The sequence below is a fragment of the Pecten maximus genome, chromosome 14 (genome assembly GCF_902652985.1).
Source record: "Pecten maximus chromosome 14, xPecMax1.1, whole genome shotgun sequence".
NCBI lineage: Eukaryota > Metazoa > Mollusca > Bivalvia > Pectinida > Pectinidae > Pecten > Pecten maximus.
Genome location: NC_047028.1, coordinates 63,547 through 135,635, shown reverse-complemented (window position 1 = coordinate 135,635; position 72,089 = coordinate 63,547). Strand labels below are relative to the sequence as shown.

The 72,089-nt window shown below is 37.1% G+C and overlaps 2 protein-coding genes and 1 long non-coding RNA gene across 8 annotated transcripts in view; all 3 read left to right on the top strand.

The window, feature by feature from the left end:
* The first annotated feature begins 15,500 nt into the window (after positions 1 to 15,500).
* On the top strand, positions 15,501 to 51,958 carry LOC117342519. 5 transcript variants are annotated; one of them, XM_033904698.1, is made up of 5 exons: positions 15,501 to 15,613; positions 37,900 to 38,014; positions 40,407 to 40,530; positions 50,602 to 50,675; positions 51,053 to 51,958. In XM_033904698.1, exons 2-5 carry the CDS (start codon positions 37,957 to 37,959, stop codon positions 51,145 to 51,147), a joined length of 351 nt encoding a protein of 116 aa, XP_033760589.1. In that variant the 5' UTR covers positions 15,501 to 15,613; positions 37,900 to 37,956; the 3' UTR covers positions 51,148 to 51,958. The 5 variants fall into 5 exon arrangements, 3 of the variants coding, with proteins under 3 accessions (XP_033760589.1, XP_033760588.1, XP_033760590.1); XM_033904697.1 differs by having other exon boundaries at positions 15,510 to 15,626; XM_033904699.1 differs by lacking the exon at positions 15,501 to 15,613 and adding an exon at positions 25,447 to 25,540.
* Positions 51,959 to 63,731: 11,773 nt separating this feature from the next.
* On the top strand, positions 63,732 to 65,722 carry LOC117342545 (dynein heavy chain-like). The gene is made up of 3 exons (XM_033904726.1): positions 63,732 to 63,805; positions 64,396 to 64,990; positions 65,132 to 65,722. Exons 1-3 carry the CDS (start codon positions 63,732 to 63,734, stop codon positions 65,720 to 65,722), a joined length of 1,260 nt encoding a protein of 419 aa, XP_033760617.1.
* A 2,212-nt stretch (positions 65,723 to 67,934) lies between these two features.
* LOC117342518 overlaps positions 67,935 to 72,089 on the top strand; it is a 6,265-nt gene continuing 2,110 nt past the window's right edge. For both annotated transcript variants that reach the window (XR_004535873.1, XR_004535872.1), the window contains exons 1-2: positions 67,935 to 68,002; positions 70,754 to 70,890. This is a non-coding gene — a long non-coding RNA (uncharacterized LOC117342518). The remainder of the gene's footprint in view (positions 68,003 to 70,753; positions 70,891 to 72,089) is intronic.

Here is a 72,089-nt window from a genome sequence, read left to right as displayed (position 1 = left end):
TATCCGTACTTTAACTAGAATATACTATCTATACTTAACTGGAATATACTATCCATACTTTAACTGGAATATACTATCCGTACTTAACTGAATATACTATCCATACTTAACTGGAATATACTATCCGTACTTAACTGGAATATACTATCTATACTTAACTGGAATATACTATCCGTACTTAACTAGAATATACTATCCGTACTTAACTGGAATATACTATCCATACTTAACTGGAATATACTATCCATACTTAACTGGAATATACTATCCGTACTTAACTAGAATATACTATCCGTACTTTAACTAGAATATACTATCCGTACTTAACTGGAATATACTATCTATACTTACCTGGAATATACTCTCCATACTTTAACTGGAATATACTATCCGTACTTACCTGGAATATACTCTCCATACTTTAACTGGAATATACTATCCATACTTACCTGGAATATACTCTCCATACTTTAACTGGAATATACTATCCGTACTTACCTGGAATATACTCTCCATACTTTAACTGGAATATACTATCCATACTTTAACTGGAATATACTATCCGTACTTAACTGGAATATGCTATCTGTACTTAACTGGAATATACTATCCATACTTTAACTGGAATATACTATCCGTACTTAACTGGAATATACTATCCGTACTTAACTGGAATATACTATCCATACTTTAACTGGAATATACTATCAATACTTTAACTAGAATATGCTATCCATACTTAACTGAAATATACTATCTATACTTAACTGGAATATATTATCCGTACTTAACTGGAATATACTATCCATACTTTAACTGGAATATACTATCCATACTTAACTGGAATATACTATCCGTACTTAACTAGAATATACTATCTATACTTAACTGTAATATACTATCCGTACTTAACTGGAATATACTATCCGTACTTTAACTGGAATATACTATCCGTACTTAACTGAAATATACGATCTATACTTAACTGGAATATACTATCCGTACTTTAACTGGAATATACTATCCGTACTTAACTGGAATATACTATCCATACTTAACTGGAATATACTATCCGTACTTTAACTGGAATATACTATCCGTACTTAACTGGAATATACTATCTATACTTAACTGGAATATACTATCCGTACTTAACTGAAATATACTATCTATACTTAACTGGAATATACTATCCGTACTTTAACTGGAATATACTATCTATACTTAACTGAAATATACTATCTATACTTAACTGAAATATACTATCTATACTTTAACTGAAATATACTATCTATACTTAACTGGAATATACTATCCGTACTTAACTGGAATATACTATCCATACTTTAACCGGAATATACTATCCGTACTTTAACTGAAATATACTATCTATACTTAACTGGAATATACTACCCATACTTAACTGGAATATACTATCTATACTTTAACTGACATATACTATCTATACTTAACTGGAATATACTATCCGTACTTAACTAGAATATACTCTCCGTACTTTAACTGGAATATACTATCCATACTTTAACCGGAATATACTATCCGTACTTAACTGGAATATACTATCCGTACTTAACTGGAATATACTATCCATACTTTAACCGGAATATACTATCCGTACTTTAACTGAAATATACTATCTATACTTAACTGGAATATACTCTCCGTACTTAACTGGAATATACTATCTATACTTAACTGGAATATACTATCCGTACTTTAACTGGAATATACTATCTATACTTTAACTGAAATATACTATCCATACTTAACTGGAATATACTATCTATACTTAACTGGAATATACTATCCGTACTTAACTGGAATATACTATCTATACTTAACTGGAATATACTATCCGTACTTTAACTGGAATATACTATCTATACTTAACTGAAATATACTATCTATACTTAACTGAAATATACTATCTATACTTAACTGAAATATACTATCTATACTTAACTGAAATATACTATCTATACTTAACTGGAATATACTATCCATACTTAACTGGAATAAACTATCCGTACTTAACTGGAATATACTATCCATACTTTAACTGGAATATACTATCCATACTTTAACTGGAATATACTATCCATACTTTAACCGGAATATACTATCCGTACTTAACTGGAATATACTATCCATACTTTAACTGGAATATACTATCCATACCTTAACTGGAATATACTATCCATACTTAACTGGAATATACTATCCATACTTAACTGGAATATATTATCCATACTTAACTAGAATATACTATCCATACTTAACTGGAATATACTATCCGTACTTAACTGGAATATACTATCCGTACTTTAACTGGAATATACTATCCATACCTTAACTGGAATATACTATCCATACTTAACTGGAATATACTATCCATACTTAACTAGAATATACTATCCGTACTTAACTAGAATATACTATCCATACTTAACTGGACTATACTATCCGTACTTAACTGGAATATACTATCCATACTTTAACCGGAATATACTATCCGTACTTTAACTGAAATATACTATCTATACTTAACTGGAATATACTACCCATACTTAACTGGAATATACTATCTATACTTTAACTGACATATACTATCTATACTTAACTGGAATATACTATCCGTACTTAACTAGAATATACTCTCCGTACTTTAACTGGAATATACTATCCATACTTTAACCGGAATATACTATCCGTACTTAACTGGAATATACTATCCGTACTTAACTGGAATATACTATCCATACTTAAACCGGAATATACTATCCGTACTTTAACTGAAATATACTATCTATACTTAACTGGAATATACTCTCCGTACTTAACTGGAATATACTATCTATACTTAACTGGAATATACTATCCGTACTTTAACTGGAATATACTATCTATACTTTAACTGAAATATACTATCCATACTTAACTGGAATATACTATCTATACTTAACTGGAATATACTATCCGTACTTAACTGGAATATACTATCTATACTTAACTGGAATATACTATCCGTACTTTAACTGGAATATACTCTCCGTACTTAACTGAAATATACTATCTATACTTAACTGAAATATACTATCTATACTTAACTGAAATATACTATCTATACTTAACTGAAATATACTATCTATACTTAACTGGAATATACTATCCATACTTAACTGGAATAAACTATCCGTACTTAACTGGAATATACTATCCATACTTTAACTGGAATATACTATCCATACTTTAACTGGAATATACTATCCATACTTTAACCGGAATATACTATCCGTACTTAACTGGAATATACTATCCATACTTTAACTGGAATATACTATCCATACCTTAACTGGAATATACTATCCATACTTAACTGGAATATACTATCCATACTTAACTGGAATATATTATCCATACTTAACTAGAATATACTATCCATACTTAACTGGAATATACTATCCGTACTTAACTGGAATATACTATCCGTACTTTAACTGGAATATACTATCCATACCTTAACTGGAATATACTATCCATACTTAACTGGAATATACTATCCATACTTAACTAGAATATACTATCCGTACTTAACTAGAATATACTATCCATACTTAACTGGACTATACTATCCGTACTTAACTAGAATATACTATCCGTACTTTAACTGGAATATACTATCCATACTTAACTGGAATATACTATCAGTACTTTAACTGGAATATACTATCCGTACTTAACTGAATATACTATCCATACTTTAACTGGAATATACTATCCGTACTTTAACTGGAATATACTATCCGTACTTAACTGGAATATACTATCCGTACTTTAACTGGAATATACTATCCATACTTAACTGGAATATACTATCCGTACTTACCTGAATATACTATCCATACTTTAACTGGAATATACCATCCGTACATTAACTGGAATATACTATCCATACTTAACTGGAATATACTATCCGTACTTAACTGGAATATACTATCCGTACTTAACTAGAATATACTATCCGTACTTAACTGGAATATACTATCCGTACTTAACTGGAATATACTATCCGTACTTTAACTGGAATATACTATCTATACTTAACTGGAATATACTATCCATACTTAACTGGAATATACTATCCGTACTTAACTAGAATATACTATCCGTACTTAACTGGAATATACTATCCATACTTTAACTGGAATATACTATCCGTACTTAACTAGAATATACTATCCATACTTAACTAGAATATACTATCCGTACTTAACTGGAATATACTATCCATACTTTAACTGGAATATACTATCCATACTTAACTAGAATATACTATCCATACTTAACTGGAATATACTATCCATACTTAACTGGAATATACTATCCGTACTTAACTAGAATATACTATCAATACTTTAACTGGAATATACTATCCATACTTAACTGGAATATACTATCCGTACTTAACATGAATATACTATCCGTACTTAACTGGAATATACTATCCATACTTAACTGGAATATACTATCCATACTTAACTTGAATATACTATCAATACTTTAACTGGAATATACTATCCATACTTAACTGGAATATACTATCCGTACTTAACTAGAATATACTATCCGTACTTAACTGGAATATACTATCCATACTTAACTGGAATATACTATCAATACTTTAACTGGAATATACTATCCATACTTAACTGGAATATACTATCCGTACTTAACTAGAATATACTATCCGTACTTAACTGGAATATACTATCAATACTTTAACTGGAATATACTATCCATACTTAACTAGAATATACTATCCATACTTAACTGGAATATACTATCCATACTTAACTGGAATATACTATCCATACTTTAACTGGAATATACTATCCATACTTTAACTGGAATATACTATCCGTACTTTAACTGGAATCTACTATCTATACTTAACTGGAATATACTATCCGTACTTTAACTAGAATATACTATCCATACTTAACTGGAATATACTATCCATAATTAACTGGAATATACTATCCATACTTAACTGGAGTATACTATCCATACTTAACTAGAATATACTATCCATACTTAACTGGAATATACTATCCGTACTTAACTGGAATATACTATCCGTACTTTAACTGGAATATACTATCCATACTTAACTGGAGTATACTATCCATAATTAACTAGAATATACTATCCATACTTAACTGGAATATACTATCCATACTTAACTGGAGTATACTATCCGTACTTAACAGGAATATACTATCCATACTTAACTGGAATATACTATCAATACTTTAACTAGAATATACTATCCGTACTTTAACTGGAATATACTATCCATACTTTAACTAGAATATACTATCCGTACTTAACTGGAATATACTATCCGTACTTTAACTGGAATATACTATCCGTACTTAACTGGAATATACTATCCATACTTTAACTGGAATATACTATCCATACTTAACTGGAATATACTATCCATACTTAACTGGAATATACTATCCATACTTAACTGGAATATACTATCCGTACTCTAACTGGAATATACTATCTATACTTTAACTGGAATATACTATCCAAACTTAACTGGAATATACTATCCGTACTCTAACTGGAATATACTATCTATACTTTAACTGGAATATACTATCTATACTTAACTGGAATATACTATCCATACTTAACTGGAATATACTATCCATACTTAACTAGAATATACTATCCGTACTTAACAGGAATATACTATCCGTACTTAACTGGAATATACTATCCGTACTTAACTGGAATATACTATCCATACTTTAACTGGAATATACTATCCATACTTTAACTGAAATATACTATCCGTACTTAACTGAATATACTATCCGTACTTAACTGGAATATACTATCCGTACTTTAACTAGAATATACTATCCGTACTTTAACTGGAATATACTATCCGTACTTTAACTGGAATATACTATCCATACTTTAACTGGAATATACTATCCATACTTTAACTGGAATATACTATCCGTACTTTAACTGGAATATACTATCCGTACTTAACTGGAATATACTATCCGTACTTAACTGGAATATACTATCTATACTTTAACTGGAATATACTATCAATACTTTAACTGGAATATACTATCCGTACTTTAACTGGAATATACTATCCGTACTTTAACTGAAATATACTATCCATACTTAACTAGAATATACTATCCGTACTTAACTGGAATATACTATCCGTACTTAACTAGAATATACTATCCGTTCTTAACTAGAATATACTATCCGTACTTAACTAGAATATACTATCCGTACTTTAACTGGAATATACTATCCATACTTTAATTAGAATATACTATCCATACTTTAACTGGAATATACTATCCGTACTTTAACTGGACTATACTATCCGTACTTTAACTGGAATATACTATCCATACTTTAACTAGAATATACTATCCGTACTTTAACTGGAATATACTATCCGTACTTTAACTGGAATATACTATCCGTACTTTAACTGGAATATACTATCCATACTTTAACTAGAATATACTATCCGTACTTTAACTGGAATATACTATCCGTACTTTAACTGGAATATACTATCCATACTTTAACTAGAATATACTATCCGTACTTTAACTGGAATATACTATCCGTACTTTAACTGGAATATACTATCCATACTTTAACTGGAATATACTATCCGTACTTTAACTTGAATATACTATCCGTACTTTAACTGGAATATACTATCCATACTTAACTAGAATATACTATCCGTACTTAACTAGAATATACTATCCGTACTTAACTGGAATATACTATCCATACTTTAACTGGAATATACTATCCATACTTAACTGGAATATACTATCCATACTTAACTGGAATATACTATCCATACTTAACTGGAATATACTATCCGTACTTTAACTGGAATATACTATCCGTACTTAACTGGAATATACTATCCGTACTTAACTGGAATATACTATCCATACATAACTGGAATATACTATCCGTATTCTAACTGGAATATACTATCTATACTTAACTGGAATATACTATCCATACTTAACTGGAATATACTATCCATACTTAACTAGAATATGCTATCCGTACTTAACAGGAATATACTATCCGTACTTAACTGGAATATACTATCCGTACTTAACTGGAATATACTATCCATACTTTAACTGGAATATACTATCCATACTTAACTGGAATATACTATCCGTACTTTAACTGGAATATACTATCTATACTTTGACTGGAATATACTATCCGTACTTAACTGGAATATACTATCCGTACTTAACTGGAATATACTATCCGTACTTAACTGGAATATACTATCCGTACTTAACTGGAATATACTATCCATACTTTAACTGGAATATATTATCCATACTTTAACTGGAATATACTATCTATACTTTAACTGGAATATACTATCCGTACTTAACTGGAATATACTATCTATACTTTAACTGGAATATACTATCCGTACTTAACTGGAATATACTATCCGTACTTAACTAGAATATACTATCTATACTTTAACTGGAATATACTATCCGTACTTTAACTGGAATATACTATCTATACTTTAACTGGAATATACTATCCATACTTAACTGGAATATACTATCCATACTTTAACTGGAATATACTATCCGTACTTTAACTGGAATATACTATCTATACTTTAACTGGAATATACTATCCGTACTTTAACTGGAATATACTATCCATACTTAACTAGAATATACTATCAGTACTTAACTGGAATATACTATCCGTACTTTATATGGAATATACTATCCGTACTTAACTGGAATATACTATCCGTACTTAACTGGAATATACTATCCGTACTTAACTGGAATATACTATCCGTACGTTACTGGAATATACTATCCATACTTAACTGGAATATACTATCCATACTTAACTGGAATATACTATCCATACTTAACTGGAATATACTATCCGTACTTAATTTTGCACGTTCTCTTCCTATCAGAGTCTAGAGTAGAGGAACTACAGTATAGTTTATGTACCGGAAAGAAGTAGACATTAAAAACATTACAACAGAGTCTAGAGTAGAGAAACTACAGTATATAGAAACTACAGTATATAGTTTATGTACCGGAAAGAAGTAGACATTGAAAACATTACAACAGAGTCTAGAGTAGAGAAACTACAGTATAGTTTATGTACCGGAAAGAAGTAGACATTGAAAACATTACAACAAAGTCTAGAGTAGAGAAACTACAGTATATAGTTTATGTACCAGAAAGAAGTAGACATTGAAAACATTACAACAGAGTCTAGAACCAAAACATATGGGGACAGACGTTTTGATAAAGCTGCTGCCTCCCTTTGGAATCGTCTTCCTTTAAAAATTAGGAGTGCCAAAAAAATTGATTCTTTTAAGACTCTTTTGAAGACCCATCTTTTCAAATTAGCTTTTAATTAGGATGATTAAAAGTTTTAACAGTGTTTTACCAGTATTGATATATAGACTTTATAGCTGGTTTTAAGCTCACCACAGGAATGACTTGTTCTTTTATATGTTTTAGTGTTTTAATATCTTGCTTTTTATATATTTTAATGTTGTGAATTAATTTTTATTTATTTTAAGGTTGTAAAGCGCTCTAGCGTAGTTTTTAAAGCTAAATTCAGCGCTATACAAGTTCTGTATATTATTATTATTATTATAGAGTAGAGAAACTACAGTATAGTTTATGTACCGGAAAGAAGTAGACATTGAAAACATTACAACAGAGTCTAGAGTAGAGAAACTACAGTATATAGTTTATGTACCGGAAAGAAGTAAACGTTAAAAACGTTAGTATTGATAATAGTCCTACAATATAGTTTCTGTACCGGAAAACAGTTATTTACATGTACATAATGTATGTCCATATTTTCCCCATAATTTTGTTTTTGTTGACCTGTACATGTATACGGCCCGTATACTTATGTTTGCTATCTGTAATCATTCTGAGATCCCTTGTTGACGCTTCACCTGTCCACCCTTCCCTATACATATGGTAGTTATGTATTTTGAGTTCGTTACATTAATCCGACTGAAATGTCAATAGTGCTGGTTCAGATCTTCTGTTGTAGTTATAAATTCTAATTCGTGTATTGTATCATCTGTCCCTCCTTCCTTTACTGACACAAAAAGTATAATACGTGTATCTCACTGTGAAGTCGAAGTCTGTTTGACTCCCAATCAGAGTAGCTGTTGGTAAAGTTCAGATATGACAAAGCAAGGAAGTGGTTCGTTTGTGATTGAGTCTGGTTTGATTTGGTTTGGTTTATTGCATGTGTATGGTGAGTGCGTATGTGTGTTTGAGGAGGCTACGGCATGTTCGTGGTAAGTCTCCTTGTGATAACTTTTACGGATATATAGTGCTACCTCACTGGAATATACTACAGAAGACACCAGAAAGACACTTCACCCGGTCACATTAAACTGGCAATGGGCAAACCAGTCGTCCCACTCCCAAAATGCTAAACGCTAAGCAGGTGTAGCAAATACCATTTTTAAATACTCTGGTATGTTTCGGTATGAATGCGCAACTAAAGGCCAAAAGTGAGGCATTGTCAGTGGAGACATAAGGAAGAAGAAAGTTGTTAAGAAAAAAAAGAGAAAAGATAAGATCCTAAACTTAGTCGTCTCATGCAATAGGAGCAGCAAGTACTATTCGTACGCCCTACTTGCAGGTCATATTTAGTCCAGATATTTTTTGTACAAAAAGTGGTGACATTTCAAAATGTATTTTCCCTTACATCAAAATTGTTTATATTATAAAGCTTCGAATAAGGTCCAAAATCTGAGTAAGTTTGACGGTAAGGATACCAATATCATGATAACTCGTTTAATGGGTAGTGATACCTGAACTATCATGGTAAAGTTAGCACATCCGACTACTTTATAATGTTAGCGGGCCCATCCATGCTCACTGCCAACTTCCCAGCGTCAACAAAGGGAGGGAACAAGTACCATTTTTAGTATATTCGGTATGTCTCAGCTAGGGGACACAATCCATGCACAGGGACTTTAAGATTAGTTACAGTCTACATATATTTGGACCTCCCCTATAGTGTGTATAGCACATTTTTGCTCTGTGTCCCATTACCAAGAATAGACTCACTCCCTTCATAAAACTTGTTTCTAATTTAACTGACAAGATGTACTTCCAAGCTGAGAACTCTGTTTGCTTTATACAGAAAACAATGACACCAATGTTTGGCAAAATATTTGGGCTCACCTCTGTGGGTCGCCTTAATATTATTTATTAAAATTAACATAAAAACTTATCAATACATCTATGAAAAGCAAAGGTGAGCGGCAAAAATACGCCTGCCACTATAACATCAAACATGTATTGAACATACAGTAGTGTATATAGTCTTTAACATATTTACATACATCATTTAAGTTGAAAAATTGCATACATATATATGAAAGTTAACAACAAAATTCTAAACTCTTTGTAACTGATAACATGATATTCATAAAGCTTTAATTGTTGAAGGGAGGGAGGGAGGTTTTCGCTTCCAAATCAGTATTTTTTTTATCAATTTTCCATAAATGTCTTCTTCAATGTTTTCTAAAGATGGCGTCAGTGAACATTTTTTGTGATGGAGATGTTGGCCTAATGACCAATCAGATTTGACCTCTGACCACTGACCCGTATGTAGTGCCCTTATAAGGGAAAGTGGGCGGAGCCCAAGTTATGCACCAGAAAAGATTATTAATTGGTGACGTGAGCAAAAATGTGTTTGTAAACAAACTTTAATTTTCTGACGTTTTGGGGGGCTAGATGAAGATTCAGTAAAAATGATACCTCCCTATTTTTTTACCGAATTTTAATCTAGCCCCCCAAAACGTCTGAAAATGTGCTATGCACACTAGGGGAGGTCCAAATAATGTAGACAATAACTAATTCTCAATCTCCCTCAATCTCCATTCTGTAGGGACGAGGAGAGCTGGTCCCACTATCATTAACAGAAAATGCAATGCGGCCAGACCAGGAATTCTCAGATTCCAGTGTACAATTGATTCTATTCCGCCTTTGTATTAAAAAGATTCTCCAGTCCCTGTGTATAATTTGATTATCAGGTCCCTATATATATATATATATATACATGTATATATATATACATAATTGACCCTTTTCCATGGTATGGTACACTAATTTGGTAGTTTTCAGTGACGTCTATCGATCGCTTGTTCTGTGACCCTAGCCTGCTGTATAGATACATACATTATGTACACGAGTGACCAAGGTCGGTTGTATAACACTATATGTTATGTACAGGGTATCGGGTATAGCTCATTCAATTAACTTAGTGTGTAATACTGACAACAAAACCGAGATATGTGTTAAGGCCACGATCATCCGGGTCGAGCTGTGTAGCTAGCAATTGTTAATACAACCTAGGTTACTGCTTAGTACAGACAACACTCGGAATAGATATATTGCCATGTAAGGTGTACTTATGAACAGAATTTCAACACTTTAACTCAATAAGGTGTGTTTTGCCTTAATCAAGCATAATATTTGGAAACTTGCTTTAAACATGTTCAACATTTTATGCCTAATTTCTTTGTTTTATGACAATAAAATTAAGAAAATTAACATCAATATCTAAGGACATCTAAAACCAATCGCATTACAATGTACCCACAACTCCAAAGCATATTGCATACATATATAACTATACAATGTGTATCGTGTTCACGTTAACGTGTTTACAGGTATTGTGTTAAAACGATCACGTGTTTACAGGTATTGTGTTAAAGCGTTCACGTGTTTACAGGTATTGTGTTAAAGCGTCCACGTGTTTACAGGTATTGTGTTAAAGTCATCACGTGTTTACAGGTATTGTGTTAAAGCGATCACGTGTTTACAAGTATTGTGTTAAAGCGTTCACGTGTTTACAGGTATTGTGTTAAAGCGTTCACGTGTTTACAGGTATTGTGTTAAAGCGTTCACGTGTTTACAGGTATTGTGTTAAAGCGTTCACGTGTTTACAGGTATTGTGTTAAAGCGTTCACGTGTTTACAGGTATTGTGTTAAAGCGTTCACGTGTTTACAGGTATTGTGTTAAAGTCATCAGGTGTTTACAGATAATGTGTTAAAGCCATCACGTTTTTACAGGTATTGTGTTAAAGCGTCCACGTGTTTACAGGTATTGTGTTAAAGTCATCAGGTGTTTACAGGTATTGTGTTAAAGCGTTCACGTGTTTACAGGTATTGTGTTAAAGCGTTCACGTGTTTACAGGTATTGTGTTAAATTAAAGCGATCACGTGTTTACAGGTATTGTGTTAAAGCGATCACGTGTTTACAAGTATTGTGTTAAAGCGTTCACGTGTTTACAGGTATTGTGTTAAAGCGTTCACGTGTTTACAGGTATTGTGTTAAATTAAAGCGATCACGTGTTTACAGGTATTGTGTTAAAGCGATCACGTGTTTACAGGTATTGTGTTCAAGTGTTTACCTGTATCGATACTAAGTTTTCAGATATATACATGTTTCGTGTTCAAGTGTCAGATGATTATTATATTATATTTTGTTTTATGGTCGAGTGTGAGTCCTATCTCTATAGAAGACACATCCTGTACATGACTATCATGACATCGGATTAAAGCGAATCTCCCTTCTTGCAGAACACAGTGTTATCGTAAGAAACAGTTGAATGAAGCTAGGCTCTTCGGCGCTTCATATCCCCATCACTGGCTAATAGTTGACGTTGTACATGTACGCGACTCTTGGACTGATGTTGTAGACGACACTTCGCCGATACTATTCAGCTACACGACACTTGGAATGATGTTGCAAAGCTGCACGACACTTGGACTGGTGTTGATCAAGTACTCGACACTTTTGTTGTGTATCTACATGACACTGAGTTGATCTTGTACATCTTATTCACGACACTTTGACTGGTATAGTACACACATACAACATGAACCGATATTACAAAGCTACACGACACTTGTTATACAAGAACTCGACATCTGGGCTATGCTGTCTACCAACACGACATTTGGGATTTTGTTATACAGGTACAAAACTCTTGGCCTGATGTGATATACCGATATATTCACACTAGACTTGGATTGATATCGTTTACCTACACGACACTTGAACTGATTTGATATAGTTATGCGACACTTGGACTGATGTAGTTCACCTACCCGACACTTGGGCTGGCTTGTTACACCTACACGAGACTTGGACTGATATGATATACCTACACGACACTTGGATTGATATGGTATACCTACACGACACTTGGATTGATATGGTATACCTACACGACACTTGGACTGATATGGAATACCTACACGACACTTGGACTGATATGATATACCTACACGACACTTGGACTGATATGATATACCTACACGACACTTGGACTGATGTAGTTCACCTACCCGACACTTGGGCTGGCGTGTTACACCTACACGACACTTGGACTGATATGGTATACCTACACGACACTTGGATTGATATGGTATACCTACACGACACATGGATTGATATGGTATACCTCCACGACACTTGGATTGATATGGTATACCTACACGACACTTGGATTGATATGGTATACCTACACGACACTTGGACTGATATGGTATACCTACACGACACTTGGACTGATATGGTATACCTACACGACACTTGGATTGATATGGTATACCTACACGACAGTTGTACTGATGTGATATACCTACACGACACTAATACTGGTGTGTTACACCTGCAGGATATTTGGACTGCTGTGGTACATATACACAACACTTGGACTGATATGGTATACCTACACGACACTTGGACTGATATGGTATACCTACACGGCACTTGGACTGATTTGATATACCTACACGGCACTTGGACTGATATGGTATACCTACACGACACTTGGATTGATATGGTATACCTACACGACACTTGGACTGATATGGTATACCTACACGACACTTGGACTGATATGATATACCTACACGACACTTGGACTGATATGGTATACCTACACGACACTTGGACTGATTTGATATACCTACACGGCACTTGGACTGATATGGTATACCTACACGACACTTGGATTGATATGGTATACCTACACGACACTTGGACTGATATGATATACCTACACGGCACTTGGACTGATTTTATATATACCTACACGACACTTGGACTGATATGATATACCTACACGACACTTGGACTGATATGGTATTCCCATACGACACTTGGACTGATATGATATACCTACACGACACTTGGACTGATTTGATATACCTACACGACACTTGGACTGATTTGATATACCTACACGGCACTTGGAGTGATTTGCTATACCTACACGACACTTGGACTGATATGATATACCTACACGACACTTGGACTGATATGATATACCTACACGGCACTTAGACTGATATGATATACCTACACGACTCTTGGACTGATACGATATACCTACACGGCACTTGGACTGATTTGATATACCTAAACGACACTTGGACTGATTTGATATACCTACACGGCACTTGGACTGATTTGGTATCCATATATGTCACATGGACTTATATGATGTACCTATAAGACAATTTGACTGATATACTATACCTACACGACACTAAGACTGGTGTGGTACATAAACACGACACTTGGACTGGTGTGGTACGTCTACAGGACATTATGACTGTTGTGGTATACGACACTTGGACTGGTGTGGTATATCTACACGACACTTGGACTGATATGGTATACCTACACGACACTTGTACTGATGTGATATACCTACACGACACTTGGACTGATATGGTATACCTACATGACACTTGGATTGATATGGTATACCTACACGACACTTGGACTGATATGATATACCTACACGACACTTGTACTGATGTGATATACCTACACGACACTTGGACTGATATGGTATACCTACACGACACTTGGATTGATATGGTACATTATGTATACCTACACGACACTTGGACTGATATGATATACCTACACGGCTCTTGGACTGATATGATATACCTACACGACACTTGGACTGATATGGTATACCTACACGACACTTGGACTGATATGATATACCTACACGGCACTTGGACTGATTTGATATACCTACACGACACTTGGACTGATATGGTATACCTACACGGCACTTGGACTGATATGATATACCTACACGACACTTGGACTGATATGATATACCTACACGGCACTTGGATATGATTATGTGTTACAGGACATTATGACTGTTGCGGTACGTCTACAGGACACTTGGACTGGTGTGGTACAGAACGAGGTAACGCATGATTAACATATTCACATTTGGCCTGGCCTAATTTTGTTTACCTGGTGCTTACTGTCCCAAAGGTGAATCTCCCGCTTGGCATCTGTAGCTGTATGGGTTATTGGTGTCAGTATCTGACATGGTATAGGCGGAGTCTATTGGTGTAGTATCAATTTGTCCGATACAAAAAGCAAACATCGGGGATAGAGTGAGGTAAGAAATTAAGGTAAGGTTACCTTTGTTTTCTATTCTTAGCACCTGTGATTTAACGAACCAGTGTTGTTTTTTTGCAATACAGACGACTCCTCACGGAATTGCATGTTTTATAAGGAAATCTAGTCAAACATTAGTCCATATGTCAATTATAGAAAGTTATGAAGAAAATATGGGAAAAAAATTGAACTTTTCATGATAAAGATTTCTCTTCTCTGTATCTTGAGATCGACTAGTTACCAAGTGTGATAGATATTGCTAGGGAAGTATACACGGTAGGCATATAGTTAATCTGACCCTTGAATTGGTCATGGCCATTGTTTGTGTCATACGTGGTTGATGTTTTAGGCAAGAGCTTTAAGACAGTGATTTTAAAGTTTTAAGAAAGCATACAAATATTTAAAAAAAACAAATAAAAATAAAAAATAAACAAAAACATTCAATAAACGAATGTATCTATATTACCTTATAGTATATATACTACATCATTATAGCTGTTAGTTAGGATTCCGGTTTTATAGAAGCAAATTTAGATATAGACTGTGAATTAGAAAATATAAGTATCATCAGATGTCACGTCTTAACTTCAATAACAAAAAATACTTAATTATATCTCGAAACACGTACAATAAGACAGATAGGTTTAAAATGAAAACAAGACCAAATAACGCTAATTAATAAACTGTCTTTACACGGATTATAGACGCTATAAATAAAACAGTTGTGTAGTCAACTATCAAACATAGTACTATCACAATATGACATGTTTGTGTGGTCAATATCAACTGAATACTATCACAATATGACATATTTGTGTGGTCACTGTCAAGCATAGTACTATCACAATATGACATATTTGTGTGGTCACTGTCAAACATAGTACTATCACAATATGACATATTTGTGTGGTCACTATCAAACTGAGTACTATCACAATATGACATGTTTGTGTGGTCACTATCTAACTGTGTACTATCACAATATGACATGTTTGTGTGGCCACTATCAAACATAGTACTATCACAATATGGCATGTTTGTGTGGTCACTATCAAACTGAGTACTAACACAATATGACATGTTTGTGTGGTCACTATCAAACTGTACTATCACAATATGACATGTTTGTGTGGTCACTGTCAAACATAGTACTATCACAATATGACATGTTTGTGTAGTCACTGTCAAACATAGTACTATCACAATATGACATGTTTGTGTGGTCACTATCAAACATAGTACTATCACAATATGACATGTTTGTGTAGTCACTGTCAAACATAGTACTATCACAATATGACATGTTTGTGTGGTCACTATCAAACTGTACTATCACAATATGACATGTTTGTGTGGTCACTATCAAACATAGTACTATCACAATATGACATATTTGTGTGGTCACTATCACACATAGTACTATCACAATATGACATGTTTGTGTGGTCACTATCAAACTGTGATCACAATATGACATGTTTGTGTGGTCACTATCAAACTGTGATCACAATATGACATGTTTGTGTGGTCACTATCAAACTGTGATCACAATATGACATGTTTGTGTGGTCACTATCAAACTGTGATCACAATATGACATGTTTGTGTGGCCACTATCAAACATAGTACTATAACAATATGACATGTTTGTGTGGTCACTATCACACATAGTACTATCACAATATGAGATGTTTGTGTGGTCAGTATCAAACTGAGTACTATCACAATATGACATGTTTGTGTGGTCACTATCAAACTGTACTATAACAATATGACATATTTGTGTGGTTACTATCAAACTGTACTATAACAATATGACATATTTGTGTGGTCACTATCAAACATAGTACTATCACAATATGACATGTTTGTGTGGTCACTATCAAACTGTGTACTATCACAATATGACATGTTTGTGTGGTCACTATCACACATAGTACTATCACAATATGACATGTTTGTGTGGTCAGTATCAAACTGTGTACTATAACAATATGACATGTTTGTGTGGTCACTGTCAAACATAGTACTATCACAATATGACATGTTTGTGTGGTCACTATCAAACTGTGTACTATCACAATATGACATGTTTGTGTGGTCAGTATCAAACATAGTACTATCACAATATGACATGTTTGTGTGGTCAGTATCAAACATAGTACTATCACAATATGACATGTTTGTGTGGCCACTATCAAACATAGTACTATCACAATATGACATGTTTGTGTGGTCAGTATCACACATAGTACTATCACAATATGACATGTTTGTGTGGTCAGTATCAAACATAGTACTATCACAATATGACATATTTGTGTGGTCACTGTCACACATAGTACTATCACAATATGACATGTTTGTGTGGTCAGTATCACACATAGTACTATCACAATATGACATGTTTGTGTGGTCAGTATCAAACATAGTACTATCACAATATGACATATTTGTGTGGTCACTGTCACACATAGTACTATCACAATATGACATGTTTGTGTGGTCACTATCAAACATAGTACTATCACAATATGACATGTTTGTGTGGTCACTATCAAACATAGTACTATCACAATATGACATGTTTGTGTGGTCACTATCAAACATAGTACTATCACAATATGACATATTTGTGTGGTCACTGTCACACATGGTACTATCACAATATGACATGTTTGTGTGGTCACTGTCAAACATAGTACTATCACAATATGACATGTTTGTGTGGTCACTATCAAACATAGTACTACCACAATATGACATATTTGTGTGGTCACTATCAAACTGTGTACTATCACAATATGACATGTTTGTGTGGTCACTATCAAACTGTGATCACAATATGACATGTTTGTGTGGTCACTATCAAACTGAGTACTATCACAATATGACATGTTTGTGTGGTCACTATCAAACATAGTACTATCACAATATGACATGTTTGTGTGGTCACTATCAAACATAGTACTATCACAATATGACATGTTTGTGTGGTCACTATCAAACTGAGTACTATCACAATATGACATGTTTGTGTGGTCACTATCAAACATAGTACTATCACAATATGGCATGTTTGTGTGGTCACTATCACACATAATACTATCACAATATGACATGATTGTGTGGTCAACTATCAAACATAGTACTATCACAATATGACATGTTTGTGTGGTCACTATCAAACATAGTACTATCACAATATGACATATTTGTGTGGTCACTGTCAAACATAGTACTATCACAATATGACATATTTGTGTGGTCACTGTCAAACATAGTACTATCACAATATGACATGTTTGTGTGGTCACTATCAAACATAGTACTATCACAATATGACATGTTTGTGTGGTCACTATCAAACTGTGTACTATCACAATATGACATGTTTGTGTGGTCACTATCAAACATAGTACTATCACAATATGACATGTTTGTGTGGTCACTATCAAATTGAGTACTATCACAATATGACATGTTTGTGTGGTCACTATCAAACTGTGTACTATCACAATATGACATGTTTGTGTGGTCACTATCAAACATAGTACCATCACAATATGACATGTTTGTGTGGCCAGTATCACACATAGTACCATCACAATATGACATGTGTGTGTGGTCACTATTACACATAGTACCATCACAATATGACATGTTTTTGTGGTCACTTTCAAACTGAGTCCTATCACAATATGACATGTTTGTGTGGTCAGTATCAAACATAGTACTATCACAATATGACATGTTTGTGTGGCCACTATCAAACTGAGTACTATCACAATATGACATGTTTGTGTGGTCACTGTCAAACATAGTACTATCACAATATGACATATTTGTGTGGTCACTATCACACATAGTACTATCACAATATGACATGTTTGTGTGGCCACTATCAAACTGTGTACTATCACAATATGACATATTTGTGTGGTCACTATCACACATAGTACTATCACAATATGACATGTTTGTGTGGTCACTGTCAAACATAGTACTATCACAATATGACATATTTGTGTGGTCACTATCACAATATGACATGTTTGTGTGGTCACTATCAAACTGAGTACTATCATAATATGAAATGTTTTTGTGGTCACTATCAAACATAGTACTATCACAATATGGCATGTTTGTGTGGTCACTATCAAACATAGTACTATCACAATATGACATGTTTGTGTGGTCACTATCAAACTGAGTGTCACAATATGACATGTTTGTGTGGTCACTATCAAACTGTACTATCACAATATGACATGTTTGTGTGGTCACTATCAAACATAGTACTATCACAATATGACATGTTTGTTTGGTCACTATCAAACATAGTACTATCACAATATGGCATGTTTGTGTGGTCACTATCAAACATAGTACTATCACAATATGACATGTTTGTGTGGTCAGTATCAAACTGAGTACTATCACAATATGACATGTTTGTGTGGTCACTATCAAACATAGTACTATCACAATATGACATGTTTGTGTGGTCACTATCAAACTGAGTGTCACAATATGACATATTTGTGTGGTCACTATCAAACATAGTACTATCACAATATGATATGTTTGTGTGGTCACTATCAAACTGTGTACTATCACAATATGACATGTTTGTGTGGCCACTATCAATCATAGTACTATCACAATATGACACGTTTGTGTGGTCACTATCAAACATAGTACTATCACAATATGACATGTTTGTGTGGTCACTATCAAACATAGTACTATCACAATATGACATGTTTGTGTGGTAAGTATCAAACATAGTACTATCACAATATGACATATTTGTGTGGTCACTATCAAACATAGTACTATCACAATATGACATGTTTGTTTGGTCACTATCAAACATAGTACTATCACAATATGACATGTTTGTGTGGTCAGTATCAAACTGAGTACTATCACAATATGACATGTTTGTGTTGTCACTATCAAACTTAGTACTATCACAATATGACGTGTTTGTGTGGTCACTATCAATTATAGTACTATCACAATATGACATATTTGTGTGGTCACTGTCAAACATAGTACTATCACAATATGACATATTTGTGTGGTCACTGTCAAACCGAGTACTATCACAATATGACATGTTTTTGTGGTCATTATCAAACATAGTTCTATCACAATATGACATGTTTGTGTGGTCACTATCTAACTGTGTACTATCACAATATGACATGTTTGTGTGGTCACTATCACACATAGTACTATCACAATATGACATATTTGTGTGGTCACTATCAAACTGTACTATAACAATATGACATATTTGTGTGGTCAGTATCAAACTGAGTACTATCACAATATGACATGTTTGTGTGGTCAGTATCAAACTGAGTACTATCACAATATGACATGTTTGTGTGGTCACTATCAAACACAGTACTATCACAATATGACATGTTTGTGTGGTCAGTATCAAACATAGTACTATCACAATATGACATGTGTGTGTGGTCACTATCAAACTGTGTACTATCACAATATGACATGTTTGTGTGGTCACTATCAAACATAGTACTATCACAATATGACATGTTTGTTTGGTCACTATCAAACATAGTACTATCACAATATGACATGTTTGTGTGGTCACTATCAAACATAGTACTATCACAATATGACATGTTTGTGTGGTCACTATCAAACATAGTACTATCACAATATGACATGTTTGTGTGGTCACTATCAAACTGAGTACTATCACAATATGACATATTTGTTTGGTCACTATCAAACATAGTACTATCACAATATGACATGTTTGTGTGGTCACTATCAAACTGTACTATCACAATATGACATGTTTGTGTGGCCACTATCAAACATAGTACTATCACAATATGACATATTTGTGTGGTCACTATCAAACTGTACTATAACAATATGACATATTTGTGTGGTCACTATCAAACATATAACTATCACAATATGACATATTTGTGTGGTCACTATCAAACTGTACTATAACAATATGACATATTTGTGTGGTCACTATCAAACTGTACTATAACAATATGACATGTTTGTGTGGTCACTATCAAACATAGTACTATCACAATATGACATATTTGTGTGGTCACTATCAAACTGTACTATAACAATATGACATATTTGTGTGGTCACTGTCAAACATAGTTCTATCACAATATGACATGTTTGTGTGGTCACTATCAAACATAGTACTATCACAATATGACATGTTTGTGTGGTTACTATCAAACTGTGTACTATCACAATATGACATGTTGATGTGGTCACTATCAAACATAGTACTATCACAATATGACATGTTTGTGTGGTCACTATCAAACTGAGTGTCACAATATGACATGTTTGTGTGGTCACTATCAAACTGACTGTCACAATATGACATGTTTGTGTGGTCACTATCAAACTGAGTACTATCACAATATGACATGTTTGTTTGGTCACTATCAAACATAGTACTATCACAATATGACATGTTTGTGTGGTCACTATCAAACTGAGTACTATCACAATATGACATGTTTGTGTGGTCACTATCAAACATAGTACTATCACAATATGACATGTTTGTGTGGTCACTATCAAACTGTGATCACAATATGACATGTTTGTGTGGTCACTATCAAACTGAGTACTATCACAATATGACATATTTGTGTGGTCACTATCACACATAGAACTATCACAATATGACATGTTTGTGTGGTCACTATCAAACTGAGTACTATCACAATATGACATGTTTGTGTGGTCACTATCACACATAGAACTATCACAATACAACCTGTACACAACTATCAAACTGCGTACTATCACAATACAAGCTGTACACAACTATCAAACTGAGTACTATCACAATACAACCTGTACGCAACTATCAAACTGAGTACTATCACAATACAACCTGTACACAACTATCAAACTGAGTACTATCACAATACAACCTGTACACAACTATCAAACTGAGTATCAGCTCAATATGGGGACAGCGTAGATTCATCAATCTAGCCCTACGTGCCAGCGGAAGTAGGACACGCTCAGGTATTACCCCCTTGATATCAACTAGAATATCATATCCAGACAAATAGTCACACATTGTGAATTTCTTAATTTTCGGTGTCTCATGAAGCGTCTGTTTTTGTCAGTTCTTATAACCAAAATTGCGATTTAAGACTTGTACAACCAGTTTGATTGGAGGACTTCTGGCCCGGGTTATCGTTCTGTGAATAATGGTATTTATTACATTTTTCCAGTGAAATATCGAAAAACATTCAATTTATAAAAAAAAATACATTTTCCACTTTTTTTCACTAGTGAAAAAATATCACTTTTTATAATATAACTTATCAAAATCCTGCTTGCAAACGACATTGGGGAGAATTAAAAGCATACGCAGTATATTTTGCTATAACAATGAAATAAACAAAGTATCTTCAATAATACCAAATATGTTTTACTCGTGTGGCTAATATTCTGTAGTGGCTACGCACTCGTGACAAACATCAAAATATTTGCCCACTCGTGAAAGATATTTTCTATTACTGTAGACACTGTTAGATATCCTTTTTGTACTGTGACATAATACTACTTATTTTTGATAGGTTTCAGATATAAAACTATGTACAGGTGGACAATAGATATATCATTTGATACAACCAGTTCTGCTAAATGCGTGGTATACATCAATTTAAAATGTCTCGATAGTACCTCGGTGAAATTGATTACTTGTTCCTTATTCCTTATTCCATTCCATTACTTATTCCTTATTCCATTACTTATTCGATTCCATCATTAAATATTCTCCTTTACTAATTAGCACTTGAAGTGGTTCAAAACTTGTTATTAAACATTCCATTGCTTATTCGAACACATTGTTTCTTATCCATATCTAATAACTTATTCAATTTCTCCATTACTTATTCGATTCCTTTATTACTTATTCCTTTTCTCTTCTCTAATTAACACTTAAAATGGTTCAAAACTATTACATAAACATTGAGTAATAAGGTATACGTAAGGAATATAATGTCCGAATACGTAATGGGAACGTTTAATAATAAGCTTTGAACTATTTGAAGTGCTAATTAGTCAAGAGGAAACGAATATATAATGATGGAATCGAATAAGTAATGGAATAACGATTAAGAAATGGGAAACGAATATGTAGTAAAGGAATGGAATAAGGAATTAGGAACAAGTAATCAACTTCACAGAGGTCTTAATCGTACGCGTGTAGGGGTTACCCGGTTTCCTCCCATAGTAAGTCCCCTCGCGCGTTTCAATCCGGGCCAACGAGGGTGAATAATATTGGTTGATAAAATTGTTTGGCAATTGTTGTAAAAATAAAAAAAAGTTGCCATTTACTTATGTATGAGTGTAACAAGGCTGACCTGTACACAATGAGTTGTACGACAAATGAGTTATGTTAGGTTATCATCACCGTGGGACAGACGTGGTGGTGAGATAGGGGACCTGTACACAATGAGTTGTACGACAAATGAGTTATGTTAGGTTATCATCACCGTGGGACAGACGTGGTGGTGAGATAGGGGACCTGTACACAATGCGTTGTACGACAAATGAGTTATGTTAGGTTATCATCACCGTGGGACAGACGTGGTGGTGAGATAGGGGACCTGTACACAATGCGTTGTACGACAAATGAGTTATGTTAGGTTATCATCACCGTGGGACAGACGTGGTGGTGAGATAGGGGACCTGTACACAATGCGTTGTACGACAAATGAGTTATGTTAGGTTATCATCACCGTGGGACAGACGTGGTGGTGAGATAGGGGACCTGTACACAATGAGTTGTACGACAAATGAGTTATGTTAGGTTATCATCACCGTGGGACAGACGTGGTGGTGAGATAGGGGACCTGTACACAATGAGTTGTACGACAAATGAGTTATGTTAGGTTACCATCACCGTGGGACAGACGTGGTGGTGAGATAGGGGACCTGTACACAATGAGTTGTACGACAAATGAGTTATGTTAGGTTATCATCACCGTGGGACAGACGTGGTGGTGATATAGGGGACCTGTACACAATGAGTTGTACGACAAATGAGTTATGTTAGGTTATCATCACCGTGGGACAGACGTGGTGGTGAGATAGGGGACCTGTACACAATGCGTTGTACGACAAATGAGTTATGTTATGTTATCATCACCGTGGGACAGACGTGGTGGTGAGATAGGGGACCTGTACACAATGAGTTGTACGACAAATGAGTTATGTTAGGTTATCATCACCGTGGGACAGACGTGGTGGTGAGATAGGGGACCTGTACACAATGCGTTGTACGACAAATGAGTTATGTTAGGTTATCATCACCGTGGGACAGACGTGGTGGTGAGATAGGGGACCTGTACACAATGAGTTGTACGACAAATGAGTTATGTTAGGTTATCATCACCGTGGGACAGACGTGGTGGTGAGATAGGGGACCTGTACACAATGCGTTGTACGACAAATGAGTTATGTTAGGTTATCATCACCGTGGGACAGACGTGGTGGTGAGATAGGGGACCTGTACACAATGCGTTGTACGACAAATGAGTTATGTTAGGTTATCATCACCGTAACAGTAGATCACTTAATCGTGAATTTTATACAAGACTTAAGTTTGAATTTCCTATAAATTAATGTTATTCTGGTATATCATAGTCACGTGTGTACTTTTTAAACTGTATATACGATATACACGACCACGAGACTGCTACATGTGAGTCAGTGCGGTATTAATGACGGCAGTTAATACTTGTATTTCCGTTTTAACTTTAAATCAAGGAACAAAGTAAAAGCGTGAGAGCATCATAAAACTTATGGATACATGATACGTGTACATCATACAGAGCCGAGTGTAAAACCTAGGTCTCTAACAGACGTGAAGGTGAGATAGGGGACAGCCCAGATCTACCGTGGGACAGACTTGGTGGTGAGATAGGAGACAGACGTGGTGGTGAGATAGGGGACAGACGTGGTGGTGAGATAGGGGACAGTCCAGATCTACCGTGGGACAGACGTGGTGGTGAGATAGGGGACAGTCCAGATCTACCGTGGGACAGACGTGGTGGTGAGATAGGGGACAGACGTGGTGGTGAGATAGGGGACAGTCCAGATCTACCGTGGGACAGACGTGGTGGTGAGATAGGAGACAGTCCAGATCTACCGTGGGACAGACGTGGTGGTGAGATAGGGGACAGTCCAGATCTACCGTGGGACAGACGTGGTGGTGAGATAGGGGACAGTCCAGATCTACCGTGGGACAGACGTGGTGGTGAGATAGGGGACAGTCCAGATCTACCCTGGGACAGACGTGGTGGTGAGATAGGGGTCAGTCCAGATCTACCGTGGGACAGACGTGGTGGTGAGATAGGGGACAGTCCAGATCTACCGTGAGACAGACGTGGTGGTGAGATACGGGTCAGACGTGGTGGTGAGATAGGGGACAGTCCAGATCTACCGTGGGACAGACGTGGTGGTTAGATAGGGGACAGTCCAGATCTACCGTGGGACAGACGTGGTGGTGAGATAGGGGACAGTCCAGATCTACCGTGGGACAGATGTAGTGGTGAGATAGGGGACAGTCCAGATCTACCCTGGGACAGACGTGGTGGTGAGATAGGGGACAGTCCAGATCTACCGTGGGACAGACGTGGTGGTGAGATAGGGGACAGACGTGGTGGTGAGATAGGAGACAGTCCAGATCTACCCTGGGACAGACGTGGTGGTGAGATAGGGGACAGTCCAGATCTACCCTGGGACAGACGTGGTGGTGAGATAGGGGATAGTCCAGATCTACCCTGGGACAGACGTGGTGGTGAGATAGGGGACAGTCCAGATCTACCGTGGGACAGACGTGGTGGTGAGATAGAGGACAGTCCAGATCTACCCTGGGACAGACGTGGTGGTGAGATAGGGGACAGTCCAGATCTACCGTGGGACAGATGTAGTGGTGAGATAGGGGACAGTCCAGATCTACCCTGGGACAGACGTGGTGGTGAGATGGGGACAGTCCAGATCTACCGTGGGACAGACGTGGTGGTAGTGAGATAGGGGACAGACGTGGTGGTGAGATAGGAGGACAGTCCAGATCTACCCTGGGACAGACGTGTTGGTGAGATAGGGGACAGTCCAGATCTACCCTGGGACAGACGTGGTGGTGAGATAGGGGACAGTCCAGATCTACCGTGGGACAGACGTGGTGGTGAGATAGGGGACAGTCCAGATCTACCGTGGGACAGACGTGGTGGTGAGATAGGGGACAGTCCAGATCTACCCTGGGACAGACGTGGTGGTGAGATAGGGGACAGTCCAGATCTACCGTGGGACAGAAGTGGTGGTGAGATAGGGGACAGTCCAGATCTACCGTGGGACAGACGTGGTGGTGAGATAGGGGACAGTCCAGATCTACCGTGGGACAGACGTGGTGGTGAGATAGGGGACAGACGTGGTGGTGAGATAGGGGACAGTCCAGATCTACCGTGGGACAGACATGGTGGTGAGATAGGGGACAGTCCAGATCTACCGTGGGACAGACGTGGTGGTGAGATAGGGGACAGTCCAGATCTACCGTGGGACAGACGTGGTGGTGAGATAGGGGTCAGTTCAGATCTAACATGGGACAGACGTGGTGGTGAGATAGGGGACAGTCCAGATCTACCGTGGGACAGACGTGGTGGTGAGATAGGGGACCTGTACACAATGCGTTGTACGACAAATGAGTTATGTTAGGTTATCATCACCGTAACAGTAGATCACTTAATCGTGAATTTTGTACAAGACTTAAGTTTGAATTTCCTATAAATTAATGTTATTCTGGTATATCACAGTCACGTGTGTACTTTTTAAACTGTATATACGATATACACGACCACGAGACTGCTACATGTGAGACAGACATGGTTTTGAGATGGGGGACAGTCCAGATCTACCGTGAGACAGACGTGGTGGTGAGATAGGGGACAGTCCAGACCTACCGTGAGACAGTCGTGGTGGTGAGATAGGGGACAGTCATGGGGTGAGATCCTAGGTCTCTAACAGACGTAAGGTGGTGAGATCGGGTTACAAGTCCAGATAACGTGGGACAGACATGGTGAGTGAAGATAGGGGTACAGTCCAGATCCTACCGTGGGACGACAGACGTTGGTGGTGAGATAGGGGACAGTCCAGATCTACCGGAGGACAGACTGTGGTGGTGAGATAGGGGACAGTCCAGATCTACCGTGGGACAGACGTGGTGGTGAGATAGGGACAGTCCAGATCTACCGTGGGACAGACGTGGTGGTGAGCTAGGGGACAGTCCAGATCTACCGTGGGACAGACGTGGTGGTGAGATAGGGGACAGTCCAGATCTACCGTGGGACAGACGTGGTGGTGAGATAGGGGACAGTCCAGATCTACCGTGGGACAGACGTGGTGGTGAGATAGGGGACAGAGGTGGTTGTGAGATAGGGGACAGTCCAGATCTACCGTGGGACAGACGTGGTGGTGAGATAGGGGTCAGTCCAGATCTACCGTGGGACAGACGTGGTGGTGAGATAGGGGACAGTCCAGATCTACCGAGGGACAGACGTGGTGGTGAGATAGGGGACAGTCCAGATCTACCGTGGGACAGACGTGGTGGTGAGATAGGGGTCAGTCCAGATCTACCGTGGGACAGACGTGGTGGTGAGATAGGGGACAGACGTGGTGGTGAGATAGGAGACAGACGTGGTGGTGAGATAGGGGACAGTCCAGATCTACCGTGGGACAGACGTGGTGGTGAGATAGGGGACAGACGTGGTGGTGAGATAGGAGACAGTCCAGATCTACCCTGGGACAGACGTGTTGGTGAGATAGGGGACAGTCCAGATCTACCCTGGGACATACGTGGTGGTGAGATAGGGGACAGTCCAGATCTACCGTGGGACAGACGTGGTGGTGAGATAGGGGACAGTCCAGATCTACCGTGGGACAGACGTGGTGGTGAGATAGGGGACAGTCCAGATCTACCCTGGGACAGACGTGGTGGTGAGATAGGGGACAGTCCAGATCTAACGTGGGACAGAAGTGGTGGTGAGATAGGGGACAGTCCAGATCTACCGTGGGACAGACGTGGTGGTGAGATAGGGGACAGTCCAGATCTACCGTGGGACAGACGTGGTGGTGAGATAGGGGACAGACGTGGTGGTGAGATAGGGGACAGTCCAGATCTACCGTGGGACAGACATGGTGGTGAGATAGGGGACAGTCCAGATCTACCGTGGGACAGACGTGGTGGTGAGATAGGGGACAGTCCAGATCTACCGTGGGACAGACGTGGTGGTGAGATAGGGGACAGACGTGGTGGTGAGATAGGAGACAGTCCAGATCTACCCTGGGACAGACGTGGTGGTGAGATAGGGGACAGTCCAGATCTACCCTGGGACAGACGTGGTGGTGAGATAGGGGATAGTCCAGATCTACCCTGGGACAGACGTGGTGGTGAGATAGGGGACAGTCCAGATCTACCGTGGGACAGACGTGGTGGTGAGATAGGGGACAGTCCAGATCTACCGTGGGACAGACGTGGTGGTGAGATAGGGGACAGTCCAGATCTACCGTGGGACAGATGTAGTGGTGAGATAGGGGACAGTCCAGATCTACCCTGGGACAGACGTGGTGGTGAGATGGGGACAGTCCAGATCTACCGTGGGACAGACGTGGTGGTGAGATAGGGGACAGACGTGGTGGTGAGATAGGAGACAGTCCAGATCTACCCTGGGACAGACGTGTTGGTGAGATAGGGGACAGTCCAGATCTACCCTGGGACAGACGTGGTGGTGAGATAGGGGACAGTCCAGATCTACCGTGGGACAGACGTGGTGGTGAGATAGGGGACAGTCCAGATCTACCGTGGGACAGACGTGGTGGTGAGATAGGGGACAGTCCAGATCTACCCTGGGACAGACGTGGTGGTGAGATAGGGGACAGTCCAGATCTAACGTGGGACAGAAGTGGTGGTGAGATAGGGGACAGTCCAGATCTACCGTGGGACAGACGTGGTGGTGAGATAGGGGACAGTCCAGATCTGCCGTGGGACAGACGTGGTGGTGAGATAGGGGACAGACGTGGTGGTGAGATAGGGGACAGTCCAGATCTACCGTGGGACAGACATGGTGGTGAGATAGGGGACAGTCCAGATCTACCGTGGGACAGACGTGGTGGTGAGATAGGGGACAGTCCAGATCTACCGTGGGACAGACGTGGTGGTGAGATAGGGGTCAGTTCAGATCTAACTTGGGACAGACGTGGTGGTGAGATAGGGGACAGTCCAGATCTACCGTGGGACAGACGTGGTGGTGAGATAGGGGACAGTCCAGATCTACCGTGAGACAGACGTGGTGGTGAGATAGGGGACAGTCCAGATCTACCGTGGGACAGACGTGGTGGTGAGATAGGGGACAGTCCAGATCTACCGTGGGACAGACGTGGTGGTGAGATAGGGGTCAGTCCAGATCCACCGTGGGACAGATGTAGTGGTGAGATAGGGGACAGTCCAGACCAACCGTGAGACAGACGTGGTGGTGAGATAGGGGACAGAGGTGGTGGTGAGATAGGGGTCAATCCAGATCTACCGTGAGACAGACGTGGTGGTGAGATAGGGGTCAGACGTGGTGGTGAGATAGGGGTCAGTCCAGACCTACCGTGAGACAGACGTGGTGGTGAGATGGGGTCAGTCCAGATCTACCGTGAGACAGATGTAGTGGTGAGATAGGGGACAGTCCAGACCTACCGTGAGACAGACGTGGTGGTGAGATAGGGGACAGAGGTGGTGGTGAGATAGGGGTCAGTCCAGATCTACCGTGAGACAGACGTGGTGGTGAGATAGGGGTCAGACGTGGTGGTGAGATAAGGGTCAGTCCAGACCTACCGTGAGACAGACGTGGTGGTGAGATGGGGTCAGTCCAGATCTACCGTGAGACAGACGTGGTGGTGAGATAGGGGACAGTGCAGATCTACCGTGGGAAAGACGTGGTGGTGAGATAGGGGACAGTCCAGATATACCGTGGGACAGACGTGGTGGTGAGATAGGGGACAGACGTGGTGGTGAGATAGGGGACAGTCGTGGTGGTAAGATAGGATACAGACGTGGTGGTGAGATAGGGGACAGTCCAGATCTACCATGGGACAGACGTGGTAGTGAGATAGGGGTCAGTCCAGATCTACCGTGGGACAGACATGGTGGTGAGATAGGGGACAGTCCAGATCTACCGTGAGACAGACATGGTGGTGAGGTAGAGGACAGTCCAGATCTACCCTGGGACAGACGTGGTGGTGAGATAGGGGACAGTCCAGATCTACCATGGGACAGACGTGGTGGTGAGATAGGGGACAGTCCAGATCTACCGTGGGACAGACGTGGTGGTGAGATAGGGGACAGAAGTGGTTGTGAGATAGGGGACAGTCCAGATCTACCGTGGGACAGACTTGGTGGTGAGATAGGGGACAGTCCAGATCTACCGAGGGACAGACGTGGTGGTGAGATAGGAGACAGACGTAGTGGTGAGATAGGGGACAGACGTGGTGGTGAGATAGGGGACAGAAGTGGTGGTGAGATAGGGGACAGACGTGGTGGTGAGATAGGGGACAGACGTGGTGGTGAGATAGGGGACAGTCCAGATCTACCATGGGACAGACGTGGTGGTGAGATAGGGGACAGTCCAGATCTACCGTGGGACAGACGTGGTGGTGAGATAGGGGACAGAGGTGGTTGTGAGATAGGGGACAGTCCAGATCTACCGTGGGACAGACGTGGTGGTGAGATAGGGGACAGTCCAGATCTACCGAGGGACAGACGTGGTGGTGAGATAGGGGACAGAAGTGGTGGTGAGATAGGGGACAGACATGGTGGTGAGATAGGGGACAGACGTGGTGGTGAGATAGGGGACAGTCCAGATCTACCGTGGGACAGACGTGGTGGTGAGATAGGGGACAGACGTGGTGGTGAGATAGGGGACAGTCCAGATCTACCGTGGGACAGACGTGGTGGTGAGATAGGGGACAGTCCAGATCTACCGTGGGACAGACGTGGTGGTGAGATAGGGGACAGTCCAGATCTACCGTGGGACAGATGTAGTGGTGAGATAGGGGACAGTCCAGATCTACCCTGGGACAGACGTGGTGGTGAGATGGGGACAGTCCAGATCTACCGTGGGACAGACGTGGTGGTGAGATAGGGGACAGACGTGGTGGTGAGATAGGAGACAGTCCAGATCTACCCTGGGACAGACGTGGTTGTGAGATAGGGGACAGTCCAGATCTACCCTGGGACAGACGTGGTGGTGAGATAGGGGACAGTCCAGATCTACCGTGGGACAGACGTGGTGGTGAGATAGGGGACAGTCCAGATCTACCGTGGGACAGAAGTGGTGGTGAGATAGGGGACAGTCCAGATCTACCGTGGGACAGACGTGGTGGTGAGATAGGGGACAGACGTGGTGGTGAGATAAGGGACAGTCCAGATCTACCCTGGGACAGACGTGGTGGTGAGATAGGGGACAGTCCAGATCTAACGTGGGACAGAAGTGGTGGTGAGATAGGGGACAGTCGTGGTGGTGAGATAGGGGACAGTCCAGATCTACCGTGGGACAGACGTGGTGGTGAGATAGGGGACAGTCGTGGTGGTGAGATAGGAGACAGACGTGGTGGTGAGATAGGGGACAGTCCAGATCTACCGTGGGACAGACATGGTGGTGAGATAGGGGACAGTCCAGATCTACCGTGGGACAGACGTGGTGGTGAGATAGGAGACAGACGTAGTGGTGAGATAGGGGACAGACGTGGTGGTGAGATAGGGGACAGAAGTGGTGGTGAGATAGGGGACAGTCCAGATCTACCGTGGGACAGACGTGGTGGTGAGATAGGGGACAGTCCAGATCTACCGTGGGACAGACGTGGTGGTGAGATAGGGGACAGAAGTGGTGGTGAGATAGGGGACAGTCCAGATCTACCCTGGGACAGACGTGGTGGTGAGATAGGGGACAGTCCAGATCTACCCTGGGACAGACGTGGTGGTGAGATAGGGGACAGTCCAGATCTACCGTGGGACAGACGTGGTGGTGAGATAGGGGTCAGTCCAGATCTACCGTGGGACAGACGTGGTGGTAAGATAGGGGACAGTCCAGATCTACCCTGGGACAGACGTGGTGGTGAGATAGGGGTCAGTCCAGATCTACCGTGGGACAGACGTGGTGGTGAGATAGGGGACAGTCCAGATCTACCGTGGGACAGACGTGGTGGTGAGATAGGGGACAGACGTGGTGGTGAGATAGGGGACAGTCGTGGTGGTGAGATAGGGGACAGACGTGGTGGTGAGATAGGGGACAGTCCAGATCTACCCTGGGACAGACGTGGTGGTGAGATAGGGGACAGTCCAGATCTAACGTGGGACAGACGTGGTGGTGAGATAGGGGTCAGTCCAGATCTAACGTAGGACAAACGTGGTGGTGAGATAGGGGTCAGTCCAGATCTACCCTGGGACAGACGTGGTTGTGAGATAGGGACAGTCCAGATCTAACGTGGGACAGACGTGGTGGTGAGATAGGGACAGTCCAGATCTACCGTGGGACAGATGTAGTGGTGAGATAGGGGACAGTCCAGATCTACCCTGGGACAGACGTGGTGGTGAGATGGGGACAGTCCAGATCTACCGTGGGACAGACGTGGTGGTGAGATAGGGGACAGACGTGGTGGTGAGATAGGGGACAGTCCAGATCTACCCTGGGACAGACGTGGTGGTGAGATAGGGGACAGTCCAGATCTACCCTGGGACAGACGTGGTGGTGAGATAGGGGACAGTCCAGATCTACCGTGGGACAGACGTGGTGGTGAGATAGGGGACAGTCCAGATCTACCGTGGGACAGAAGTGGTGGTGAGATAGGGGACAGTCCAGATCTACCGTGGGACAAACGTGGTGGTGAGATAGGGGACAGAAGTGGTGGTGAGATAGGGGACAGTCCAGATCTACCGTGGGACAGACGTGGTGGTGAGATAGGGGACAGTCCAGATCTACCGTGGGACAGACGTGGTGGTGAGATAGGGGACAGAAGTGGTGGTGAGATAGGGGACAGTCCAGATCTACCCTGGGACAGACGTGGTGGTGAGATAGGGGACAGTCCAGATCTACCCTGGGACAGACGTGGTGGTGAGATAGGGGACAGTCCAGATCTACCGTGGGACAGACGTGGTGGTGAGATAGGGGTCAGTCCAGATCTACCGTGGGACAGACGTGGTGGTAAGATAGGGGACAGTCCAGATCTACCCTGGGACAGACGTGGTGGTGAGATAGGGGTCAGTCCAGATCTACCGTGGGACAGACGTGGTGGTGAGATAGGGGTCAGTCCAGATCTACCGTGGGACAGACGTGGTGGTGAGATAGGGGACAGACGTGGTGGTGAGATAGGGGACAGTCGTGGTGGTGAGATAGGAGACAGACGTGGTGGTGAGATAGGGGACAGTCCAGATCTACCGTGGGACAGACGTGGTGGTGAGATAGGGGACAGTCCAGACCTACCGTGGGACAGACGTGGTGGTGAGATAGGGGTCAGTCCAGATCTAACGTAGGACAAACGTGGTGGTGAGATAGGGGTCAGTCCAGATCTACCCTGGGACAGACGTGGTTGTGAGATAGGGACAGTCCAGATCTAACGTGGGACAGACGTGGTGGTGAGATAGGGACAGTCCAGATCTACCGTGGGACAGATGTAGTGGTGAGATAGGGGACAGTCCAGATCTACCCTGGGACAGACGTGGTGGTGAGATGGGGACAGTCCAGATCTACCGTGGGACAGACGTGGTGGTGAGATAGGGGACAGACGTGGTGGTGAGATAGGAGACAGTCCAGATCTACCCTGGGACAGACGTGGTGGTGAGATAGGGGACAGTCCAGATCTACCCTGGGACAGACGTGGTGGTGAGATAGGGGACAGTCCAGATCTACCGTGGGACAGACGTGGTGGTGAGATAGGGGACAGTCCAGATCTACCGTGAGACAGACGTGGTGGTGAGATAGGGGACAGTCCAGATCTACCGTGGGACAGACGTGGTGGTGAGATAGGGGTCAGTCCAGATCTACCGTGAGACAGACGTGGTGGTGAGATAGGGGACAGTCCAGATCTACCGTGGGACAGACGTGGTGGTGAGATAGGGGACAGTCCAGATCTACCGTGGGACAGAAGTGGTGGTGAGATAGGGGACAGTCCAGATCTACCGTGGGACAAACGTGGTGGTGAGATAGGGGACAGACGTGGTGGTGAGATAGGGGACAGTCCAGATCTACCCTGGGACAGACGTGGTGGTGAGATAGGGGACAGTCCAGATCTACCGTGGGACAGACGTGGTGGTGAGATAGGGGTCAGTCCAGATCTACCGTGGGACAGACATGGTGGTGAGATAGGGGACAGTCCAGATCTACCGTGAGACAGACATGGTGATGAGGTAGAGGACAGTCCAGATCTACCCTGGGACAGACGTGGTGGTGAGATAGGGGACAGTCCAGATTTACCATGGGACAGACGTGGTGGTGAGATAGGGGACAGTCCAGATCTACCGTGGGACAGACGTGGTGGTGAGATAGGGGACAGAGGTGGTTGTGAGATAGGGGACAGTCCAGATCTACCGTGGGACAGACGTGGTGGTGAGATAGGGGACAGTCCAGATCTACCGAGGGACAGACGTGGTGGTGAGATAGGAGACAGACGTAGTGGTGAGATAGGGGACAGACGTGGTGGTGAGATAGGGGACAGACGTGGTGGTGAGATAGGGGACAGTCCAGATCTACCATGGGACAGACGTGGTGGTGAGATAGGGGACAGTCCAGATCTACCGTGGGACAGACGTGGTGGTGAGATAGGGGACAGAGGTGGTTGTGAGATAGGGGACAGTCCAGATCTACCGTGGGACAGACGTGGTGGTGAGATAGGGGACAGTCCAGATCTACCGAGGGACAGACGTGGTGGTGAGATAGGGGACAGAAGTGGTGGTAGAAGTGGTGGTGAGATAGGGGACAGACGTGGTGGTGAGATAGGGGACAGTCCAGATCTACCGTGGGACAGACGTGGTGGTGAGATAGGGGACAGACGTGGTGGTGAGATAGGAGACAGTCCTGATCTACCCTGGGACAGACGTGGTGGTGAGATAGGGGACAGTCCAGATCTACCCTGGGACAGACGTGGTGGTGAGATAGGGGACAGTCCAGATCTACCGTGGGACAGACGTGGTGGTGAGATAGGGGACAGTCCAGATCTACCGTGGGACAGAAGTGGTGGTGAGATAGGGGACAGTCCAGATCTACCGTGGGACAGACGTGGTGGTGAGATAGGGGACAGACGTGGTGGTGAGATAGGGGACAGTACAGATCTACCGTGGGACAGACGTGGTGGTGAGATAGGGGTCAGTCCAGACCTACCGTGAGACAGACGTGGTGGTGAGATAGGGGACAGTACAGATCTACCGTGAGACAGACGTGGTGGTGAGATAGGGGTCAGACGTGGTGGTGAGATAGGGGACAGACGTGGTGGTGAGATAGGGGTCAGTCCAGATCTACCGTGAGACAGACGTGGTGGTGAGATAGGGGTCAGACGTGGTGGTGAGATAGGGGTCAGTCCAGATCTACCGTGAGACAGACGTGGTGGTGAGATAGGGGACAGTGCAGATCTACCGTGGGACAGATGTGGTGGTGAGGTAGTATACATACACACCCACCCGCCCACATATATACAATGTATATCAAAATATTTGATATTATCTAAGATAATATTTCATCAATTAAGACATCTCATATTACTCAACTCAATGCCAATTAACCGTATATAAAACAACGAACAATTCCAAATTAGACTAGAATTAGACTATGTATATTCCCATTATGTATGTATGTATCAGATATCTCAATTATAAGAAGAAAAAAAATAGGAAAAATTAGCCTTTTTTATTTGGTAACCACGGTATTTCATAAAGCATCTCAAAACTTAAAACACCTCATCCACATTGTTCTTGAAGCACTAAGTGTGCGTTGTCAGTGACAACAGCAGACAAATAGTTGTCTGTATAATATCGGAATATACTGCCGTCTGTATAATATACTGCCGTCTGTATAATATACTGCCGTCTGTATAATATACTATCACTTCTATGATATACTACCGTTTGTTATACTATCATCTTTATGATATAAGAACATGTTCATTAAATTTCAGTCAATAACTATCTACTGTTAAAACAGTGTGATGTACCGGAAATGGAGGGGCACGATTCACAGTAAAATATCTCGGTTTATTATCTTTAATTCATACAGTATCTGTATCATATCATTTATAACAGGGGTCGGGAGGGGTTGTGAGATGGGTGTGATATTGGTTTGAGATGGGTGTGAGACGCGAGTGAGATCGGAGTGAGATGGATGTGAGACGGGAGTGAGATCGGAGTGAGATGGATGTGAGACGGGAGTGAGATCGGAGTGAGATGGGTTTGAGATGGGAGTGAGATGGGAGTGAGATGAGTGTGAGATGGGTATGAGATGGGGAGTGAGATGAGTGTGAGATGGGTGTGAGATGGGAGTGAGATGGGAGTGAGATGGGTGTGATATGGGTTGGAGATGGGAGTGAGATGGGAGTGAGATGGGTGTGATATGGGTGTGATATGGGAGTGAGATGGGAGTGAGATAAGTGTGAGATGTAAGTGAGATGGGAGTAGGATATGCGTGAGATGGGTGTGAGATGGGTGTGAGATGGGAGTGAGATGGGTGTGAGATGGGTGTGAGATGGGAGTGAGATGGGAGTGAGATGGGAGTGAGATGGGTGTGAGATGGATATGAGATGGGTGTGATATGGGTGTGAGATGAAAGTGAGACGGGTGTGATATGGGTGTGATATGGATGTGATATGGGTGTGAGATGGATGTGAGATGAGGTGTGAGATGGATGTGAGATGAGTGTGAGATGGATATGAGATGGGTGTGATATGGGTGTGAGATGAAAGTGAGACGGGTGTGATATGGGTGTGATATGGATGTGATATGGGTGTGATATGGGTATGAGATTTGTGTGAGATGGGTGTGTGAGATTGGTGTGAGATGTAAGTGAGATGGGAGTAGGATATGCGTGAGATGGGAGTGAGATGGATGTGAGATGGGGATGTGAGATGGATGTGAGATGGTTGTGAGAAGGTTTGAGTTGGGTGTGAATTCCACTATCTTTTTTTCACTTAAAACTGTTTTTGTGCCTTCAGAACAAAATGCCGGAAAGTGGCAAACCTGCGCACCACTGATACTTCGTGGATGTTAAGATGACGTCATTGTGGACACTATATATTTGTTTGAGTTGGTGTCTCCGGCACGTGCTTTGTAAGTATCAGTGTCACGTGTTCCTTTGCCTCTTGTAACAGCATCAAAACACGTAATCAAGTACCCGAAATGTCTGACGTGAACTACGGCCACCATTACCGATGGGAAGACGATTTCATTGTATGAACATAGGGTAGATTTGTGCAATTTCAACATGACGCGCTAATGTTAATGTATCTGTAAAATTGCAGTTTTTTTTTTACGTTACTTAAAAAAAGAGCAATAATCCTCATTCATTGGTCATAACATCATTTTTTTCATTTCATTTCAATTCGAAATTAAAAAAAAAACTTTTACAATTCACATTGTTGTGATTTGCATCTTAAATTATAAAAAAAGTAATTCCCAACATGAAGATATTAGAAAACAAAACAACATATGTGTGCCCAATCGGGTCGGGTTCGACCGACACACCGGCAAACATGTAATGATATCCGCCAGACTAAAGTTGACCAAGTGTAAACATCGGTCTCGTTGAAAAGGCCAAATACACACTGGACATGTAACATATTCAGTTTAAATGAAACAATCAATCGACCAGAACATCAGTTTAAGGTGCACACTAAAAATGTTTATACTGCATACCATACGATAGATCACCGATCATCTACTTTAGTGACTTTAGCATGTTACCGAGAGGCATAGTCAAGTCGGATAAACAATGAAAAACGTGAGCCCACTAGTGGGTGTTTACAAAGGTCACAAAGTAAAAGACAAAGACTTCTTCAGCTCTTGCGATTTTTCAATGGTACAATAAGAAGGTACACATGAAACCTCTTGCTCGTATTGTGGCAAACTTGGTATAAAGTACACTTGACTTGTAGCATTTGACATCAAAAGTTCACGTATTATAGTTTCAAAAGTCGTTATGAACTGTTAAACTTTTCTTTCTAAACACCTGTATATCTGTGAGCCATCACAAGTCGTTATGAACTGTCAAACTGTTCTTTCTAAACACCTGTATATCTGTGAGCCATCACAAGTCGTTATGAACTGTCAAACTATTCTTTCTAAACACCTGTATATCTGTGAGCCATCAAAAGTCCTTATAAACTGTCAAACTTTTCTTTCTAAACACCTGTATATCTGTGAGCCATCACAAGTCGTTATAAACTGTCAAACTTTTCTTTCTAGGTCTGTATATCTGTGAGCCATCACAAGTCCTTATGAACTGTCAAACTTTTCTTTCTAAACACCTGTATATCTGTGAGCCATCCCTGATGAACTGTCAAACTTTTCTTTCTAAACACCTGTATATCTGTGAGCCATCACAAGTCGTTATAACTGTATGTTTAAACACTGTATATTGTGACCATCCTATGAACTGTCAAACTGTTCTTCTAGGTCTGTATATCTGTGAGCCATCACAAGTCGTTATGAAACTGTCAAACTTTTCTTTCTAAACACCTGTATATCTGTGAGCCATCCCTGATGAACTGTCAAACTGTTCTTTCTAGGCCTGTATATCTGTGAGCCATCACAAGTCGTTATAAACTGTCAAACTTTTCTTTCTAAACACCTGTATATCTGTAAGCCATCACAAGTCCTTATAAACTGTCAAACTTTTCTTTCTAAACACCTGTATATCTGTAAGCCATCACAAGTCCTTATAAACTGTCAAACTTTTCTTTCTAAACACCTGTATATCTGTGAGCCATCCCTTATGAACTGTCAACTTTTCTTTCTAGGCCTGTATATCTGTGAGCCATCCCTGATGAACTGTCAAACTTTTCGTTCAAGGCCTGTATATCTGTGAGCCATCACAAGTCCTTATGAACTGTCAAACTTTTCTTTCTAAACACCTGTATATCTGTGAGCCACCAAAAGTCGTTATAAACTGTCAAACTTTTCTTTCTAAACACCTGTATATCTGTGAGCCACCAAAAGTCGTTATAAACTGTCAAACTTTTCTTTCTAGGCCTGTATATCTGTGAGCCACCACAAGTCATTATAAACTGTCAAACTTTTCTTTCTAGGCCTGTATCTTTGTTAACCGTTTTAGTCCGTTTATGTCCAAAGTTGTACCTCAATTTATATATATATGGTTGTTTACGTGACTGTTAAAATTTGATGGCTAACCCAGTTTGACAAGCTGTCAAATTATTTCCGAATTTTGATTTAGTTCTAGGGCTATTCTGGTTATAAAACTGGCAAACGGGATACTAACAAGGTAATCAACATAATGAGTTAATAACTCGCAAAAACATCTGAAAAGGAAACCAGGTGAATAGAATAGAATCGGCTCCTAGACCTATATACCGAACATTTAACGATTTAAAGAGTCCATCCATATCATTTTCGTTTGTTTATGATAACATTGACTCATTACATATCAACATTTGCCCTGGAAATTTTTATAAGTATTTATAATAAAATCTTTTTTATCCACCAGCTCTCGTGCCTTGTAACAATGCGTCACTTCCTGGATATTGTTACGAGGGATGGCACTGCTGTGATAATGGTTGGTGCTGCTCCGATGATTTCATATGTGGTGACAACCGATGTATCTACCTCAAGTAAGTACCACAATGTATCTACCTAAAGTAAGTACCACAATGTATCTACCTAAAGTAAGTACCACAATGTATCTACCTAAAGTACCACAATATATCTACCTAAAGTAAGTACCACAATATATCTACCTAAAGTAAGTACCACAATGTATCTACCTAAAGCAACAACCACAATATATCTACCTAAAGTAAGTACCACAATGTATCTACCTAAAGTAAGTACCACAATATATCTACCTAAAACCAACCACAATGTATCTACCTAAAGTAAGTACCACAATGTATCTACCTAAAGTACCACAATGTATCTACCTAAAGTAAGTACCACAATGTATCTACCTAAAGTACCACAATGTATCTACCTAAAGTAAGTACCACAATGTATCTACCTAAAGTAAGTACCACAATGTATCTACCTAAAGTAAGTACCACAATATACCTACCTAAAGTAGGTACCACAATGTATCTACCTAAAGTAAGTACCACAATATACCTACCTAAAGTAGGTACCACAATGTATCTACCTAAAGTAAGTACCACAATGTATCTACCTAAAGTAAGTACCACAATGTATCTACCTAAAGTACCACAATGTATCTACCTAAAGTAAGTACCACAATGTATCTACCTAAAGTAAGTACCACAATGTATCTACCTAAAGTACCACAATGTATCTACCTAAAGTACCACAATGTATCTACCTAAAGTAAGTACCACAATGTATCTACCTAAAGTACAACAATGTATCTACCTAAAGTAAGTACCACAATGTATCTACCTAAAGTACCACAATATATCTACCTAAAGTAAGTACCACAATGTATCTACCTAAAGTACCACAATGTATCTACCTAAAGTAAGTACAACAATGTATCTACCTAAAGTACCACAATGTATCTACCTAAAGTAAGTACCACAATGTATCTACCTAAAGTAAGTACCACAATGTATCTACCTAAAGTACCACAATGTATCTACCTAAAGTAAGTACCACAATGTATCTACCTAAAGTAAGTACCACAATGTATCTACCTAAAGTACCACAATGTATCTACCTAAAGTAAGTACCACAATGTATCTACCTAAAGTAAGTACCACAATGTATCTACCTAAAGTACCACAATGTATCTACCTAAAGTAAGTACCACAATGTATCTACCTAAAGTAAGTACCACAATGTATCTACCTAAAGTACAACAATGTATCTACCTAAAGTAAGTACCACAATGTATCTACCTAAAGTACCACAATATATCTACCTAAAGTAAGTACCACAATGTATCTACCTAAAGTACCACAATGTATTTACCTAAAGTAAGTACAACAATGTATCTACCTAAAGTACCACAATGTATCTACCTAAAGTAAGTACCACAATGTATCTACCTAAAGTAAGTACCACAATGTATCTACCTAAAGTACCACAATGTATCTACCTAAAGTAAGTACCACAATGTATCTACCTAAAGTAAGTACCACAATGTATCTACCTAAAGTACCACAATGTATCTACCTAAAGTAAGTACCACAATGTATCTACCTAAAGTAAGTACAACAATGTATCTACCTAAAGTACCACAATGTATCTACCTAAAGTACCACAATGTATCTACCTAAAGTAAGTACCACAATGTATCTACCTAAAGTAAGTACCACAATGTATCTACCTAAAGTACCACAATGTATCTACCTAAAGTAAGTACCACAATGTATCTACCTAAAGTAAGTACAACAATGTATCTACCTAAAGTACCACAATGTATCTACCTAAAGTAAGTACCTCTGCCTAAAGTAAGTACCGCATATATCATTATACTTACCTGGTGTCTGTATGTTTTATATTATCATACTTACCTGGTGTCGGTATCTTTTATATTATTATACTTACCTGGTGTCTGTATGTTTTATATTATTATACTTACCTGGTGTCGGTATGATTTATATTATTATACTTACCTGGTGTCTGTATGTTTTATATTATCAAACTTACCTGGTGTCTGTATGTTATATATTATCATACTTACCTGGTGTCTGTATGTTTTACATTATCATACTTACCTGGTGTCTGTATGTTTTATATTATCAAACTTACCTGGTGTCTGTATGTTTTATATTATTATACTTACCTGGTGTCTGTATGTTTTATATTATTATACTTACCTGGTGTCTGTATGTTTTATATTATTATACTTACCTGGTGTCTGTATGTTTTATATTATTATACTTACCTGGTGTCTGTATGTTTATATTATTATACTTACCTGGTGTCTGTATGTTTTATATTATTATACTTACCTGGTGTCTGTATGTTTTATATTATTATACTTACCTGGTGTCTGTATGTTTTATATTATTATACTTACCTGGTGTCTGTATGTTTTATATTATTATACTTACCTGGTGTCTGTATGTTTTATATTATTATACTTACCTGGTGTCTGTATGTTTTATATTATTATACTTACCTGGTGTCTGTATGTTTTATATTATTATACTTACCTGGTGTCTGTATGTTTTATATTATTATACTTACCTGGTGTCTGTATGTTTATATTATTATACTTACCTGGTGTCTGTATGTTTTATATTATTATACTTACCTGGTGTCTGTATGTTTTATATTATTATACTTACCTGGTGTCTGTATGTTTTATATTATTATACTACCTGGTGTCTGTATGTTTTATATTATTATACTACCTGGTGTCTGTATGTTTTATATTATTATACTTACCTGGTGTCTGTATGTTTTATATTATTATACTTACCTGGTGTCTGTATGTTTTATATTATTATACTTAACCTGGTGTCTGTATGTTTTATATTATTATACTTACCTGGTGTCTGTATGTTATATATTATTATACTTACCTGGTGTCTGTATGTTTTATATTATTATACTTACCTGGTGTCTGTATGTTTTATATTATTATACTTACCTGGTGTCTGTATGTTTTATATTATTATACTTACCTGGTGTCTGTATGTTTTATATTATAATACTTACCTGGTGTCTGTATGTTTATATTATATACTTACCTGGTGTCTGTATGTTTTATATTATTATACTTACCTGGTGTCTGTATGTTTTATATTATTATACTTACCTGGTGTCTGTATGTTTTATATTATTATACTTACCTGGTGTCTGTATGTTTATATTATTATACTTACCTGGTGTCTGTATGTTTTATATTATTATACTTACCTGGTGTCTGTATGTTTTATATTATCATACTTACCTGGTGTCTGTATGTTTTATATTATTATACTTACCTGGTGTCTGTATGTTTTATATTATTATACTTACCTGGTGTCTGTATGTTATATATTATTATACTTACCTGGTGTCTGTATGTTTTATATTATTATACTTACCTGGTGTCTGTATGTTATATATTATTATACTTACCTGGTGTCTGTATGTTATATATTATTATACTTACCTGGTGTCTGTATGTTATATATTATTATACTTACCTGGTGTCTGTATGTTTATATTATTATACTTACCTGGTGTCTGTATGTTTTATATTATTATACTTACCTGGTGTCTGTATGTTTTATATTATTATACTTACCTGGTGTCTGTATGTTTATATTATTATACTTACCTGGTGTCTGTATGTTTATATTATTATACTTACCTGGTGTCTGTATGTTTATATTATTATACTTACCTGGTGTCTGTATGTTTTATATTATTATACTTACCTGGTGTCTGTATGTTTATATTATTATACTTACCTGGTGTCTGTATGTTTTATATTATTATACTTACCTGGTGTCTGTATGTTTTATATTATAATACTTACCTGGTGTCTGTATGTTTTATATTATTATACTTACCTGGTGTCTGTATGTTTTATATTATCATACTTACCTGGTGTCTGTATGTTTTATATTATTATACTTACCTGGTGTCTGTATGTTTATATTATTATACTTACCTGGTGTCTGTATGTTTTATATTATTATACTTACCTGGTGTCTGTATGTTTTATATTATTATACTTACCTGGTGTCTGTATGTTTATATTATTATACTTACCTGGTGTCTGTATGTTTTATATTATTATACTTACCTGGTGTCTGTATGTTTTATATTATTATACTTACCTGGTGTCTGTATGTTATATATTATCATACTTACCTGGTGTCTGTATGTTTTATATTATTATACTTACCTGGTGTCTGTATGTTTTATATTATTATACTTACCTGGTGTCTGTATGTTTTATATTATCATACTTACCTGGTGTCTGTATGTTATATATTATTATACTTACCTGGTGTCTGTATGTTTGATATTATTATACTTACCTGGTGTCGGTATGTTTTATATTATTATACTTACCTGGTGTCTGTATGTTTTATATTATTATACTTACCTGGTGTCTGTATGTTTTATATTATTATACTTACCTGGTGTCTGTATGTTTTATATTATTATACTTACCTGGTGTCTGTATGTTTTATATTATTATACTTACCTGTGTCTGTATGTTTTATATTATTATACTTACCTGGTGTCTGTATGTTTATATTATTATACTTACCTGGTGTCTGTATGTTTTATATTATTATACTTACCTGGTGTCTGTATGTTTGATATTATTATACTTACCTGGTGTCTGTATGTTTTATCTTATTATACTTACCTGGTGTCTGTATGTTTATATTATTATACTTACCTGGTGTCTGTATGTTTATATTATTATACTTACCTGGTGTCTGTATGTTTTATATTATCATACTTACCTGGTGTCTGTATGTTTTATATTATTATACTTACCTGGTGTCTGTATGTTTTATATTATTATACTTACCTGGTGTCTGTATGTTTTATATTATTATACTTACCTGGTGTCTGTATGTTTATATTATTATACTTACCTGGTGTCTGTATGTTTTATATTATTATACTTACCTGGTGTCTGTATGTTTTATATTATCATACTTACCTGGTGTCTGTATGTTTTATATTATTATACTTACCTGGTGTCTGTATGTTTATATTATTATACTTACCTGGTGTCTGTATGTTTTATATTATTCATACTTACCTGGTGTCTGTATGTTTTATATTATTATACTTACCTGGTGTCTGTATGTTTTATATTATTATACTTACCTGGTGTCTGTATGTTTTATATTATTATACTTACCTGGTGTCTGTATGTTTTATATTATTATACTTACCTGGTGTCTGTATGTTTTATATTATTATACTTACCTGGTGTCTGTATGTTTTATATTATTATACTTACCTGGTGTCTGTATGTTTTATATTATTATACTTACCTGGTGTCTGTATGTTTTATATTATTATACTTACCTGGTGTCTGTATGTTTATATTATTATACTTACCTGGTGTCTGTATGTTTTATATTATTATACTTACCTGGTGTCTGTATGTTTTATATTATTATACTTACCTGGTGTCTGTATGTTTTATATTATTATACTTACCTGGTGTCTGTATGTTATATATTATTATACTTACCTGGTGTCTGTATGTTTTATATTATTATACTTACCTGGTGTCTGTATGTTATATATTATTATACTTACCTGGTGTCTGTATGTTATATATTATTATACTTACCTGGTGTCTGTATGTTTTATATTATTATACTTACCTGGTGTCTGTATGTTTTATATTATTATACTTACCTGGTGTCTGTATGTTTATATTATCATACTTACCTGGTGTCTGTATGTTTATATTATTATACTTACCTGGTGTCTGTATGTTTTATATTATTATACTTACCTGGTGTCTGTATGTTTTATATTATTATACTTACCTGGTGTCTGTATGTTTTATATTATTATACTTACCTGGTGTCTGTATGTTTTATATTATCATACTTACCTGGTGTCTGTATGTTTTATATTATTATACTTACCTGGTGTCTGTATGTTATATATTATTATACTTACCTGGTGTCTGTATGTTTTATATTATTATACTTACCTGGTGTCTGTATGTTTTATATTATTATACTTACCTGGTGTCTGTATGTTTTATATTATTATACTTACCTGGTGTCTGTATGTTTTATATTATAATACTTACCTGGTGTCTGTATGTTTTATATTATTATACTTACCTGGTGTCTGTATGTTTTATATTATTATACTTACCTGGTGTCTGTATGTTTATATTATTATACTTACCTGGTGTCTGTATGTTTTATATTATTATACTTACCTGGTGTCTGTATGTTTTATATTATTATACTTACCTGGTGTCTGTATGTTTTATATTATTATACTTACCTGGTGTCTGTATGTTATATATTATCATACTTACCTGGTGTCTGTATGTTATATATTATTATACTTACCTGGTGTCTGTATGTTTTATATTATTATACTTACCTGGTGTCTGTATGTTTTATATTATTATACTTACCTGGTGTCTGTATGTTTTATATTATTATACTTACCTGGTGTCTGTATGTTTTATATTATTATACTTACCTGGTGTCTGTATGTTTTATATTATTATACGTATCTGTATGTATTTATCTTTTTGTATTTACTAGGGGTCTATGTTTTATACTATTATACCTACCAGGGGTCTGTATGTATTTAACATTTTGTATTTTTAGGGGTCTGTATGTATAAATTGATCATTTTGTATTTTTAGGGGTCTGTATGTATTGATCATTTTGTATTTTAAGGGGTCTGTATATATTATCATTTTGTATTTTTAGGGGTCTGTATGTATAAATTGATCATTTTGTATTTTTAGGGGTCTGTATGTATTGATCATTTTGTATTTTAAGGGGTCTGTATATATTATCATTTTGTATTTATAGGGGTCTGTATGTATTTATCATTTTGTATTTGAGGGGTCTGTATGTATTGATCATTTTGTATTTTAAGGGGTCTGTATATATTATCATTTTGTATTTTAGGGGTCTGTATGTATTTATCATTTTGTATTTTTAGGGGTCTGTATGTATTTATCATTTTGTATTTTTAGGGGTCTGTATGTATCTATCATTTTGTATTTTTAGGGGTCTGTATGTATCTGTCATTTTGTATTTTGGGGGTCTGTATGTATCTATCATTTTGATTTTTAGGGGTATGTATGTATCTATCATTTTGATTTTTAGGGGTCTGTATGTATCTATCATTTTGTATTTTAGGGGTCTGTATGTATTGATCATTTTGTATTTTTAGGGATCTGTATGTATTGATCATTTTGTATTTTAAAGTGTACCCTGAACGAAAAACGATAATCAAATATGTTATTTTTTGTAACCACCAAAGAAGAATGTCACAAACCGCAACAAAATCGGTTGGCCGAGTGCCGAGATATCGCACATCGAAGTACGCGATTTGCACCTGTCGGTCGACTGCTAATCAGCGTATCGGTCAGTCACGCTGATTTGGAACTCTTCAGTCTATGACGTCACAGGTTGAAGGAGTGACTGTTATGGTGGCCAGTAGCATAGAGGACAGTGTGAACAGTTGCAGCACAAACATGTCTAAATACGATCTGGACATGAGATTTGAGGTTGTTGAATTTAGCGAATATTGCCGACAAGAAGTCGGAATCCAACAATATAAGTTGAGTTTTAAAAAAAAGAGTGAAATTGACTCTGAAAATGACCGCTTGGTTAACACAAACTGGTGTAATAATTGGTCAATCACCAATATATGTATATTAGTTATGTGTTTACCATTTCTTACTCATTACCAAAGAAAGGAACACAGCATTAACATTTTAAAATAAAATAATGTGCCATTTCATTCGCAAATTAATATTCAAATAAACTAGAGACCTATATACAATACAACAGTTCTGGATACTCTGGTTTGTGAGAAAAGGCGAACACACGTACAGTGAATTCATGCGTTATATTCTATACGAAATCCTCTTCCAGTCATGAAGGACACTTAATTTAGAAAGTAATATATTATAATCATCATGATCTACAATAGACTAAATCTCTCTCCTGTATGAATATCAGTGTTGAGTCTACAACAAACTTCTACATATACAGATTTTATCCCTTATTTTACATGCCATGGTCTCAGGGATTAAGGACGATTAAATGCTTGAGAAAGATATAATTTATATACGATCGTTGTCACTGAAATTATATAAAGTGATTCGCAACAATTATAATATAATTGATACTTTCTGTACAGGTATAAAGCATAGGTACTTATTAAAACCATCATTTTAGCTCCGTTTTTTATGATAAAAAACATACAATTTATTTCATCGTGACTAATCATAATGAATACTAAAACTTATAAACTCGCAATGATTATCGTGTATAATTTTTTTTCAAATTTTATGTATTTTTTGCTATTTTTTTTTAATTGTGTCATTATTATGAAGTGATCGAGATCCTTGTGGTTTTGCTTTCCATTCGTGTCGCAAGTCATATCTTCACTTAAAAAGGGACTTTTAAAAGATGTATAAACATGTTCGGAGAATTACGAATTCTCAAGTTTGAATGGGTTAGTATACCGCTAAACAATTACCAGGTGTGAAATTACGGTCCACAAGCTCGTCACACCTGTCACTGCACCACAGGTGTCCGTGATTTCTGGTGTTCTAATCGGCACACGCCGATAATTGCCTGTGAGTTCACGCGTTTGGTTTCTGTGCACTTCAAAAAAGTTCCGAAGACATGCTTTTACAGGTTGTACATAAATTGAGCTTGATTTTTTTTTAAGAATTGCGTTTATACTATAGGGAATATATTTTCAAGTTGTTGAAATCAAACACATTATTTTTGGAATTCAGTGAGTTTCGTTTTCCTTACAAACGAAAAAAATCGTATCTCAAAGGTTTGTCTATAGAATAATTAACCTAAGTTACCTCATTCATATATATACCCATGATGTTGAAAATTTACTCTATGAATCTTGTCTGGGAGTTACTGATCTTTCATGGACACGTTTTGTCAATTGCGGACAATTACCCCAAAATCACAAATAACGGTATCATTGCTGTTTTGGCTAATAAAAAATTCCAAATGATTAGCATTTATTTCACATCTTGTATGAATTGTATTTTAAACTTGTATTACTAGAAGTATTATAACCGAAATCAATACTGGTACATTTGTATGTAACAAACCGGTCATGCCCTCATAATAAAGGCTATATGATGTAAGTCGTTATAAACGGCCCGTTATTCTAATGTCATACATGTTACAACGACCCGTTAATTTTTTTTTTTTAAATATACATGTTATATACGACCTGTTATAATAGAAAATAAATAAGATGATACACGTTGTATTTGGCACGTTATAATAGAATTAGTAAGATGTTACATGTTGTATATGGCTCGTTATGAGAGAAAATTAGTGAGATGCTACATGTTATATATGGCCCGTTTAAAAAGAAAATTATCTGTCCCTGGTTTCGGTAGCACTTGTTATTAACTAATTCACAAATATAACTCAGAGAGTTTATTTAGCACTTTCATTTTTGTTGTCTTATCCGCATTAATTACAGACACGTGTTCACGCTTGTTTCTATATATTTCCTATATCGCAGCTCCGATCGTGTTCAACCTGTGACGTCACAGGTCAGAGGGCATTCGGCTTTGGGCTTCAGGTGTGTTTTCGAGAAAAATCGCAATTACTCGGTAATGGGTCGGCCGATTTTGATGCGGTTTTCTGCATTCTTGTTTATTAATCAATACCAATAACACATTTAAATATAATTTTTCGTTCAGGGTACACATTAAGGGGTCTGTATGTATTGATTATTTTGTATTTTTAGGGGTCTGTATGTATTGATTATTTTGTATTTCTAGGGGTCTGTATGTATTTATCATTTTGTATTTTTAGTGGTCTGTATGTATTGATCATTTTGTATTTTTAGGGGTCTGTATGTATCTATCATTTTGTATTTTTAGGGGTCTGTATGTATCTATCATTTTGTATTTTTAGGGGTCTGTATGTATTGATCATTTTGTATTTGAAGGGGTCTGTATGTATCTATCATTTTGTATTTTTAGGGGTCTGTAAGTATTGATTATTTTGTATTTTAAGGGGTCTGTATGTATTTATCATTTTGTATTTTAGGGGTCTGTATGTACCTATCGGGATCGCTGTGATATCGATATGTATTGGATTATTTGTCTTTTTGCATCAAATGCGTAAGTTTTTATTTACACATACATTTAGTGCCTCTTTTAAACAGTCAGTAATTTAAATCTGGATTATTTTTTTTACTGAAGTACAGTATCCATGCATGATCCTCATATCCTATTTACGTTTCACCTGTTCCTTAGTATTTCGTTGTTTCTTTGTACAAACTTTGTACTGTAATACATTTGAGTAAATCTACCTGAATATTCATGTCTTTCCAGATGTATCTTGTTGTGAATTTTCATCTAACATAATTAGAATCGTTTCTTATCCATTGCTGAGAAGGCATTAATAGAAAGAAATCAGCAGGATTTTGCTCTAACGTTCGCAAGGCAGTAAAACTATTTCATTAAGTGATTTTTTTAATTTTTTTTTCATATTATAGGTAAAAAGAAGAAGTTTGATCTGACAAATAGGCTGACCAATTCATCAAAGGAAAAGTTACGAGATCCCGAGGTCCTATTGAATGAGCATTTTTAACGGAGCTTATTACTGAACTTATTAGATCACAAGTGGTCACGTGACACCATACTAACTTTTCCTAAAGAAGGCCCCACAGCCTTGTCTTTGAGACTTTGACGTTGTGACGTAATGTCGTAATATAACGTCACTGATCGATATTGACATACGCACTTACGGTTTGGTCAAATGTATCCGAGTAACATCTTATATTGTATAATATGTAACTGGCCTAGATTATGTAAATGGGTGGTCATCTTACAAGCCAGGTAAGCTTCACCTTATGGTATATAATATACTCAGGTATAGCTTTATGTTAGTAATGGAATGATCCGCTATGTTACATGGACTAGAAGATGGTTAGAAATTATGTATCTGTTGATCACAGAGAAATATTAAAAGCGTGATAACATTGTCCTGTGTAATGCTTATAAGATAAGTGATAAAAAATATCTAAAACTCATTTTTATTTCATATGAGATGTTAGTAACCTCGCTTCGAGAGTTTGATCTTTGCTCGCCACGGCTCAAAAAAGTAATTTTTAATGCTATATGGAATAATGAAAAACACAATGAGATAAAAACGAAACTGTAGTTACAGTGGAATTATATTAGTTATATCATTCAGAATATACTTCTGTTATACATGTGTGTAAACAACCTGAATTCCTTCTGGCCTAATATAACATAATATTACACCTGTTAAAAGATATGAAACATTTAATTAATGGCGGAAAGGGGATACTTGTATATGCTTTACCAATGTAAGGTTGTTATGGTGTTATAGTGTGACAATATTTTGTGTTTTTGTTGAATAAATGATAATCAACTGACTTGTGTTTTAAGAAATATCCGTTGTACAACTGTTCACCTGACGAAGCATAGAATATATGGATTAAAAATGTCTGTCGCTTCAGTCAATTTTCCCAGGGTTGTCGTTAAACGACTTAGACGTACATAATTCTAAATTATGGAACAGTGGTAGACAACTAATTTTAAATTGCAGATGATTTATGCACGACCGTGAACTGTTTAACTAGTTCATGGTAATTTTAAGAAATCTTTTATGTATGGCCATCATCACTCAACCTTTTTCTACACAAAATGCTCTACATATGCAAATCTACGCTGATGTATCATAGTCAGATTCGTTCAAGGCACCTCCCACTAGTAAAATCCTCAGGTGTCAGCGGACCCTACACATGACGTAACCAACGACGGGGATATGCTCAGTTTAACATAGTTGTGAAATCTTAGTAATCGTAATCCAGACATAGAACAAATCAATGCAATAACGACTGATCATTTCTTTATTGCGTAATATTATTATACATTGACTCCGTTTTGAGTTTGTAAAGAATATTGAAATTCAGTTTTTCATAATTCATTTCATTTCAACAAATTTTATTGACAGATGGAAAAGTCAATTGGATTGAATAACAGGCTAAAGCCTATATAAATTATCTCCATAGGTCGAACAAGTTTAACAAATCAATATTCATTATATGATAATTATGATATGTGATATGAAATTTTATAAACATATACACAAATGATAACAATAACTATATAAGGGGAGGTAACTCATTTGAATGAAATTATAACAAGATAACACAAGAATTTAGAACACAACCAACACATCCACTCACACAAAGTACAATAGCTACAAACATAGTTAATGTTTAGTATATACATGTAGTTGAAATTAATTAGTAGTAAGTATAATTAACCGTGCACATACAAATTATTTAATTTAACTACCGTTGAGTGGCTAGACCTATTTCATAATTCTCAGACATACTACATATGTAAGTATACAACATGAGGTCAGTATACGTTACATATATATGGAAGATAACAATGACGTGAGGGCTATGATAATTAACTAATGATGTATATCCAATAGATTTTCGTTTATTTTTTTCTGGAATGTTTCTTATATTTGACAAAACTTTAACATTTCATATGATAAAAGGTCCAAACAATTTAAGGTCTGGGATAAGTAGATTAGAAATTCATAGAATATTTTTGTCTAATTTGTCACGTGTTCACATTTAAACAGGTAATACTATGCATCGTCAATTGCGTTAAGACACTGACTAGAAGTTCTGATCGTTTGTGCATTTTAATCCATCTTTCCAGTTTATTTTTGTGTTCTAGTCCATCTTCAAGTTTCTTTGGGTATTTCAATTCATCTGCCATGTTTCTTTGGGTATTTCAATTCATCTGCCATGTTTCTTTGGGTATTTTAATTCATCTGCCATGTTTCTTTGTGTATTTCAATTCATCTGCCATGTTTCTTTGTGTATTTCAATTCATCCGCCATGTTTCTTTGTGTATTTCAATTCATCTGCCATGTTTCTTTGGGTATTTTAATTCATCTGCCATGTTTCTGTGTGTATTTCAATTCATCTGCCATGTTTCTTTGTGTATTTCAATTCATCTGCAATGTTTCTTTGTGTATTTCAATTCATCTGCCATGTTTCTTTGTGTATTTTAATTCATCTGCCATGTTTCTTTGTGTATTTCAATTCATCTGCCATGTTTCTTTGTGTATTTCAATTCATCTGCCATGTTTCTTTGTGTATTTCAATTCATCTGCCATGTTTCTTTGTGTATTTCAATTCATCTGCCATGTTTCTTTGTGTATTTTAATTCATCTGCCAAGTTTCTTTGGGTATTTTAATTCATCTGCCATGTTTCTTTGTGTATTTTAATTCATCTGCTATGTTTCTTTGGGTAAATGCATACTTGACGTTGTTAACTTAACAATATTCTGTCTTTAGGCTCACAAGGTAGTTTTCAAGTTCAAAATGTGATTTAAAACATATTATAGGGATGTCCTTTTGAGGAGCCCTCTTTATCGTTAAACCATTTTGTAATGGCCTTGTAATCTTTGTTTTACAACATGTTTCATGTAATCACTATTACATGTACATGTTTTATTATACTCTGACAAAATTGACGTCGTTTCTGTGTATATATTGTGGGCATCATTTAACCATGTGAACCTTATGGTTCCATTTTTTTAAATTACACATTAGGCTATGCATATTGCTGGGCAGATTATAACTTGGAATAGATTTTAACAAGGAAATAATTGCAGATTGTAAATATATGTTTTCAATAGCATTGCTGAGAAAAGAGCAAGCGGTTATCATCACAAATACAACCAGTGTAGTTGACAACATTGAATTATACATGCCTAGTATACCCACTTATCTTCTTTATTACCCTGTACAGTAATATATCAAGGACCTGCTCTGGTGAAAAGTCAAACTTTTTAAATGTTATACCTCATTTTAAAGGGGAAAATACACAGATGTGAAAAATAAAAATCATATGTCGGTGTACTCGTTTTTGAGCTATTGTTCATCACAAATTAGAATGTGACATTATATGTGATTTTACGTGAAATCTGTTGTTTTGATCATACACGACAAATCAAAGCAATATCTTGAAAGTGTATTATCAGATATGCATGAATATTTTTGGAATTGACAAAACTAGCATATTCCTTATAATCAAGAAGTTAAATTGATCTAGCTCATTATTTTTTAATCAGAATAGCAAGTAATCCTTAACCCCTTAATTTTTAAATAAAAAATACCCAGTTTTTCACCATTTTTGCTAGGTCTAACGCTTAATATAGAAAGTTCTGCTAACAAACTTTTAAAGATAATTTGCAGATCAAATGGGTAAAGTTTCTTTCTTTCTAAAACTGATACAAACATATTGGGTCAGTGTGCTTACATTTTTGCCCACAGCAAATGTTTGTTTTTCAGTTTTTTTTTCAGGTTATTATTTTTTAGTGTTCCGGTTACACTGAAATGTGAAACTCAAATGCACAACCTGAGTAATTTCCCACTTTGTTGTTTACTATTTTCATGTTATTGATCATTGCAAAAAAAAAATACAGCAAACATGATTTTGGAAACATTTAATATTGCCAACGAAATGATGGTTTTAGTGAAAACAGTTTAAAAGTTCAAAAATGTAAAATTTGAGCCTTGTACAAAATGTAAGAAACAGTAACTTTCAAAATGTCCGCCAAATGTACATTTTTATGATTTTTTTAAAACAAATCTCACTTATATAAGAAGTCTGAAATTTTGACACATTATTCAGATACAGTCTTTCTATAAAATTGCCATTTTACGCATGTTACTCATAACAATTTTGTTTTTATTTAAGTTCGAAACGAGACATAAACGTGACTGAAGCCTCAGAAGAGCAGATCCTTAAAGGATACTTTACTAGAGCATGTTTTTACTCCCCAGTCTATTGGTCTAAACACTGGGGTCGATTACATTACATGTATGAAATTAAATGAGATACATGAATTATGAAAACAATTTTTATTTGAAAAAAAAAATGCAGGTAAGTGACGGCCTACTCTCATATCAGTTGTTATCGACCGATTAAGCTGTTTTGTGCTTTCCTTCCTACTCGCTAAGTTTAATCTCTCACATAAATGATATACGACACATTTTGAAATGGTGTCGCCAACTTTTCACGGGAATGCTATAAACTAACATTGATTACAGTGTCTATAATTAGTCGGCTCAAAGGATCTAACTTAAAGCCACGGATATGATCTAAATGAAATCAGGGAAATTCTGCAGAGTTAATATATCATTTTATATATTGTTGAGTCATATTTTAGACAGTATGTTGATATGGGTTCAATTTCGTTATATTTACTGAAACTGTAACGCAAGAATAGTTTGACTTTATCTGGCCACCCTAAACTGCTGTAGGAAGAATGTGCCTATATATTCCGTTGTATCATTTCAAACAAAATTAATTTATCAGCATGGCTAGGATAGTTAAATTGTTGGCTTAAATTAAAGGCAAATTACGAATGCGTTTCATTCACAAATTAACACGATACCAACTACGTTGAATCATTATGTACAGTGTATTAAATAGGTGACTCTTGTGTAAGTGAGCCTACGTCACTAAATGCCCGCCTATAGCTGTACCTGAATGATTGACGGTATTCAAGTCTATACAAATATAGCATTGTGTATATTTTCAATGGTCTTGTCGCTAGTTATTGCCCCTACTGTATTACATAGAAATAAAGCTACTTGCCGAACGTTTATGTGATTTGGACTCAAGCGTTTATGCAATGTTGTTTAAGAGTAATAAACCAGTCAAGTTGCAGTGGATGTCTGTTTGTTTTTGAAGGTTTTGGCATCCCATCCTGATACATGATATCAGAAGTGTTCGACATTCACGGTGAGATATCGGATGAAAAAAGATAGTAAATATCTATTTATTTACGGATCGTCTAGCCATATCTGTCTATATTAGCGCCTTTTTTTAGGAAGAAGTAGATCAGACGGAAGAAAGTACTGAACGGAACAGAGAAAAAAGTGTTATAAGGTATTATTGATGAAGTTCATATTACTGTGTAGCTCTCTAATTTATAATATTGAGGGTCGCAGTGTTGTACCTAATCCTTGGTGTTTTTATGATATACCACATTAACAACCAATTTTCTATAATCAAATACATTTATAACTCTAACCCGAACCCTAACCAACCTAAAGACAGTCAATGGCACCATGGTATTTTGTGTTGTGGACATTGATACATTAGTCCCTATACATTTGTACATCTATCAGTCGACAGAAATGTACCCATGTTAAACTTCCACTCAGAAGAGTTCCGATAGCATTAAAAACACAACTAAAGACAGAGCTGAAGTGTCGTGAATAGGTTGACGTCATCAAACGCCTTGATAGGTGGATGTCGATCCTTGTGGTGGTAAAGAAAACAAGTGATAAATTGATTATAGTATTAACCCAAAACCCTTAAATCAGGCACTTAAAACGGAAAAACCTCATATTGGCCACATATTTACTTAAACAGACCTCATCTTTGATCTGGAGAAAGAAGGGAAGATATAAAATATGCCAAGTCAAAGTGCCGTGAAAAGGTGTTCAAAGACTAATAGGGTTTGTCAAAATGTCTGAGGAAAATGAATGATCTGATGATGTGAGCCAATCAGAATATTACAAGGACGCGGAATATAAGTGAACATATACATATGAATAAGCGTTTCAGAAGATAAAGGACGCTGACATTACTGCTCCTATTTTGAGGTTTTTTATCCTACACTGAGCGCAACGGTTCAGTGTGGTGCATCGCAAACAGGTCTTAGTGCTGTGTTATTGCAAGAGAATCAACCGATCATATACCATCATATCAAAAAAACATCTGAATATGATGTGGACATATTCTACAAACCAGGAAAATTATGTACATTGCAAATACGTCATATGTGCCTATGAAAAGCAAGTCACGTCCAGAAAGGAACAGTGTCTAGAAGAAGTGTTTAGTGTGCAGGTGGCACTGACCCTTTTATAGCAATACTCGATTGGAGAACACTCCCACAGGAATGATGACAAGCCCACCACAGAGGCTTATGATACGACGGACGAACACACTATCAAACTTTTCAGAAATACCCCTCAAATCTGCTATTGCAGACAGGGAAGTCATCAAAAGAGATATATACATTTATTTGAAAAAGAAAGAAACAAGAGAGAAACTACAATGTCGATCAACGTATTCTGTAATCCCTACATCTAGGGGACCAGGTAAGGCTTCTAAAAAGCCTTTGAAAGGTGAGGTTATTAAAAAAAACAAGTTGGAACCGGAATAACTTAAGGCCACAAGGGAACCATCTATACTTCCGGATCACGATATATTTGCCGAACCATCCATTTCTGACTCAAAGGAAGAAAACTCTATGATTATTAGTTATGTACCAGAAATACGACTAGAACCACCTAAACCATCCAACCACCACAACGAAGGTGTCACCTCATATGATTACCTCTAGGAGTGGACGGATATCAATACCACCGTCAAAACCTGATCTTTAAAATCATTTCTTAGAATTTCTGTGAAAAAAGTATATGTTATATGGAATCAAGCGTCTATGTCCATTTGTATTGCGGTGATCAGAACTGCGATAGCAAACAAAAGGATTGTCGCTTTCATAATCCCCTTATAACTGAGTACACTAGTGGAACGAGAAATTAGCGCAGCATTGATACAAATTGGTTCAATATGAATAACATCTAACATTAAGGCAGTCTATCTGGAAACGCAAATAGATAACGATAGCCACACCTACGGATATAATTGAAATTGAAATATCTTATATTCCCAACACACAAAGTCAGAATAGAAAAATAAATGTATAATAACAAAACGCGAGGACAGCACTGAAACTAGAACATCTTGTATACCAATACTCACAATTAGAATTGACCGTAAAATATCATATATAAATATAATGAAAAGACAGAATTGAAATTGAAATAGCTGGCAATCCCGAAATGCATCTACAGAACTGGACAACAAATCTCACAAGCTAAAAAGTCGACGTAAGAATTGAAAATAGAAAATCTTATAATTCCAATACTCAAAATAGAACTGAAAATTATAAAATAGTATTATCATAGAACCAAAACACAAAGGCAGAAATAAAAATACCAATAGATGAAGGATGCCAGAGCCACAAAACACAAACAGAAATAAAACTACCTGAACATTAAGTATGTCAGAGACAAAACACACAAACAGAAATAAAACTACATGTAAATTAAGTATGTCAGAGCCATAACACACAAACAGAAATAAAACTACATGAACATTAAGTATGTCAGAGCCACAACACACAAACAACAATAAAACTACCTGTAAATTAAGTATGTCAGAGCCACAACACACAAACAAAATAAAACTACCTGAACATTAAGTATGTCAGAGCCACAACACACAAACAACAATAAAACTATCTGTAAATTAAGTATGTCAGAGCCACAACACACAAACAGAAGTTAAACTACAAGTAAATTAAGCATGTCAGAGCCACAACACACAAACAGATACAAAACTACCTCTAAATCAAGTATGTCAGAGCCACAACACACAAAGACGGAAAATAATTATATCACAGCTCAAACACTCACAGATGAAACTGAACACGAAATGTATCATAACTTCAATATTACTGGACAAAATTGAAATAAAGCAATTATATCATTACCATAAAACGAAAAGACAGAATTGAAAATGGAATGACAGGTCTTAAAACCCCCAAACACAAAGGCAGAATTGAAATTAAGATATCTTGCAACCACTATACGCAAGACAAAGCTGAATATAAAATATATCTAAACCCCAGAACAGAAACACAGAATTAAAAAGATATCTTACGAGCACAACGCACAAAGCAAGAATCTTATATCCTAAACTTTATGACGCTAACACTCAAAGAAAAAAAAAGAAAAATAGTGCCAAGACGTGTTTTGTATAACGCCCTAACAACAGTTATGGTCCTTTATGGACGGCTAACACTAACGGACAGACTCGGAAATAAAAAAAAATTGCGTCAGCACACATAAAAATGGACTTTGGCTAAAATTTATCATGGCGGCAACACTCACGAAAAGAACCGGAGCTAACAATATAGCATTGCATTAAAGGACCAAACTGGAGCTATAGTAACTCCTAGACTCAAAACTCAAGATAGGTATTTCCACCATCTCATTTATCTATCAAGAAATATCACAATTAAGCGTTGAAATGCTATGTATGGTATTTATGATATATTTGAACGCTAGAGGTTTGCAAGCTCTGGCGTTCAAATAGATCATAGATACCATCCAAAAACAGTTCAACGCTTATACTTACATTTCCCTTACTTTTTAAAATGTTTTTCGTTAAAAGATCATGTCAAAATTTATAATTCCGCCTTATCGAAGGTCATCAATTTTTTTCGTCAATAGATTGAACAACTGGAACATGGTCGTTTGCTTATTGGCAAACAAAATCGTACATAAAAAAAATTCATAACACTTCAATTTTGTTTAATATTTTATCATCAATATAATGCGCACATGGCATATTTTCACAGTAATTAACGTAGAAAAAAATATTCCTCGTTGAAATTTATTTTCAACAATGTTTTGATTTCTACTTTGGATATGTTGTAGTTCAGGTCTGTGTTTTATAAATACGGCGAGAATTGTGTCACCTGATGCATGGCATTTAAACGTACATCAACGACACAACTCTCAAAGAGACTATATAGTGACATGCCAAGCAAATGTATATATATTACCGTAACACCAGGAACCAAAAGCTGCAATTCACCTTTGTACTTTCAGATACCTATTAGAAGATATGTTGACAGCTTATATCAATTTTTCATGCATTGGTTTAACGGAAACGAATTTCCTTTATACTGCATGAAATAGAAACAGTGCAGCATTTGCTTGTTAATATTAATATATTTATATTTAAAAGGAAACCTATTCTTCAAGCTGTCAAAACGCAGAAGGTAATCTCAAAATACAAATAAGCAATTATGAAGTTGTAGGATTAGTAGCTAGATCGAATATAAATTGGTTGCACTTAACAGTTGATCTGTTGACATTGTAATTAAATATTGAGTAATTTATGAAATATAAAAACATGTACATCTATAATACATTTGTATAAAAAAACATCCAATTGATTTACTCAATATAGACTTTTTGACATAATTTTGATACTAAAAACGTATTATTTACCTAATTAACATTTCTGGAACAAGATTCATTGTTTAAAGGCCTAATTTGTATTTCGAATTAACATGTTTGTTGATATATCAAACACAATCTCAAAAAATATGTTAATCTGAAATGATTATTTTTTTCAAGAATGCATCATTTGTATGTTTTTAGGTTTACGATGTAAGATTGTTAACCTATATATCCTATAAACGACAATCAGACACAATCTAAATTAATCCTGTAACAAATAAGTGCCGTTCGGAAGAGGTTGCTTCCTGTAGTTAATTATGTTACTCTGAACAACGTAACATGTGACATTCGGAAGGGTTGTTGCTTTAGCAGTTACTCTAAACAACTTAACATGTGACATTCGGAAGTGTTGTTGCTTTAGCAGTAACTCTAAACAACTTAACATGTGACATTCGGAAATGTTTGTTGCTTTAGTAGTTACTCTAAACAACTTAACATGTGACATTCGGAAGGGTTGTTGCTTTAGTAGTTACTCTTAACAACTTAACATGTGACATTCGGAAGGTTTTATTGCTTTAGTAGTTACTCTAAACAACTTAACATGTGACATTCGGAGGGGTTTGATGCTTTAGTAGTTACTCTAAACAACTTAACATGTGACATTCGGAAGGTTTTATTGCTTTAGTAGTTATTCTAAACAACTTAACATGTGGCATTAGGAGGGGTTTGTTGCTATAGTAGTTACTCTAAACAACTTAACATGTGACATTCGGAAGGGTTGTTGCTTTAGTAGTTACTCTAAACAACCAACTTAACATATGACATTCGGAAGGGTTGTTGCTTTAGTAGTTACTCTAAACAACCAACTTAACATATGTCATTCGGAAGGGTTGTTGCTTTAGTAGTTACTCTAAACAACTTAACATGTGACATTCGGAAGGGTTGTTGCTTTATTAGTTACTCTAAACAACTTAACATGTGACATTCTGGAAGCGTTGTTGCTTTAATAGTTACTCTAAACAACTTAACATGTGACATTCGGAAGGGTTCGCTGCTTTAGTAGTTACGCTAAACAACTTAAAATGTGACATTCTGGAAGGGTTGTTGCTTTATTAGTTACTCTAAACAACTTAACATGTGACATTCGGAAGGGTTGTTGCTTTATTAGTTACTCTAAACAACTTAACATGTGACATTCTGGAAGCGTTGTTGCTTTAATAGTTACTCTAAACAACTTAACATGTGACATTCGGAAGGGTTCGCTGCTTTAGTAGTTACGCTAAACAACTTAAAATGTGACATTCTGGAAGGGTTGTTGCTTTAGTAGTTATTCTAAACAACTTAACATGTGACATTAGGAGGGGTTTGTTGCTTTAGTAGTTACTCTAAACAACTTAACATGTGACATTCGGAAGGGTTGTTGCTTTAGTAGTTACTCTAAACAACCAACTTAACATATGACATTCGGAAGGGTTGTTGCTTTAGTAGTTACTCTAAACAACTTAACATGTGACATTCGGAAGGGTTGTTGCTTTAGTAGTCACTCTAAACAACTTAACATGTGACATTCGGAAGGGTTGTTGCTTTAGTAGTTACTCTAAACAACTTAACATGTGACATTCGGAAGGGTTGGTGCTTTAGTAGTTACTCTAAACAACTTAACATGTGACATTCTGGAAGGGTTGTTGCTTTAGTAGTTACTCTAAACAACTTAACATGTGACATTCGGAAGGGTTTGCTGCTTTAGTAGTTACTCTAAACAACTTAACATGTGACATTCGGAAGGGTTTGTTGCTTTAATAATTACTCTAAACAACTTAACATGTGACATTCGGAAGGGTTTGTTGCTTTAATAGTTACTCTAAACAACTTAACATGTGACATTCGGAAGGGTTTGCTGCTTTAGTAGTTACTCTAAACAACTTAACATGTGACATTCGGAAGGGTTTGTTGCTTTAATAATTACTCTAAACAACTTAACATGTGACATTCGGAAGGGTTTGTTGCTTTAGTAGTTACTCTAAACAACTTAACATGTGACATTCTGGAAGGGTTGTTGCTTTAGTAGTTACTCTAAACAACTTAACATGTGACATTCGGAAGGGTTGTTGCTTTAGTAGTTACTCTAAACAACTTAACATGTGACATTCGGAAGGGTTGTTGCTTTAGTAGTTACTCTAAACAACTTAACATGTGACATTCGGAAGGGTTGTTGCTTTAGTTGTTACTCTTAACAACTTAACATGTGCTATTATCTATGTAATTATCGTCGTTTTAAGTCATACATGTACGGTATATGGTAGGTTGCGCTCCAAATACACATGTATCATACGAGGTTTCCATGTGTACGATCAAAGTGGAATATTAACAGACAATAAAACTTACAAAGTGATCATGGCGCCCAACATTCAATAATTGAATGATTTTGATTGGGTCTATGTTAGACTGATATTTTCTCTATTTCTTATTTTTTCCTCTTTCTGTGTTTTGTTTTTATCATTTGAAAGCAACTGGAAACTACATGTGCCATCTGGGTAAAACTCCACCGAGAATGCTCTGATAAATCGTAACTCGAGTTCATTCTAGTTTATCAAACAGATCTAGTAATGTTCCGAAATAGCGGAAAACAATATAAATCCAAGATGGTGTGGATTTTGCTTTCCCGGTCAGTCTCAAAATTGAGCAGGGATAAAAGGGAACCAGAGAAACCTACACATCGAATTTTAGAAATTATATAACCATCCTACTTCCAACAATCAGACAAACAGACAGCAAGGCGGAAATCATGACAATTATCAGATAGAAGACACTCTGAACAAAGATAACAATTTCTTTACTACTTATGACTTTTAATTGTTCCTAAACTTACAAGTAAATGGCGAATGATGGCCAAAAACTTCAACCACGTGACAGCTAAAGAGTTGGAGGAAACTGGGAACAGGATATTCCTCCAGACTCAAAAGCTGATACTATAATGTGATGTAAAATGATATAGACTTTCCAAAAAAGCAGAGCAATCTGTTGTCTACCAGAAAAGTACCGCCAGCACCTCTGCATGTCGTGGTCGAAGTCTCGACGAATTGGAGAACGTGCCTGCAATACAAAACATAATGGCCCAAAGCAGAAAAGGTGTGAAAATGGGGAGGGAGGGTGGGGATATGCCTTTCCAAATATGCCTACCGGATATACTGTGCAAAGGGGATAACTCCAAGATTGTTGGAGGTAACTTGGCACACTGCACATAGTCGTATAATTCATGTGCATACTAGAAAAAGAATTTTTTAAATGCATATCAAATTAGCCCTACAATTAATAAGCCGGTCTTCATGTGACAAATTAAATTATATTTTAGAAATAATTTTTAGTATCAACAAAAGAGTTTAATAATCATATAGTATAAAGGAATTATCATTATCCTATGGGGATCTTCAGCCTAGCGCAAGTTTAAAACATTGCCACCTGGTAACAACAGATACTGATGGTAATTGATTCCTCCTCTTTATTACCATTGATGATATGTAACACCCTCTCAAATATTTCACTTTCTCTGTAGTTAAACTACCCAATCCAGGGATACTTGTAATGTATCTGATGTGTTGTAATGTATTTGACAAATTATAACACAGTTAATATATTTCTCTATTATATCATAAAAAAAATGATTACAATAAGTTTGGCCATCCTTAAGGTTAAACAGAAAATGGTTTCCTCACATACAGAATCAGTGTGTTCCATTATGAGTACCGCGTGTTCCATTATGAGAACAACGTGTTCCATAATGAGTACAGCGTGTTCCATTATAAATACAGCGTGTTCTATTATGAGAACAGCGTGTTCCATTATAAATACAGCGTGTTCCATTGTGAGAACAGCGTGTTCCATTATGAGAACATCGTGTTTCATTATGAGAACAACGTGTTCCATTATGAGTACAGCGTGTTCCATTATGAGTACAGCATGTTCCATTATGAGTACAGCGTGTTCCATTATAAATACAACATGTTATATTATGAGAACAGCGTGTTCCATTATGAGAACAGCGTGTTCTATTATGAGTACAGCATGTTCCATTATGAGTACAGCGTGTTCCATTATAAATACAACATGTTATATTATGAGAACAGCGTGTTCCATTATGAGTACAGCGTGTTCCATTATAAATACATCGTGTTTCATTATGAGAACATCGTGTTCCATTATGAGAACAGCGTGTTCCATTATGATAACAATGTGTTCTATTATGAGTACAGCGTGTTCCATTATGATAACAGCGTGTTCCATTATGAATACAACGTGTTCCATTATGAGAACAGCGTGTGTCATTATGATAACATCGTGTTCCATTATGATAGCAACGTGTTCTATTATAAGTACAGCATGTTCCATTATAAATACAGCATATTCCATAATGAGAACAGCGTGTTCCATTATGAGTACAGTGTGTTCAATTATTAGAACAGCGTGTTCCATTATGAGTACAGCGTGTTTCATTATGAATACAGCGTGTTCCATTATAAGTACAGCGTGTTCCATTATGAGAACAGCGTGTTCCATTATAAATACAGCGTGGTCCATTATGAGAACAGCGTGTTCCATTATGAGAACATCGTGTTCCATTATGAGAACAGCGTGTTCCATTATGAGAACAACGTGTTCCATAATGAATACAGCGTGTTCCATTATAAATGCAGCGTGTTCTATTATGAGAACAGCGTGTTCCATTATACATACAGCGTGTTCCATTATGAGAACAGCGTGTTCCATTATAAATACAGCGTGTTCCATTATGAGTACAGCGTGTTTCATTATGAATACAGCGTGTTCCATTATGATAACAGCGTGTTCCATTATGAGAACAGCGTGTTCCATTATGATAACAACGTGTTCTATTATAAGTACAGCATGTTCCATTATAAATACAGCATGTTCCATAATGAGAACAGCGTGTTCCATTATGAGTACAGTGTGTTCAATTATGAGTACAGCGTGTTCTATTATAGGAAGGTGTTGTTTCAGGAAACCATTGGTGTAAGATACATGTTGTAGAAATAACTTCCATACCTGTTAATGTATTTGGTGGAGAAAAAACAGTAGGATGGAGTATCTTTATTTATAAAGCTGAATTATGTTGAATGTCCTGTAAATAAATAACAAAGTTATAATATCAAGGAAAAGCAAACAAATATGTCAAACATATATTGAGTCATAGAAGTCAACTACATAAAGTTTATAATCTTACTTACCACCAGGCTAAAGTAATAATATGAACTGGTAATGGCATCGTATGTATCATACGATTTTATGTGGAATTTGCTCATAATGAAAATAATGTTGGAAGTATAAAACATAATTGTGTGAAAATGTTATATAGTAACATAAAACAATATGATTCTAAAAATCTAAATATTTTCAATTTAGCAACCTTTGTGTCTTCAATATTTTAATTTATGTCTTAATACTTACATTTTCGGTGTGTGTTGGTTGCATACTTTACTAACGAAAACAAGTGTGTACACGTCAAATGTGGCGCGTAAAAATAAAACCGAACCGGTGCACACATATGGAATTGGTCATTTTAATATATTATGGAGACACCATCCAATCCATATATATCACATACGAAGTTTATACAGGATGGGAGACAGCCACCTCCTCGCTGTTTTTGGCAGTGAAAACATAAACAACGATCTTTCGTCATCTCGTGTCATTAATGTGCCTTAACTTGAAAAAATCGCGGACCCTTCACTAAAATCAACACCATACAGCGATAGATTAGTAATTGCTGAGCATGCAAAAATTGCTTTTAGTTAAATTAGCTATTGATATCTCCGTCATCGGATCGAAAAAGGTCATGCTCATATATCTCGCCACATTCACTTTTTCTCTGTGTTTTCTCCTGTGACCTTGTGAGTTTTATTGACAAGACTATTACCAATTGTGTATTTTTATTGAAGAAATCGATGTATAATGCAGCAATGCAACAGAACACCCACTTTATACATATTGTTTTGTTATCTAATCTTTCGTTTGGATATAAAACTAAAAGTTGTCGGCTTTCAATGCTGTGAATAGAAAACATGGTTCCGAATGGTCAAAATCAACAATGTGTCATCAATCTTATCGCATTGATGATGCATGCATTGATAATAGTTTGATCAAGTTGATTTTTTCTCTTGTGAAAATGTAATGATAATAGGAATTTTACATTAGCTGTTCAATTTGCGATGAAATCCTCATCCGCGAGAGAACATGTTTAACATTGTAATGAGGCGTCAATTATATAAGAGACGGGATTATCCACACCACTGTGAGACAATATATATGTAAGCTACATGTTAAACTGACAAGTATCATTGGCACTCAGTCAAGACATGCATAATATGTTATGTTTTATAATGCAGATTCAGTTTGTTGCATATTTTTTTTTGTTTTGCTGCTTACGATGGCATGGAGAGACATTGCTTTTTTCAAATCCAGGTTGATTATGACTGACGCAAAACAGTTTGACTCAGTGTCTGTTAATCGGTTCTGTGTAGACTTTTTGTCTACTGTAAAGCGTTAATATTAACATAGTCATGCCGTTAAAACGATATATTTACATATTCGTATTACTCTAGGTTTTCTGGTCTATTTGTTAAATAAAAAAACGAAAACTGAAATGTAAAAAATATAAACCTGAATGTAGAAACCGATCGTATGGGGTATTTTTATGACTGACGGAATAGCATTCATACATACATGCATGCATACATACATACATACATACATACATACATACATACATACATACATACATACATACATACATACATACATACATACATACATACATATATACATACGCTTGTGATTCGTAAATTTCGATTGAGGCTCACACACAAAGTTTAATCTTTTGTGTGCATCAGTGCACCACTGTTTTGATATATGATATGTCGTAACCTAGTGGTTGTCGTTTAAAATTGATCAATTTGGATTTAATGAACATGTTCCGGTGCTTGATTATCAATCTCAAAAAGAGATGGAGAAATGCTATGTAAATGTATTACTACACAAGCAGAGGGATACGTATTCTATATTGGTATACATGTACTTCATCATGTAAGGGAATAATCGTAGAGATATATAGATAATTGACATAGCACCGCAAAAGCAAAAACATGATAGATTTGAGCAAAAACTAATTACTTGTTTATTCAAAATCTACTTAGCAATATATCACCAATGCATCACATTTTAACATTATATTATTTTATCAGATGTCGACATATAAATACGAGGGTCACTCTGGTGGCGAGGAATCCACATCCAAGGAGACACATTGAGGCGGTGAGTATTTTATGTATACTGAATCTATAAAACATAAAGGAGACCTAAGTAGGACATGTCTGTAGTGAAATTATAAAACATAAAGGAATCCTTAGTATGACATGTCTGTAGAGAATCTATAAAACATAAAGGAGGGCTAAGTAGGACATGTCTGTAGTGAAATTATAAAACATAAAGGAATCCTTAGTATGACATGTCTGTAGAGAATCTATAAAACATAAAGGAGACCTAAGTAGGACATGTCTGTAGTGAATCTATCAAACATAAAGGATAACTAAGTAGGACATGTCTGTAGTGAATCTATCAAACATAAAGGAATCCTTAGTAGGACATGTCCGTAGTGAATCTATCAAACATAAAGGAGACCTAAGTAGGACATGTCTGTAGTAAATCTATAAAACATAAAGGAGACCTAAGTAGGACATGTCTGTAGTGAATCTATCAAACATAAAGGAGACCTAAGTAGGACATGTCTGTACTGAATCTATCAAACATAAAGGAGACCTAAGTAGGACATGTCTGTAGTGAAATTATAAAAGATAAAGGAGACCTAAGTAGGACATGTCTGTACTGAATCTATAAAACATAAAGGAGACCTAAGTAGGACATGTCTGTAGTGAATCTATAAAACATAAAGGAGACCTAAGTAGGACATGTCTGTAGTGAATTTATCAAACATAAAGGAGACCTAAGTAGGACATGTCTGTAGTGAATTTATCAAACATAAAGGAGACCTAAGTAGGACATGTCTGTAGTGAATCTATCAAACATAAAGGAGGCCTAAGTAGGACATGTCTGTAGTGAATCTATCAAACATAAAGGAGACCTAAGTAGGAGATGTCTGTAGTGAATCTATCAAATATAAAGGAGACCTAAGTAGGACATGTCTGTAGTGAAATTATAAAACATAAAGGAGGGCTAAGTAGGACATGTCTGTACTGAATCTATAAAACATAAAGGAGACCTAAGTAGGACATGTCTGTAGTGAATCTATCAAACATAAAGGAGACCTAAGTAGGACATGTCTGTAGTGAATCTATCAAACATAAAGGAGACCTAAGTAGGACATGTCTGTAGTGAATCTATCAAACATAAAGGAGACCTAAGTAGGACATGTCTGTACTGAATCTATAAAACATAAAGGAGGGCTAAGTAGGACATGTCTGTAGTGAATCTATAAAACATAAAGGAAACCTTAGTAGGACATGTCTGTAGTGAATTTATAAAACATAAAGGAGACCTAAGTAGGACATGTCTGTAGTGAATCTATCAAACATAAAAGAGGCCTAAGTAGGACATGTCTGTAGTGAATTTATCAATCATAAAGGAGACCTAAGTAGGGCATGTCTGTACTGAATCTATAAAACATAAAGGAGGGCTAAGTAGGACATGTATGTACTCAATTCCTAAAATATTAGATAAACTTAAGTAGGACATGTCTGTAGTGAATCTATAAAACATAAAGGAATCCTTAGGAGGGCATGCTTATTCTAAATGAGAACGGAATGTTCTTAGCAGGTGCGTATGCCTAGAAATAAATGAAAATTAAGTAAATACATTTACTTTGATTGATTAAATATAATGTATAATAATAACACAAATATATATTACTTTAGTAACCTTTTGTTTTTGCGAGATGGCTAATATCGTCAGTTCACGGGCCATTGACCTTAATATAAAATATAACCAAATACTTAGTTTGAATTATGACAATGTGCGTGGGGTAGGAGTACTGATATAGTTATATTTACAGCTGTAGGATCGCAACACATGTCAAAAATCGTGATTTTATCTCACAAACGAGCGGTTTCATACAAATGGAGTATTACCATTTTCCTATATTTTCTGTATATCTACTTGATGGGTTAGGCTAGACCTATCCAATGGAGCGATGAGCTTAGGGCCGGGCATCGATGTTTCGGCTCAAGACAAGTTTCATTATAAACAATATTGCAAAACCCAGTAGAATAGCGTTTCGTTCTGAGATTTCTAAGAAACTGTACAAAAATATAAGGAACACCGTTAACAATAAGACATTATATTTCCTTTGTATGCAGGGCTGTAACATCGGGCAGTTCAAGAGAAGTTATGACCCTGGGTTAAGTAACGCTTCGTTGTTGAACATTAAAACTAAATCCAAACGTCTGGGTGCGGAACTTATAGATGTTGTCGAGTCAAGTCAGTTTAGATAGCATAATAGCATATATCAAAACAATCAACTCCTCTTTGTTTTTTTTTCTGTTTTTGTGTCCAAATCTGATACACGGAACAATCTTTCAGAAAGCCAATATACGTATACAGGACAAGAATTTCACTTCATGTATAGTCAAAAGTTAGCTTGGCGTAGTGTGTATCAATCAGTTTTATCATGCTTGGCGTAGTGTGTATCAATCAGTTTTATCATGTTTTCTAAATCAACATCATTTATTTAGAGTCATGGCCTCTAAGTTATGTTTCCTGGTTATATTTTCGTCCCAAGGAATATATGCATAGATCCATTTCCTTAACCTACACAGAAACTTTTAATCAATCTTATTCTAATGTATTGAAACTGGCAGCAGGTATTTGATCTCTATTACCTTCTAAAATGTTGGGGAAGATCATGTCCACATACACCGCCACGATACATACATCATGTAAACTTCGTGAAGATATCGTGTAACTTTGTGTGATCCCATTATTTTATATCCTAATACATTGGTAAATGAATCGTGATGTACCAATTATGCGTTTTCATTTGTTTTGTTTCAGATTTCACTCTTTGCTGACCTTTAGAGTAAAGATGATGGTGAAGGTGGTAATGCTCTTGGTGATTGTTGCGGTGGCGTCTGCTACAATACAAACCATCGAACATGGCAATCCTTACGATGCAGCGATGAATAGTGGACGTAAGTAAACTCACGTATAGATATCTGAGTTTATCAGTAGAATTAAGTATCATGTTGGTCAATTGAATTTATTGGAGACTGTTACAGAAATTCGTCTATCCGGATTTGTATGAATAGATCACGCGAAAACTCTGGAACTCGTGATCTTATGCTGCATGTACATTTACAAGACTCGCCAAGGGCATCTATATTATTTAATATATAAAATATATAAATGTTGCGTAAATTTGATGTGAACGTAATTATGTAATTATGATAAATTTATATAAAAACAGGAATTCAACCCATTAATGTTTAATCATATTATTTCAATCAAACTTCTCGAAATTAGTAATTAGTAAAGGCTGGCAAACGCTGATTACTATCTTTATATGTTTTTTTTATTGTGCAACATCCTGCCACAACTATATATATGCGAGTTAATTTTGAGTTAACCCAAACCCTAATCCCAATCCTCTGAACATATGGATTGAACTGGCAACACATAGATTACCAACCTAAATGTTTAGACCACTACTGTGATTTTCCTTAATATGACGGCGACTCGTCATATGGATTTATCTGTGACCATTCGGACAAGTGAAATCAGGAGGGAGTCATAAGTCCCCCCCCCCCCCCCCCACCCCCCGTGGTCTTTGCTGAGGGTCGGCTGGTACAGACGGATGAAAATGGCCTCACGAATGCCATGTTCTACACACCCCGGGTCGCTATCGACCACATGAACCTCATCCAAGTCAAGGTAATGACATAGGGGATTCAAGATGGATATGTTGGGCCATTTCAGATGATGAAACTGAGCTTAGTCGCCATTACCGAAGAAAGCAATTATTATGGCTTCTCTCCGTCCCGCCAATATATGTCTGTTGACACTGTCAACAGTTCTCTTCATCAGTGGTATCCTCTATTGATAACAATGGGATATTCCTCCACGATTCACCGTCCACACGAACGTTTCGATCTCCAGATTGCGGTTTTTATTTCTGATGATTCTTGAAACTCTTCGCACACATGGCGATCTCTTGATCATCAGTAAAGTTATTGCCATTGCATTTAAAACACAAATGATGTTGGGAAGTCTGATGTTTCTATGAGAATTTTTGTTTATAATTTATCTCATAAAGATAATTTTACAACCAGCACCTAAACACCTATCTATTATTGAGATTACGGCACTGTATTAGGTGTTTAAAGTATCTGTC

What these genes read in the sequence shown, in the direction of transcription:
- LOC117342519 (XM_033904698.1), top strand. Translation starts at nt 37,957, where the DNA reads ATGACGTCATTGTGGACACTATATATTTGTTTGAGTTGGTGTCTCCGG. An exon ending in AACCGATGTATCTACCTCAA is followed by an intron (nt 40,531 to 50,601) that starts GTAAGTACCACA and finishes TTTGTATTTTAG; the next exon opens with GGGTCTGTATGTACCTATCG. An exon ending in TGTCTTTTTGCATCAAATGC is followed by an intron (nt 50,676 to 51,052) that starts GTAAGTTTTTAT and finishes TTCATATTATAG; the next exon opens with GTAAAAAGAAGAAGTTTGAT.
- LOC117342545 (XM_033904726.1), top strand. Translation starts at nt 63,732, where the DNA reads ATGTCGTGGTCGAAGTCTCGACGAATTGGAGAACGTGCCTGCAATACA. An exon ending in AATGGCCCAAAGCAGAAAAG is followed by an intron (nt 63,806 to 64,395) that starts GTGTGAAAATGG and finishes CCTCACATACAG; the next exon opens with AATCAGTGTGTTCCATTATG. An exon ending in TGTTCCATTATGAGAACAGC is followed by an intron (nt 64,991 to 65,131) that starts GTGTGTCATTAT and finishes TTCAATTATTAG; the next exon opens with AACAGCGTGTTCCATTATGA.